The sequence below is a fragment of the Amphiura filiformis genome, chromosome 13 (assembly GCF_039555335.1).
Source record: "Amphiura filiformis chromosome 13, Afil_fr2py, whole genome shotgun sequence".
In the NCBI taxonomy this organism is placed as follows: Eukaryota; Metazoa; Echinodermata; class Ophiuroidea; order Amphilepidida; family Amphiuridae; genus Amphiura; species Amphiura filiformis.
This window is the reverse complement of record NC_092640.1, coordinates 49932425-49983438: the sequence shown is the minus strand read 5'-3', so window position 1 is coordinate 49983438 and position 51014 is coordinate 49932425. Positions and strand designations below refer to the sequence as shown.

The 51014-nt window shown below is 36.6% G+C and overlaps 1 long non-coding RNA gene across 1 annotated transcript; it reads right to left on the bottom strand.

The window, feature by feature from the left end:
- Nucleotides 1-12334: 12334 nt before the first annotated feature.
- On the bottom strand, nt 12335-50572 carry LOC140167320 (uncharacterized). The gene is made up of 3 exons (XR_011861032.1): nt 50460-50572; nt 13721-13818; nt 12335-12665 (listed from the first exon to the last, which is right to left on the bottom strand). It is a non-coding gene; the product is annotated as an uncharacterized lncRNA (long non-coding RNA).
- Nucleotides 50573-51014: the final 442 nt, after the last annotated feature.

Genomic DNA, 51014 nt, shown 5'->3' with positions numbered 1-51014 from the left:
AGTACACAAAAATTTGTTTAAGCTTACTTACACAGTACACATACATACATGACATACATGTACGTGCATGCATGTTGAACCACACTCAGTTTCAGAGAAGAACGGCAGTCCCTTACTCAGATTGACGCAAGCGCCCTGTTAATGAACGACATTTTGACGCTTAATCGGCCAATCAGATTACCGCGTATGTTGTTATGATTGTCAGACGATTGAATCACCGATCAGAAACACACGTCCGTGTTTACACTGTGCACGCTCTCAAAATGTAAACAAGTGCCGTTCTTCTTTGACCGAAACTGCATGTAGCTGAGCGCATGCATGCCATTGCCATATCTGTAATCGCCATAGGGTAGCAACAACATATACAAGATTAAGCCTTTTAAAATGAAATTTTATGCATACCGAATTTTATCGGCTAAATCGATGCCGTTTGAAATGACGCGTCAATTATTTGTAATTTGCGACGCATCGTGAGAGATGGCGTAACACATCCAACGAACCATTGATTAGCAAAAAGCCTGCATTTAATTTAAAAAATATATAATTTAACTTTTCCCAGATGTTAATTCATTTAATTTTTGTGCATTTTAGCATTCTATTCAGTAGGCAAATTTCCCAATGCTACAATGTACTACAGTACACACATAACCTATGATTCTGCATGGCCATATAGATGCTTGTTATGTAACACCTTTTGTAATTTACACCCTTAATCCAAGGTTATGAATATGAAATGAGGGCTAGCTGTTTACATTGTCTGTTTGCATTGAAATGGACCTGTGATTTTGCACAATGGATCTTGTTATTGGCTTATTGCATGCTAAAAATATCCCATGTTGTCTAAATGGAAGAATGTTTTATAAATGGGGGTGCCTAAAATTACACCCACAATACCCTAATCTAACCATCGCAATAACCCTAAATCCTATATATGTACTTCTAACGATAGCATCCCTAATTCTAAACCCTAACCTAATTTTGAAGTCGACGCCCGACGTCGCGAAATGACAAAAGCGTCGTCTAGAATAACGTCGAAAGCGAGGCGACAGAGACGCGTCCAGCAAAAATCACGAAACGCAGCGTATAACTCCCATCGTTTCGCTTCCGCGCCGCCCGTCTGTAGCGTCGGTAGACGCATTTACATCGTCGTCGTCGATAAACTCTAACTCTATGTCCGAACCCCAACACAAATATTATACAGCACCCATGCATAGCATGTGTGCATGCACTGATGCTGGTATAATATTATACAGCAATACAGCATATACTGTGATGTAGTGCACTGATCCATGGTATAATATTATACAGCACCCATGCATATAGCGTGTGTGCACTGATTCCTATTTTATTTTATTTTTTTTTTTTTTTAACTTTTAACTTAAAAAATTGATCTTTTCTGGCCCCCTTCGAAAAAAAAATCATGTTCATGCAGTGCACTGATGCTGGTATAATATTATACAGCATTCATGGTATAATATACAGCACCCATGCATAGCATGTGTGCACTGATGCTGGTATAATATTATACAGCATTCATGGTATAATATTATACAGCAATACAGCATGCAGTGCACTGATGCTGGTATAATATTATACAGCATTCATGGTATAATATTATACAGCATTCATGGTATAATATTATACAGCAATACAGCATATACTTAGATGCAGTGCACTGATGCTGGTATAATATTATACAGCATTCATGGTATAATATTATACAGCACCCATGCATAGCATGTGTGCACTGATGCTGGTATAATATTATACAGCATTCATGGTATAATATTATACAGCACCCATGCATAGCATGTGTGCACTGATGCTGGTATAATATTATACAGCATTCATGGTATAATATTATACAGCAATACAGCATGCAGTGCACTGATGCTGGTATAATATTATACAGCATTCATTGTATAATATTATACAGCATTCATGGTATAATATTATACAGCAATACAGCATATACTTGATGCAGTGCACTGATGCTGGTATAATATTATACAGCATTCATGGTATAATATACAGCACCCATGCATAGCATGTGTGCACTGATGCTGGTATAATATTATACAGCATTCATGGTATAATATTATACAGCAATACAGCATGCAGTGCACTGATGCTGGTATAATATTATACAGCATTCATGGTATAATATTATACAGCATTCATGGTATAATATTATACAGCAATACAGCATATACTTAGATGCAGTGCACTGATGCTGGTATAATATTATACAGCATTCATGGTATAATATTATACAGCACCCATGCATAGCATGTGTGCACTGATGCTGGTATAATATTATACAGCATTCATGGTATAATATTATACAGCACCCATGCATAGCATGTGTGCACTGATGCTGGTATAATATTATACAGCATTCATGGTATAATATTATACAGCACCCATGCATAGCATGTGTGCACTGATGCTGGTATAATATTATACAGCATTCATGGTATAATATTATACAGCAATACAGCATATACTTATGCAGTGCACTGATGCTGGTATAATATTATACAGCATTCATGGTATAATATACAGCACCCATGCATAGCATGTGTGCACTGATGCTGGTATAATATTATACAGCATTCATGGTATAATATTATACAGCAATACAGCATGCAGTGCACTGATGCTGGTATAATATTATACAGCATTCATGGTATAATATTATACAGCATTATACAGCAATACAGCATATACTTTATAGTTATGCAGTGCACTGATGCTGGTATAATATTATACAGCATTCATGGTATAATATTATACAGCAATACAGCATATACTTAGATGCAGTGCACTGATGCTGGTATAATATTATACAGCATTCATGGTATAATATTATACAGCACCCATGCATAGCATGTGTGCACTGATGCTGGTATAATATTATACAGCATTCATGGTATAATATTATACAGCACCCATGCATAGCATGTGTGCACTGATGCTGGTATAATATTATACAGCATTCATGGTATAATATTATACAGCACCCATGCATAGCATGTGTGCACTGATGCTGGTATAATATTATACAGCATTCATGGTATAATATTATACAGCAATACAGCATGCAGTGCACTGATGCTGGTATAATATTATACAGCATTCATGGTATAATATTATACAGCATTCATGGTATAATATTATACAGCAATACAGCATATACTTTGATGCAGTGCACTGATGCTGGTATAATATTATACAGCATTCATGGTATAATATACAGCACCCATGCATAGCATGTGTGCACTGATGCTGGTATAATATTATACAGCATTCATGGTATAATATTATACAGCATTCATGGTATAATATTATACAGCAATACAGCATATACTTAGATGCAGTGCACTGATGCTGGTATAATATTATACAGCATTCATGGTATAATATTATACAGCACCCATGCATAGCATGTGTGCACTGATGCTGGTATAATATTATACAGCATTCATGGTATAATATTATACAGCACCCATGCATAGCATGTGTGCACTGATGCTGGTATAATATTATACAGCATTCATGGTATAATATTATACAGCACCCATGCATAGCATGTGTGCACTGATGCTGGTATAATATTATACAGCATTCATGGTATAATATTATACAGCAATACAGCATATACTTATGCAGTGCACTGATGCTGGTATAATATTATACAGCATTCATGGTATAATATACAGCACCCATGCATAGCATGTGTGCACTGATGCTGGTATAATATTATACAGCATTCATGGTATAATATTATACAGCAATACAGCATGCAGTGCACTGATGCTGGTATAATATTATACAGCATTCATGGTATAATATTATACAGCATTATACAGCAATACAGCATATACTTAGTTATGCAGTGCACTGATGCTGGTATAATATTATACAGCATTCATGGTATAATATTATACAGCAATACAGCATATACTTAGATGCAGTGCACTGATGCTGGTATAATATTATACAGCATTCTTGGTATAATATATACAGCACCCATGCATAGCATGTGTGCACTGATGCTGGTATAATATTATACAGCATTCATGGTATAATATTATACAGCACCCATGCATAGCATGTGTGCACTGATGCTGGTATAATATTATACAGCATTCATGGTATAATATTATACAGCACCCATGCATAGCATGTGTGCACTGATGCTGGTATAATATTATACAGCATTCATGGTATAATATTATACAGCAATACAGCATGCAGTGCACTGATGCTGGTATAATATTATACAGCATTCATGGTATAATATTATACAGCATTCATGGTATAATATTATACAGCAATACAGCATATACTTACAAGAGGATTTTTTTTTGAAACGGACTATGAAAAGTCCATATTGTTTCATAAAAATAAAAAAAAATAAAACATTTGCAATTTATTTTGATGCTTTAATTGAATGAGAAATTGTTGCTTAAAAGGACAGACTTGTAATCAGGCTAAAAAGTTAGCCCATTGAGAAATGCATACTTGTTGTGAGTATGTGGTGAGTAGACTTGAACAAATCTTGATTTTACACACCACCAAATCGGGTTCGAATCAAACTCCAAACTCAGTGTTTTATTCTGAGAACCACACCAGGTTGATTTAATGGAAAAAAAAAATGGGGGTGGGGTGGGAGGGGTTGTAAGGTTGATGGTTAAAAGAAGTTGATGATTAGCATGGTATACAGATAATATAATAACATTATCACTTATGAATAGCTTTATTTTGATACCAAATTTCATTTGTAGTTCCCATCAGCATTGACAAAATCATCAATATGAACATGTCGTTCAATGAGGATTTTTGCATGTATAGTGGTGTGCAACAAGAAAAACAAATCAAATAAGAATGGCGACATCCTATCTATTGCGAAGTGGCGGTTTTATCAATAATAAGAGTTGAAACTTGAAAGTGAACAGTGTCATGTGCTTGAAAGGCTAGGTCTATATATCCTGATTCAATTACATGTTTTCGTCGAAGTCAAGTTATAATGGATTTATAGTGAATTCAATTTTGATGAAGTAAGTACACAAAAATTTGTTTAAGCTTACTTACACAGTACACATACATACATGACATACATGTACGTGCATGCATGTTGAACCACACTCAGTTTCAGAGAAGAACGGCAGTCCCTTACTCAGATTGACGCAAGCGCCCTGTTAATGAACGACATTTTGACGCTTAATCGGCCAATCAGATTACCGCGTATGTTGTTATGATTGTCAGACGATTGAATCACCGATCAGAAACACACGTCCGTGTTTACACTGTGCACGCTCTCAAAATGTAAACAAGTGCCGTTCTTCTTTGACCGAAACTGCATGTAGCTGAGCGCATGCATGCCATTGCCATATCTGTAATCGCCATAGGGTAGCAACAACATATACAAGATTAAGCCTTTTAAAATGAAATTTTATGCATACCGAATTTTATCGCTAAAAACGCATGCCGTTTGAAATGACGCGTCAATTATTTGTAATTTATGACGCATCGTGAGATGGCGAACACATCCAACGAACCATTGATTAGCAAAAAGCCTGCATTTAATTTAAAAATATATAATTTAACTTTTCCCAGATGTTAATTCATTTAATTTTTGTGCATTTTAGCATTCTATTCAGTAGGCAAATTTCCCAATGCTACAATGTACTACAGTACACACATAACCTATGATTCTGCATGGCCATATAGATGCTTGTTATGTAACACCTTTTGTAATTTACACCCTTAATCCAAGGTTATGAATATGAAATGAGGGCTAGCTGTTTACATTGTCTGTTTGCATTGAAATGGACCTGTGATTTTGCACAATGGATCTTGTTATTGGCTTATTGCATGCTAAAAATATCCCATGTTGTCTAAATGGAAGAATGTTTTATAAATGGGGGGGGGGGTGCCCTAAAATTACACCCACAATACCCTAATCTAACCATCGCAATAACCCTAAATCCTATATATGTACTTCTAACGATAGCCGTCCCTAATTCTAAACCCTAACCTAATTTTGAAGTCGGCGCCCGACGTCAGCGAAATGACAAAAGCGTCACGTCTAGAATAACGTCGAAGCGAGACGACAGAGACGCGTCCAGCAAAAATCACGAAACGCGTATAACTCCCATCGTTCCGCTTCCGCGCCGCCGGGCGCGCGGCGGTAGACGACGACATCGTCGTCGTCGATAAACTCTAACTCTATGTCCGAACCCCAACACAAATATTATACAGCACCCATGCATAGCATGTGTGCATGCACTGATGCTGGTATAATATTATACAGCAATCATGGTATAATATTATACAGCACCCATGCATAGCATGTGTGCACTGATGCTGGTATAATATTATACAGCATTCATGGTATAATATTATACAGCACCCATGCATAGCATGTGTGCACTGATGCTGGTATAATATTATACAGCATTCATGGTATAATATTATACAGCACCCATGCATAGCATGTGTGCACTGATGCTGGTATAATATTATACAGCATTCATGGTATAATATTATACAGCAATACAGCATGCAGTGCACTGATGCTGGTATAATATTATACAGCATTCATGGTATAATATTATACAGCATTCATGGTATAATATTATACAGCAATACAGCATATACTTACAAGAGGATTTTTTTTCGAAACGGACTATGAAAAGTCCATATTGTTTCATAAAAAATAAAAAAATAAAAACATTTGCAATTTATTTTGATGCTTTAATTGAATGAGAAATTGTTGCTTAAAAAGGACAGACTTGTAATCAGGCTAAAAAGTTAGCCCATTGAGAAATGCATACTTGTTGTGAGTATGTGGTGAGTAGACTTGAACAAATCTTGATTTTACACACCACCAAATCGGGATTGAATCAAACTCCAAACTCAGTGTTTTATTCTGAGAACCACACCAGGTTGATTTAATGGAAAAAAAAATGGGGGTGGGGTGGGGAGGGGGTTGTAAGGTTGATGGTTAAAAGAAGTTGATGATTAGCATGGTATACAGATAATATAATAACATTATCACTTATGAATAGCTTTATTTTGATACCAAATTTCATTTGTAGTTCCCATCAGCATTGACAAAATCATCAATATGAACATATGTCGTTCAATGAGGATTTTTGCATGTATAGTGGTGTGCAACAAGAAAAACAAATCAAATAAGAATGGCGACATCCTATCTATTGCGAAGTGGCGGTTTTATCAATAATAAGAGTTGAAACTTGAAAGTGAACAGTGTCATGTGCTTGAAAGGCTAGGTCTATTATCCTGATTCAATTACATGTTTTCGTCGAAGTCAAGTTATAATGGATTTATAGTGAATTCAATTTTGATGAAGTAAGTACACAAAAATTTGTTTAAGCTTACTTACACAGTACACATACATACATGACATACATGTACGTGCATGCATGTTGAACCACACTCAGTTTCAGAGAAGAACGGCAGTCCCTTACTCAGATTGGCGCAAGCGCCCTGTTAATGAACGACATTTTGGCGCTTAATCGGCCAATCAGATTACCGCGTATGTTGTTATGATTGTCAGACGATTGAATCACCGATCAGAAACACACGTCCGTGTTTACACTGTGCACGCTCTCAAAATGTAAACAAGTGCCGTTCTTCTTTGACCGAAACTGCATGTAGCTGAGCGCATGCATGCCATTGCCATATCTGTAATCGCCATAGGGTAGCAACAACATATACAAGATTAAGCCTTTTTTTTATGAAATTTTATGCATACCGAATTTTATCGGCTAAATACGCATGCCGTTTGAAATGACGCGTCAATTATTTGTAATTTGCGACGCATCGTGAGATGGCGAACACATCCAACGAACCATTGATTAGCAAAAAGCCTGCATTTAATTTAAAAAATATATAATTTAACTTTTCCCAGATGTTAATTCATTTAATTTGTGCATTTTAGCATTCTATTCAGTAGGCAAATTTCCCAATGCTACAATGTACTACAGTACACACATAACCTATGATTCTGCATGGCCATATAGATGCTTGTTATGTAACACCTTTTGTAATTTACACCCTTAATCCAAGGTTATGAATATGAAATGAGGGCTAGCTGTTTACATTGTCTGTTTGCATTGAAATGGACCTGTGATTTTGCACAATGGATCTTGTTATTGGCTTATTGCATGCTAAAAATATCCCATGTTGTCTAAATGGAAGAATGTTTTATAAATGGGGGGGGGGGTGCCCTAAAATTACACCCACAATACCCTAATCTAACCATCGCAATAACCCTAAATCCTATATATGTACTTCTAACGATAGCCGTCCCTAATTCTAAACCCTAACCTAATTTTGAAGTCGGCGCCGACGTCACGAAATGACAAAAAGCGTCGTCTAGAATAACGTCGGCGAGGCGACAGAGACGTCCCAGCAAAAATCACGAAACGCGTATAACTCCCATCGTTCCGCTTCCGCGCCGCCGTCTGCGCGTCGGTAAACGCATTTACATCGTCGTCGTCGATAAACTCTAACTCTATGTCCGAACCCCAACACAAATATTATACAGCACCCATGCATAGCATGTGTGCATGCACTGATGCTGGTATAATATTATACAGCAATACAGTATATACTGTGATGTAGTGCACTGATCCATGGTATAATATTATACAGCACCCATGCATATAGCGTGTGTGCACTGATTCCTATTTTTTTTTTTTTTTTTTTTTTTTTTTAACTTTTAACTTAAAAAATGAACTTTTTCTGGTCCACTTCGAGAAAAAATCATGTTACAGTATTTACGGATGAAATCGCCATTATAGCACGGGGCAATTCGCATATCTACGTACAGCGCGTGTTATGCATGTCACTGCAGCCGCGAGTTACGGCGCAGTGTAAAGACCACCACAGTGCATACAAACACGTCTGATTGATGAAACCGGTTAGGTTTTTGTGTCAGAATAGCCATGTACTATTTCACAAATTTTAGTGATATAAACACGTTTGTGACATTTTTGAGTTTTTTTGTTTTTTTAAATCTTAAATATAGTGCTTTATACACTAGCCTACATTGACTGTAGCATCATCATGTAGGTAAGCTTAATATATACAGTGGAAATGGTGGGTAGCTATTTGCTTTTCGATGTGAATATTAAACTGTTGGGCTGTATCGTAAAAAGCTACGGAACATTGAAAGTCGAAATTTTATTGAGATTTTAGGCCTCATAAAACTTTACGGGGCCTAAAATCTCGATAAAATTCATGATTTTAATGTTACGTAAAACTAAACGCTACTGAAACATTGAAATCAAGAATTTCATCGAGATTTTCGGCCTTGTAAAACTTTATTTCAATGTTCCATAAACATAACATTGAAATGGAAAATTTTATTGAGATTTTAGGACTTGTAATTTAACGTAAAAGCTACGGCACATTGAAATCAAGGATTTTATCGAGCTTTTATGCCTCGTAAAGCTTTGCGTAAAAGCTACGAAACATTGGAATCAATTAAAATTCTCAATTTCAATTTTATCACGATTTTAGGTCTAATAAAACTTTAAAGAGGCCTAAAATCTCGATAAAATTCTTGATTTTACTGTTCCGTATAAGCTACGGCACATTGAAATCAAGGATTTTATCGAGATTTTATGCCTCGTAAAGCTTTAACGTAAAAGCTACGGAACATTGGAATCAATTAAAATTCTCAATTTCAATTTTATCACGATTTTAGGTCTAATAAAACTTTAAAGAGGCCTAAAATCTCGATAAAATTCTTGATTTTACTGTTCCGTAAAAGCTACGGCACATTGAAATCAAGGATTTTATCGAGATTTTATGCCTCGTAAAGCTTTATGTTAAAGCTACGGAACATTGGAATCAATTAAAATTCTCAATTTCAATTTTATCACGATTTTAGGTCTAATAAAACTTTAAACGGCCTAAAATCTCGATAAAATTCTTGATTTTACTGTTCCGTAAAAGCTACGACACATTGAAATCAAGGATTTTATCGAGATTTTATGCCTCGTAAAGCTTTGCGTAAAAGCTACGGAACATTGGAATCAATTAAAATTCTCAATTTCAATTTGATCACGATTTTAGGTCTAATAAAACTTTATACGGCCTAAAATCTCGATAAAATTCTTGATTTTACTGTTCCGTAAAAGCTACGGCACATTGAAATCAAGGATTTTATCGAGATGTTATGCCTCGTAAAGCTTTGCGTAAAAGCTACGGAACATTGGAATCAATTAAAATTCTCAATTTCAATTTTATCACAATTTTTGGTCTAATAAAACTTTATGAGGCCTAAAATCTCAATAAAATTCTTGATTTTACTGTTCCGTAAAAGCTACGGCACATTGAAATCAAGGATTTTATCGAGATTTTATGCCTCGTAAAGCTTTGCGTAAAAGCTACGAAACATTGGAATCAATTAAAATTCTCAATTTAAATTTTATCACGATTTTAGATCTAATAAAACTTTAAACGGCCTAAAATCTCGATAAAATTCTTGATTTTACTGTTCCGTAAAAGCTACGGCACATTGAAATCAAGGATTTTATCGAGATTTTATGCCTCGTAAAGCTTTAGCGTAAAAGCTACGGAACATTGGAATCAATTAAAATTCTCAATTTCAATTTTATCACGATTTTAGATCTAATAAAACTTTAAGCGGCCTAAAATCTCGATAAAATTCTTGATTTTACTGTTCCGTAAAAGCTACGGCACATTGAAATCAAGGATTTTATCCAGATTTTATGCCTCGTAAAGCTTTGCGTAAAAGCTACGGAACATTGGAATCAATTAAAATTCTCAATTTCAATTTTATCACGATTTTAGGTCTAATAAAACTTTAAGAGGCCTAAAATCTTGATAAAATTCTTGATTTTACTGTTCCGTAAAAGCTACTGCACATTGAAATCAAGGATTTTATCAAGATTTTATGCATCATAAAGCTTAACGTACAAGCTACGGAACATTGGAATCAATTAAAATTCTCAATTTCAATTTTATCACGATTTTAGGTCTAATAAAACTTTAAGCGGCCTAAAATCTCGATAAAATTCTTGATTTTACTGTTCCGTAAAAGCTACGGCACATTGAAATCAAGGATTTTATCGAGATTTTATGCCTCGTAAAGCTTTGCGTAAAAGCTACGGAACATTGGAATCAATTAAAATTCTCAATTTCAATTTGATCACGATTTTAGGTCTAATAAAACTTTAAGCGGCCTAAAATCTCGATAAAATTCTTGATTTTACTGTTCCGTAAAAGCTACGGCACATTGAAATCAAGGATTTTATCGAGATTTTATGCCTCGTAAAGCTTTACGTAAAAGCTACGGAACATTGGAATCAATTAAAATTCTCAATTTCAATTTTATCACGATTTTAGGTCTAATAAAACTTTAAGAGGCCTAAAATCTTGATAAAATTCTTGATTTACTGTTCCGTAAAAGCTACGGCACATTGAAATCAAGGATTTTATCGAGATTTTATGCCTCGTAAAGCTTTGCGTAAAAGCTACGGAACATTGGAATCAATTAAAATTCTCAATTTCAATTTTATCACGATTTTAGGTCTAATAAAACTTTAAACGGCCTAAAATCTCGATAAAATTTTAATTTTACTGTTCCGTAAAAGCTACGCACATTGAAATCAAGGATTTTATCGAGATTTTATGCCTCGTAAAGCTTTGCGTAAAAGTTAAGGAACATTGGAATCAATTAAAATTCTCAATTTCAATTTTATCACGATTTTAGGTCTAATAAAACTTTAAGAGGCCTAAAATCTTGATAAAATTTTGATTTTACTGTTCCGTAAAAGCTACGGCACATTGAAATCAAGGATTTTATCGAGATTTTATGCCTCGTAAAGCTTTAACGTAAAAGCTACGAACATTGGAATCAATTAAAATTCTCAATTTCAATTTGATCACGATTTTAGGTCTAATAAAACTTTAAACGAGGCAGTATACATCGTATACAAAGACCGTGTGGGTGAACGACACAAAGTATGATGTAACTGGAACTGAAGACAGATTGTCTAACTTGTTACTGAATTTTAATAGTTTATAATATTTTTCCTTTGAAACAGGAATATTTTACACAATTTTCAACAATCCACCATATCTGTCCACTGTGAACAATTTTCTCCTACCATATTCATTCCATTAACAACCCAGGGAGCGTAAGAAAGTCATTTTGGGTGGGCGCTTATTTTTTATAATGTTTACATAATTACATATAAATCACTGGGCAGGAAAAACCTCCTATGTACTTGGGCCCTTGAACATGTTTAAAACAAAACCGCAAAGAGGTTACATAGGAGGTTTTGCTTTAAACATGTTCAGGGGCCAATGACACATAGGAGGTTTTTCCTGCCCAACGATGATGTAAAAAATGGCCCAGAATATGGAATTTGTGTGTACATGGCTCTGTGTTTGATACACAAGTACATGTAGTTGGTTGAATGGATCCTGCATATAATGGTACATGTACATCCATGATTGTAATTGACTGTGCTCGTATTGTTCAAAAGACCAAACAAGTCCCATTTTGGTAAAAAAGCAGATCGGTGCCCGATGGCGTCAGGAATACAGCGATGTCGAGCCACACTCATGCTGAATCAATATCAAATTCTGGACACCTGCATCATGTGTAAATGAAAAGGATAAAAATGGAAATTAGTTAATTTCTTGTAAACCGATACTGTAAGAACCCAAACATATCTAACCAATGCAATGGAAGTTTCATTAATGCTTCTATTAATATTCCCCCATCTACTTTGTATAATGCACCTTCTCTATTGTAACATTGCACTGTCCCCTGGGCAACACAGGGACATGGACAGTGTTACAAATCCAACACAAGACCCTGCCAGCTTCTACACAGGGCAGGGCATTTTATCGAATGGTAAGTCCCCGACTAAATCCCGGCCCACGGTGAAGTTTCCCAAGTGACTTAGTCGCTGTCCACAGGATGAACTCTTTGAATGGTGAATCCCTGCAAAGTCCTGGCCCCATGTTGAAGTCCCTGACAAGATCCAGGCTCATGTTCCTGGCCCATCTTGCCATTGTTGAGGCACCGCTAAGACATGCATTTTCGGTCCGGTTTTCGGTACCCAACCAAGATTTCACTACCCAGGTAAGAGAGTCAGCATCATTTGTTTTTTTGTTTTTTAATTATTTATGTTATTTATTTTCTTGGTTTTGGAGTGTCCCTGGACCTAGATGCTAAATAGTTAATATGACGATCATTCATGGTTGACAAAAACAATGTTGTGGTAGATTTATTTTTTTTTTTTTGGGGGGTCAGTCAGTCATGAATGATCCTAACATTTAGCTCTAGGTCCAGGGACACAATTATGCAATTTCAGGTACCTGATTACCTGCCCGAAAAATGTGTAGGGTACCCAGATACAAAATAACTCGAAAATGCATGCCTTAGTCACCATTTTTTTTTCATGTTTACAATAAAGTGTTGCAAACTATTTAAAACAATAATTCTAGACGACAACATCAACAAACCCTGCTCTACTGCGGAAGGACTTTTGTAGGGATGGTCTGTCAGGATTTTTTATATTTCTTACCCACAAAAAATCTCATGGGACCGTTGGCCCAGTAGAACAGGTTTTTTTTTCTAGAATTTATATTGTTTTTTAGATTGCAACACATTGTTAATTATAAAGTTGCATTTACATACCGATACTTAGTCATAAACGTAGTAATTACACTCCATCAATTTGCAGTAGGCCTATTCTGGTATAATGGCAACTATAACTTTCCATTATTGGATGACACCTGAAAATAACAATGTGGCAAATGGAACATAGTTACGGTAAATTAACTGCAAAAATTGTACTCTTTGTTGGTATTTAATTAGACAGTAATAACTGCGCACCATCTATTTTGAGGTCATTGTGTGAAATCGGAGGGTTTTGTTTTGGGCGAGGTTTCTTTTGTATACGTGCACGCGTGCGCAGAAGTCATTGTAGCGCGTCAGGAGTCGCTAGAGTTATTAATGACCTCGCAATTAGTGCGCGTCAGGCAATCAATTTCTTTTGATTGGATCACAGGTTTCGCATATATATATTAATGAGGTTATGAATACACATACAATGTACCTCATCAACATCAATGGGGCTACTAATTGTACGACCGGGTCTCGGATACCCTGGCAACTACAGGGAACTGTACGCCAACTCCATAAATTCCCCATAGGCCCCTTCGACTTCCATGCCGAGATGGGCATCTTTGTATCAGAGAGCTCTCCCCCCCCCCTCATTAAACAACAATTTTCCCGTCTCTGTCAATCGACTTCCATACAGGGCGTGGCTTGCTCAAAAAGTCTACTCTAGCCACAAATTTGCTCACTGATAACATTCGAGGCTAGAGACCATTGCATTCAAATATAGCTGAAATCGCTGAAGCATGACACTGTGAAGGGACAACAAATTATTTTGACAATGCGTGAGATTTTACTAATTTTCCAGCTTTTTGCGTGAGATTTACTACCTAGGCGTGAGATTATACTACCTTGGCGTGAGACCGTGAGAAAGTGACCCAATGCATGAGCATTGGGTCACAGTGACGATTGACGTGACTCATGAGTGCAGCGTCTTAACATCTTTCAATCAATTCTTACATCATCATGCATCCGAACATGATAATAGATAATGAAGAAAATATGTATTAAAATTTATTACCCCTGATATACAGGCCGGCGTACAGGACTCGGGAGGACTTTACGTTTACAGGCCCCACGACAGGGTATTAATTCCGATTTCGGAGTCCGATATTGGAGTTAGCGATATTATTTGGAACAATCCGCAGTTAGTTGAAATTAGTCGGAACAATTTGGAGTTATCAAAATTAATCGGAACAATCCGGAGTTATCGAAATTAGTCGGAACAATCCGGAGATACTGGAATTAGTTGGAACAATCCGGAGTTACCAGAATTAGTCGGAACAATCCGGAGTTATCAGAATTTGTCGGAACAATCCGTAGTTATCGGAATTAGTCGGAATAATCCGGAATTAGCTGGAATAATCCGGAGTTATTGGAATAATCCGGACTTAATGGAGTTAGTCGGAACAATGCGGAGTTATAGGAATTAGTTGGAACAATCCGGAGTTATCAGAATTAGTCGGGACAAGATAGAGTTATCGGAATAGTTTGGAACAATTTGGATTGAATTGTAGAAATTAGCCAAAACAACATGTAGGCTTAGTTGAAATTAGCCAGAACAAATCCAGATTTTTCGATTTAGAACAATAACAATTAGAAGGGGACCTTTCTCTATCCCATTTTTTATATGGCATGAAAATTTCCAACATAAAATCTTTCCTTTAAAAGGCAATTCGATCTCATTATTATGTTATCTATACTAGGCCTATAATAGTAATAATTTTACATGTAGTGGCCATGATTCCAGGTCTGTGCTGTGGTATAGTGGCTGACCTAATGATGAAACTCCCAATGGGGGTAGGCGTGTGCCTCTCACTGAACAGTAGTATAGAGACTTCAGCTTCATGATCTACATTTAACCACACAGAGCATTGACCCTTCTATTACTGATCTTTGCTAGAGCATATTGTCAGCCTGCTATGCTAATTGCCCAAGTCATTTTTTGTAATTTTGAGAACAAAGTACAAAATATGGTTCAAGCATGCATTTAAACATATTTATTCACCAATATTTGTACAAGAACAAATGATAATGATACAAATGAAAGGGAATAATCCCAAATAATTAGGAATATTACGTAACTGATGCATGCTTGAACCACTTTTTGTTCTATATAGGCTGAAATCACACATTATTACTTTAAGTTTATATAATTATAGCCACAGGTAGGCCTACTACAAACACATTTTCAGGTCTTCTTGAATTTGGTAAAACTGTTATAGGCTTAGGAACCGGGGGGCTTGGGGGCCTCAGCCCCCTCAATAATTTTGGTGTGAGGCTGGAATACCTTTCAGCCCCCCCATAATCATAGGTGAAGTTAAAAAAATTGTGATAAAATAGAAGGTAATGGGTGTTTGTGACCTATATTTTGCACAATTTTCTGACTCCCAGGGTGACTCTAACACCCTCCAATGTGGCCCACCAAAATGTTTTCAATTTTCAGCCCCCCCATGTTAAAAAATCTTCCTAAGCCAATGAAAACTGAATATAGAATTGCAGCTATAATTACATGTAAAAATTATTTTTGAATATTATCAATTTCTTATTTTTTTATTATAAGTTAATTTTCACTCGTAACGAAATTTTGCAATCTCTGAATGCACTCTCAGCTGTGCACTCGTCATGAGAGATGAGAAGTTTTTGCCACCCGAGTGCGCTTGTTCATGTAATGGGCTGTTCCAGATAATAATCACCCCCCTATAGAGGGCACCGAATTCCATACTCTTTTGTATGTACTTTGGTCTGGAATTCCAGACTTTTTTCCCCAAAACTCTTTACAGTCACATACTTCCAACCTATAGAAGGCGTGAATTCCAGACTTTTCCCCCAAATGCGTTAGGAATTCCAGACCTTTTTCCCCCCAATGCATTATGAATTCCACAATTTTTTACTCTTAATTTCTGAAAATCCATTCAAAGTCATATTCTCCAAACCATAGAGGGCGTCGGAATCCCGGGTCGGAATTCCAGACTTTTTCCCTAAATCATTTGGGAATTCCAGACTATTTTCCCCAATGCGTTGGAATTCCAGACGTTTTACTGTTTTGACCAAAACACCTCCAGAAAAACTTAAAAAGCCATATATACGATTTCGTTCAAATTTTAATTATGTTATTCTTTTATACCCGAAATGCAGAATATAATATTATAGCAATAACTGCCGGAAGGGTTTCTGTCCATCCATCATTAGACTACCCCGTAGTCCACTTGCCCATTGTGCATACTCTGGATATTGTATTTTAAGCTTACAACTCTGATTTAATTAATGTGTGCACAATTGATATATTTTCACATCTGATCAGTCACACTACTCCCTCTGTTTGTTAGCTTCCCAAGTGGACTACTGACTTTGCCTAGCGGTTAAGATTTTTAACACGGGACTCTATGGAGAGTTAGGCCAATTTCTGGCCTAACTAAAATTGTCCATGATGTAATGCATCTTTAAATGGATCTGCCTTGTGCCTTGTGATTGGTCGCCCATACCTCGCTATGGTTTAAATCGTCTGGGCCCGCGCCATTACCATTAACTACACTGTAAACAACTGTCTGTGGTATTTGCGGCGCTTTTGTGTTGACGCGAAAGTTAATCTCTCATCAAACATCTCTAGCGCATCCCGGCGCGTCCATGCTTAGTACTTGTGGTTAATGGACTGATAAACAAGTATGCTTGACAGTGTGTTTTTATAGAGCAAAGTCCAGGGGGTAAAGTTCTGCTTACAATTCAAAGTTCATAGTCGAATTATCGGGTTCGCTATCAATAAACTGGTAGATTCCAAAATCAGAATTGTTCAGTATTAAAGTGAGCCGTTATAATTATGCAAGATAATGTTGCATTCAATTACTTTTATTGTCACTTATCGTCTGATATTTTTAACTCTTTATGACCATTTTACTATTGAATATTTAAATTTTAATAAACATCAGTATAATTTTGAGTTCAACGAAATGGGTTCATCATGACTAATAATAACATATTTTTAATAAAATTCAACTATGGCATAGTCTAATCCATCATAAGCTTATAACAAGGTAAAGTGAAAGAAACCCCACTGGCTATTTTGGCCTTGGGTAAAAATAACAATGCAATGGAAATTTCAGACAGTGGCATGGGGGGGGGGGGCACATTAACTTGTAAATGTATGTACTGACGAAAACATTTTTGCCGACGGACGTTGTGGATTGTTGCCCCAAATTTTTTTTCGACGGTTTGAAAAACTGAAGAGCCAAAAAAATACAGCTAGCAACTGAAAAACAACAAATTTTATGTATAATTCAATTTGTGTCACAATTTCTATGTACATTTTTTTACATTTTTTATCTTTCTTGTTTCACCACCATGCATGCATCAGGAGTAGGTCTGAAGTGCCAAAACTAAATCCCTGGATTAACATGATACCTCCCCACATTTGACCTTTTCTAAATAGAAGTGGTTACAAATTCAAACTCACTGTCAATACTCTGTTAGGGAGTGTTCATAAATACTTTGGTGGGGTGGTTGGAAAAGTTTGAACCTCGGACGTCAACATTTTTGTGATCCCCCTAAAAAGGGTGGATTTTTTTGATCCCCCTTTTTATGGTCTAAAATTTTTTTAGATCCCCCTTCATGTCCTAAAAAAGAAACCAAAAATATACATCAATAACAGTGGCATAGATTTCTTTTTGACATTGGGGTTGATGAAAGTTTCTTGAAGTGCAGTGAATCCAGCACCTTTTGCTGACAAAATAAGTTTATGGTACAAATGCGCACAAAGAAAAAAAAAAAATTTGCCATATTGAAGCTAAACTGGGGAAATATAGTACAAAACTGAAATTAATTTGGGCGAAGCGCAAAAAAAATTGGTACTTTTTAGTATAAAATGACCAAACATTGGGAGGATGATTGTATGGACCATCCCCCTATCCAAATATTGGGGGGGGGGGGTATCCCCCCATCTCCCCGGCATTTACCCCTAATGCCCCTATGGTCATTAACTCATTGGAGTCATAGTGTTACACCCAAATTGTAAAGGGCGCACATTTTGTTGATTTGTTGCTTGAGATTACAAAATTGAATGCTTAACATTAAATTTGGAATGTACATGCCTTCTCGTAACATTTTACCCCAGAATTTTACCCTCAAATTGTTTGATCCCCCCTTATTAAGGACTGAATTTTTTTTGATCCCCCCTTTTTAGGCCCAAAATTTTTTTGATCCCCCCCAGTGTTCCAACCCCCCCACCAAAGTATTTATGAACACTCCCTTATTTTCAAGTGTTTACCTACATACCCTGCCTACATACATGCTTGCCATGTACACTGTATAGGGTATAAAGGCTATGTACACAGTGCACACAATTACATATTTAAAATGGGAATTTTCATGTTGTTTAACATTTATTTTGGGCTAAAATGCTATACTGTAAAATTGAAAATGGCCCGGTAAACACAAAATTTCACCTTTTAGTTTTCCCGGTAGTTCTTAGCCATGAGAAAATAGCTGTACATGTATAAACATGTGCAATCCACAGTAATAACTACATGTGGATATTGCATGTGTGCAACTATTACTGTATTAGTGCTTTTTGGAGTTTGAAATACCCGCTATGTGCTTAGCCCTGCCGTTGAACCTGGCACGGGGTCAGAGGCTAATGGTATTTTCAGAGTTTTGACACTGGTAGCCATATTACCATGGTAACACACTAAATGAAATGTATAAAGTTCTCTACTTGTGTTAACTATGTATAAATGAAAGTAATTGTTGGGAGAAAAGAAAATATAGGCCTATACACGTAGAAAAAAAAATTTAGTCAGTTACAACGTGCATATAAATATTTTGCTGTATTTTTCGGGGGTATTTGCGAGTAAGTGTTTTACTATTGAGGATAAATCAATGGCATGGGCACTCTGTCTGAGTCTGAAGAAATTAATTCCTATTTTAATATTATCTTGCCTGGACCTGATATCAAAATTATTCAGTAGGCCTACTATAGTGTATGTGCGAATTTCATATACATGTCTTTTGTCCAATTAGGCCGTATAAAATTAATGTTTTGGTTCTCGTCCAGAGGATTTTCATGAATTGATGAGGGAGGAGGTGTTTTTTTTTTTTTTTTTTTTTTTCAATGTAAAATTAGCATTGTCAGTAGTTTTCGGTCTTCTCCAACAGTGCTCGAGGAAACGATGAGGCCCTTTTTTTTTTTTTCAAATGTGAGATTCTGAGGATAAACCCCTAGAGTACCACAAAAAGACTTGGAAGTGATGCGTGTTCTCTAATAAACTTATTCACAAGTATGAATATTTCATCACTCATTCCAAAGTTTAAAAAAATTGAAAAATCTAAAAAAAAAAAAAAAAAAATCTGACAAATCCCAGAAATTGAGGAGGGAGGGACGAGAACCAAAATATTAATTTTACACGGCCTTATCTTGTTATTAAGCAGGCCCGTAGCCACAATTTTGTTTGGGGGGGGGTGCTGAATTTTGAAAAAGTAGGCTTTTTTCCAAAAGGTGGTGCAATTTTGTGAAAAGTGGACTTTCTTCCCCAAATTTTGACCTTTTTTTTGACCAAAAAAGCTTTAAAAATCCAATTGTTTTGGCTCGCTATATACGCTCGCAAATGCTTTACATTTTGTGACTTTTTGTATACTTTTGCAAGTTCGGGAGGGGGTGTTGCACTCGTGGCTACGGCTCTGTTATTAAGGAACTGTAATCTTGTACATTTTTCTGTAACATTTTGTAAATAGGCCTATATAGCTTGTAACTCCACTTAGGCCAAAAAAAAATTATTGTTGTGTTGCCCTCAAGTGGGAAAATGGTAAAGTTGGGTCGGACTTCTTTTTTTTCAAACCTTCAGTTTTTTAAAAATCCCCTGAAATATTAAATAATGCTTCTTCAATTAGGAAACATTTGTCAATTTTGACTTCTAAAAACCTGTTAGACATCAATTAAAGAATAGTCTTTCAATAAAATATTAATTTTAAGTGAAAAACATTGATTTTTTGATAATCTCTCACAGAATGATTTTTTTTGGTCTAAATTCACTAACTTCTTATCCAGCTGACCTGACAATAGGCTCAATTTTAAAACAGTATATATTTCATTACTTCAGTAGATGAAAGGATTGACAGGAAAAAGGAAAAGAAGCCCTATTTCCAGACGGGAAGGGGCACTCGAATTTGGAAATGACAGGGATGTGCAGACACCAGTTTGAAACTAGGTGTCTTTCAGTGAGAGAATTGACAAAAATAAAAGGGAGTCATTTGAAAAAGGGAGTCATTTGATGAAATCCCCCCGGTCATTGAGACTGCATGGGGAATATTTTACCCAAAAAGAGGGCATGATAAAGTAGCCCCATTCCCTTTTTGGAAGACCTAATATGCAGCAAAAAGACTTGTTTGGACAACCCCCACCCTGGGTTTTGCCCCTAAACCTAATCTATGAGGGTGTGAAAACCAAACACCTGTATGATGATGCAGATTTCACAGTGAAAATTGCTTGTGCATGAGAAACATGTATTTTTTATAGGGCACACAAGGACACCCACACGACTAGTCCCAATGGGACATTTACTCCAGGTCACTACAGCTGATACTGGCTGCGAATAAAAGTTCATAGTAGTATTTATTCCACAACTAATTTTTCAAGTAAACTACACACAAACTGAATTGTATGACTGGAAACTTTAAAATCCCATTTGCTTCATAATTGTTAAATTTATAAACAGCTATAAAGAATTTAATGTAAATTACTTATTTACACTGTACACATTGACTATTTAGACAACATGTTCTAACTATATTGATGATATTTTAATACAAATCTTCAAAAATACAAAAATCAAATCAAGTTGAAGTTTACTGGCATTTCAATTAATATTGATGACATTTTGGATTCACTATTTAAACAGGGAAGTGCCATTTAAAGTCATAATGTACAATCTAATAGTAATATGAATTTGGTTAATTTTTTAAAACCTGATTTTTTGGCATATTTGTAATGTTTACATGTCACAACTTGCACCTAAATGGAATCAGCCAAATTTGTTGTGTTTGTAGGTAAACAGAGCAAAGTTAGACATAAAGTCATAATTCAAGAAATTATGACTTTATGTCCGCCCATAGAAGTGCGTGTTAAACGGCCAAAATAACAAGCAGTGTTTCTTTCACGTTACCTCGTTATTTCAGCTCAAAATGGCCGGACAGAAACCATTCCCGATCATTATTACTAGTATTATTTCAGCATTTTGAGTATATAATGACAAATTTTAAATTTGAAGGAAATCGTACATTAAGCCTTTAAAGCTATAGGATTAAGGAACACTTATAAATTGTTCGATAAATTGGAGATTACCAAATGGTGTCATATTTTAAAAAAATTATCAAGTCAAAATGACTCCCCATAAAACTGCACTGCATTTTTAATTTAACCACTTGAACCTGCAAAATTGCTATATCTGTGGTAGATGGCAAATAATACTTTCCATGTAGGCATTGGCAATGAAGAGATCCGACTTGGAGTGACAGGGGTTTCTCTTTGGTGAGGCTTTTTGCGCCACGGTTGAGGACCGGGCCGAGAAGGCAACCAAAGCGAGCACTCTGAAGAAGTCAGAGGCTGCCCTGACCAAGGGGAAGGGCAGCAAGACGAAGAAGAAACGCAATAAGTCCAATTCTTCTGGTAAGCGTTCCTCTTCGTCGGCTCCGGCTTCAGCAGGTCGTGCACCACCGTCTACCCCGGAGCCCGAGGCTACCTCTGCAGCACCCAAAAAGTCTGGGAAGCGCAAGAGTAGTGCAGGATCATCAGACAAACCCCTCAAGAAGAGCAAGCATTCTTCCAAGGGGAGCAAGTCAGATCATTCCTGAGGCACGGTGGTCGACAGTCCATGCCGGGCGGCAAGCCATCTCTCCGGCGCCTGGGTATTGTCGGTAGTGGCGGGGTTACAGACTGGAGTTCACCAGTCCCCCTCGTGCGCCTGCTGCGTTTCAGAGGTCCACAGTAGTGCCGTCAGACGGCCCCCAGCGTCGGGCACTACTATCGGAGGTCACTCAGCTTCTCACAAAGCGGGCGATTGTCCCGTCTACCCCCCTTTCCCCAAGGTGTTTTGGAGCACATTCTTCTTGGCTCCAAAGAAGACCGGCGACTGGAGGCCCATATTGAACCTCAAGCCGTTGAACGCGTTCATCAGGCCCAAGAGGTTCAGAATGGAGACTCTCGCTTCGGTGCTAGCCTGTCCCATCAAGGGTATGTGGGCGGCATCGCTAGATCTTGGCATGGATGAAGGTTCTGGGCCCTATGAGGCATATCCAACTGCACCTTCTCGCCTTTTACAGGCCCAGTCATCACCCGATATCGTTCGCGGTTCCGATGTCGGAGATCGCGCGAGATGAACTCTGGTGGTGGACCCATCAGCCCAATTTGATCGACGCGTCAAAGCTGGGCTGGAGGGCCACATCCACGGGGACACAGTCCCACATCAACCTTCTCGAGCTATGGGCAGTGGAGAGAACTCTCCAGCACTACGAGGAGGTGATCGTGGGATCTCATATCGTTGTCCAGATGGACAACACAGCCGTGGTGCATGGTGGCCTACCTCAACAGACAAGGGGGCACCAGGTCACCTCGGTTGTGCCTGCATGCACTGCGCCTGATAGGGTGGTGCAAGTCCAGGCATATTACGTTGAGAGCGATGCACATAGCGGGCGTCACCAACATCCTCGCGGACGATCTGTCACGAGGGAAGGTGTCGGGACCAACAGAATCGTCCAGACGATCTTCGAGGTGATGTACCACCCCTCGATAGATCTGTTCGCATTTCAGCGCAATCATCAACTGCCGGTGTACTGCTCGAGGGTCGCAGACCCACAAGCGTTCGCCGTGGACGCTCTGTCCATAGACTGGGGAGGGATGACTGCATACGATTTCCCCCGATCTCACTACTCACGAGGGTGGTGGCCAAGATCGGGAGGGAGGACTGCAACATCATTCTGATCGCACCGTTCTGGCCGAAACACCTGTGGTTTTGTCCGATGGTGGATCTGCCGCGATTCCACGAGTTACCAGATCTACTCCGGATGCCCAGATGAGAGGTACCCAGTCCACCACTAGAGCACCTGCAGTTAGCTGCATGGCCTTTATCAGGGAATGCGCAGCAGAGAGGCTTTTCATCAGAAGCTGCTTCTCTCATCGCCGGGGGTAGATGAAAGTCTACCCTCCGTACGTATAGCCAGCGGCTGGCTCCCTACTACACATGGTGCGGTGAGAGAGATATCTCTCCCACTAGAGCGTCTGTGCCTCTAGTGGCAGAGTTTCTGACAGAAAAGTTCCAGTCAGGACTTCAGCAGGCCACGGTGGCCAACTACAAGTCGGCGATTCTCTCCATTCATCGAGGATTCGAAGAGTTTGCCCTCTATAGGGGTCTGATGGAATGCGCCTGGAATTCCATACTTTTTGCGGAGATTGGGTCTGGAATTCCAGATATTTTTTTCAAAAAAGTTTGCCCTCTATAGGGGTTTGATGGAATGTGCCTGGAATTCCATACTTTTTTCAGAGATTGGGTCTGGAAGTCCAGATATTTTTTCCAAAAAAAGTTTGCCCTCTATAGTAGTTCTATGGAATACACCTGGAATTCCATATGTTTTTATGGAGATTGGGTCCGAATTCCAGATGCTTTTTCCAAAACAAATTTGGAATTCAGATTTGTTTTCAAAAAACATTTGCCCTCTATAGGGGGGTCCTTTATTATCTGGAATAGCCCAATGTACATGTACTGAATGTGTTTTTAATGTTTCATGTTTACATGTATAATTCACCATCAATGAGATGAGCTGAGCATGCAATCTCACCCATCACTGAGTTTAATGATTTAAAGAGTTCATAAAGTTTGCATTTTAGGCAGAGAATTACTATAAGATCCTAAAAATAAGGATCTTTGTTATTATCAATTGAACTTCTAATCATTAGGGCTAAAAAATGTTTATTTCCTGGTAGCCTAAAACCAACTTTCACTAAAAATGCAGCAACCTTTTCCACAATATTAAAATGTATTGTATGGAGAAGTTAATTTCCCTCCAAATCCCAAAATTTCCCTGGAATGAATTACCTGAATTCCACATGTTCTGCATTAAGTGACAGATGAATCTGAATATGAACAGCCCCAATTAATTAGGAAAATGAGTTTTTTCAGAGTCAGAGTCCGAGCTGAGTCTGTGAGTTCGACAAAAAAAAAAGTGAGTCCGAGTGCAGACTCGAATGATATATCACTGGGTTCAGGAGCAGAGTTAATTAGCAGTGCACTACATATTATATATTAAAATAGTACAGGATCTTCACTTCAGACTTCAGTGTAGCTGGGCCTCAAATAATAAAAGCCTATGGTTCATGTGGTCTCATACTCAGATTTGCAACTGGCTAGGCCCCACTCTATCACAAACAGCTTCTTAGCATGCTTATTGCTTCCCCATTATCCATTTAAAATTATTATTCTTTCAATTCCCCTTTATAACTCATTGTTTACACAATATTCAATGATTGGATAGCTTGTGGACTTTTAAAACACTAAGACTGTTAAAGCATTATTAAATACTGCTAATATAATAACTAGTGCACCTTTAATGGCAGTATACACACGCATTCCATCATCATGTTACCATGTTAACCTCTGGCCCCTAGCTCGCCCTATTTGATCTTTTGTAGTTAAAAGTGGGAAGTTTGAACTGGTTGTGTACTTGCTATAGTATTTAGCATGTTAGCCATACTACACAGTATACACATTATTTACACATGCACTGTAAATAGTTTATAATAAATTATCTGATGAAGTAAATACAAAAATCTATTTAGATTTTTAGAATTTGATGTCTATTTCTTGACTTACGTCCAATTTTATTTGCTCGGTAATTTTTTCTGGGACACCCTGTATTGAGCAGTTTTTGAATTAGTATTACCACTGGCGCCATCTCTTCAAAAGTAACAAAAGCGGTTCTTACATTAAGCAGACTGGCAGACTGAGCAGACTGGCAGACTGAGCAGACTGGCAGACTGGATTGAAATTTGGCAAAAAGTCATAGAACTTAAAGTGAAACAAAAGGATGTCAAAGTCATTTGGGGTTCATTATTGCAGATTCATGAAAATTGACGGGAACAAAAAATGGCAAGTGTAATAAAAAAGTTTGTATGGCCATGGAAATAGGTATGACATACATTGTACCATTAGTTGTTTGTAGTTTCATTCTATAACCCATGCCTTGCTATAACACCCACAAAAATTAAACTGTTTGGACTGAAATTCCCTGTTTTATATAATAAATGTCCTGATTAAGATGCCTATAATTGGTCAGCATACCAAATGTTATAACCATCAATAACCAACAGAAACCCTTCATGAATGAATCCTCTAGAGCTCTGTAGCCTACTACTTGAATGAATCCATTGTGGTATTATGAGATTGTTACCATTCTGCATACATTTTATTTCTAGAGTTTCTAAGTGACGAGTTATAATTATGCAGAGTCCATATTGGAGTTCGAGTATGTGGTGTTGGTGTGGTGTTTAGGGACCGATCGTTATTTACGGCAGGGGGGAATGGGTGTTTTGGCAAAAATATCGACAAAAATTTCGCGTTCCCCCTCGCGTCCGCTCAAAATTTTCGCGTTCCCCCTTGTTTTCCCAATTTTCTCCATTTAAAATTTAACAATCCCCCTCCTGGTTCAACTAAAATTTCAGGTTCCCCCCCTCAAGACCACAAAAAATTTTGTGTTCCCCCCTAAATTGAGCGCAAATTATCTCTAGTCAATTTAATTCTTGAACAAAATACCCCTCTTGTATTGAGCAATATAATAGGTTGACCCACAGGCCAATAGATCATCCTCTAGTGATCCTATTATGATACTTAGTAGCCTTTATAATGTCGTTTGGGTAAGCTGTGTTTGAAAGATTTAGTGTGGTCATGGTGGTGGCCTAGATTTATAATAGGATGAAGAGTGGTTGTCAAATCTGGAAATTGTGCCAATGCATATTAGCATTGGGATATTATGGTAGGCCTGCAAAATTTATGTAAACTCACCATACTCAAACTCACTGATTTTGGGTAGCATAGTAAAATGGTAATTCTTTTCTCCCTTTTGGGAAAAGGTTTTATAATGAGGTGGGTGGGCCCATCTAGTGAACCATAAAACTAAGTGGTCTCCACTATAAATCTCAAATTCAAACTAGGTGATTAGACTGGCTTTTGAGCATCATTTAATTTATGAAAAAACAGAATGAATTCAAAATTTTTGTGTTTGCTTTGGCATCAAGTTTGGGGGTTGTTCCTATATGCCCGATATTAAACTCTGCCAGTCTGCCAGTAAGCCAGTCTGCTCAGTCTGCCAGTCTGCTCAGTCTGCCAGTCTGCTCAGTCTGCCAGTCTGCTCAGTCTGCCCGTCTGCTTAATGTAAGAACCGTAACAAAAGAGCTTTTAAGAAATGTATACATGGTATGAAAAACAGATTCAACATAACAATTTGGAAAATTATTTACACATGCTATAGGAAGGGCTGTCAACTCTCCCGCTTTGCCGTGAGTCTCACGCAAGCAATTCCAAAAAGTTGACAGCCCTGGCTATAGGAATAGCTTGTAATAATGTGTAAATTTGGATCAAAAATCCCCAAAATGGGCTAAAGATAATTTATTAAAAGTACGGACATTTTGACTAAAGAAGGAATTCAGGCATGAGAAGGAAAGGCAGCATCTCTGATACTGGGAAATACTTGTAAACATTGAAATTAGTAGTACTGGTTTTGCAATAATTTATGTATACACTTTAGAAATAGTTTGTTCATGTTTCAACACATTTTCATATTCTTATCAAATAATTTCAATACATTTTAGGAAATGCCATTCATCCAAAACAGGTATAATTAAATTTATCATGTGAGTGATGTTTGTCTGTGACAAAGAAGTTACAGAGTAAAAGGCAAAACATTATTTCACTGTAATACCGGATAAAAACATTACCTTTCCCATCTATATAACTTTACTGCTTTTTCTCTATAGGAGTAATGGTGCGTGATAATTAGAGTAAGATTTTTCAATGTCCAAAGTGAATACGATATATAATTTTTCTTGAAAGTTGCAACATGAATATGTTAAATATCTATTAAGATGCATTTCAGGGGGGAGTAAAGTCCACTTTTTACATCAAAGCCAACTTTCACACAAAACCAGGTCTACATTTCCAAAAATCCAAATACCTGGATGCCATTAATTATATTGCTGCCCACCCAGTAAATTATTTTCCCTAATTTGAGTGCAAAATAAATTAAATTGCCGACCCAGTAAATTATCCTTATACATTTGTACCTCCCTGCAATCCCCATGCATAAAATGCCTACAATTTCAATTTCGCTCTTTAGACCAAATTAAAGAGATCAAGACAAAATGTTATATACAGTGGAATCAGAAACATCTTGGATCACAGAAAAACTTTACTTGATTTCTTTTACAGTCTGTCTCAAAAAAAATTGTGCAAGTGAAAAGCGCCCTCTTTGGCAATTAGAAAATACAGTTGTGACATTATGCTTATATCAATGTCAAGGGCGCAGTCTTAGCTCTCACATGCCGCTTGTTCTGTTCAATTTGCTTGTTGCAATCTCGAGATATATTTATTTAACAACGAAAGGGTAAAACACAATTGTGCCACTTTTACTAGGGAAGAGAGCTGTACATGTAAAATTTATGCGTCTAATGCACTCTTCCTTAGGGGCTCGTGTATTATTCGCATCAACATTTTGTCTAATTTCTCTCCCAACAAGTAATATAAACTTAAAAGGTCCGTATGCACAAAAGAGTTAGAACGGGTCTAAAGTTAGACTTGGTCTAAGTGTTATTTAGTACCATGAGAAAGGACATTTTGCTGAAGTTATTTTGTATTATTTTTGAACGTTGTATTAAAATCGTTAGAATTTGCTAGCTAATCTAGGAAGGAAAATAAGAAAGGACAATTCCTGGTGGAACTTAATTCCAGTTAGTGGTCTAACTTTAGACCTTCTCTAACTCTTTTGTGCATACGGACCCTAGTGTGCAATCTGTTTGTCTTTTAACATGTCTTGAGTGACTAAGAGAACAGTATTTACCATGATAAAATCATTGACGTGCACATGTATTTAATTTTACAGCAGAATGTGAAATATTTATTTATCTTTTCGTGGAAAAGAGAATCATTATTCCTGTATCATGATAAAATAGTAAAAACAGTAAAACAATGCAATGTGTGATTGATGCATTCTATTGATTTCAAAAAGGAACTCTTGATAAACTTGATGCTATCGCTGATTTACATGCAAAGCTCTCTTCCCTAGTAAAAGTGACACAATTGTGATTTTACCCTTTCGTCGTTAACTAAGCATGTCTCGAGATTAAAACAAGCAAATTGAACAGAACAAACGGTATTTGAGAGCTAAGGCTACACCCTTGACGTTGATGTAAGCATCATGTCATAACGGTATTTTCCAATTGCCAAAGAGGGCGCTTTTCACTTGCACAACTTTTTTTGAGACAGGCTGTATTTACTAGTTCAGGCTCAAACGCTATTCTCAATTAACTTAAAATCCAGAAAACAAGTTAATTGGGCCACCTTTGACCGTTTCTTTTTTTAATGTCTTTCTTCCATGGTACAATCCATCTGCGAACAAATTAACTTCTATATAGGCCTAAATGTCACCATTGTCATAGCTGTATACAATATGGAATGTCATAACTTCATGCATCTTGATCCACATAGTATATGGCATTTGAATTACCCGGCTCTATGGTGAACCTGGCAATAGCATTTTTAGAGCTAGGGTGCAAATTGTGATTTCTTCCTCAGGAGCAAGGTTTTTAGGCTCAAGATTTCCTCAATCATACAAGACATAAAATAGGTTTGTTATGCATTTGAACGATGAGAATGCCAACATAGAATGTTTTTAAAGAGACTCTACATGTAAAGTCTTCTAACTTTAAAAAAAGGGCTCTATTTGGGAAAATGTAAGCGCTGCAAAAATTCGGTATTTTATACTAGTTTGGCCCATGATTGGTGTGAATTTTGCTGGGACACGGGCTCCTTTCCATTTCTTTTCCTCTCCCTCCCCGATTTTCTCTTTCAATTTTTGTCAGAGAGAGCACTTTTCTCATTCACTTTTTGTCACTCTGCCCCCCCCTTCTGATAACTTTTCCTTATGAAGAAACTTCACCTCTTTTTTTGCATTTGGTCTTTCTTCTTCCAAGTGTTCATTTTTTAAATAATCATTTGGAAGGTACAAAGATTGAATTACTACGGCACTAGCATCTGTTTGCAGCATGCCCTTAGTTTTAACTTCCTCATTTTTATATCAATAGGGAATCAAATTTGCATATCATGTTCAAGTAGTTTGATTTGGCCTTCTCTATTTCTTTCCCTTTAATTTCCCCCAAATCGTACTGGTTAGTAGGAGCCACTTGCTGACCCTTGTATCTCCATTTCTGTTACCATGGTTGGTTACTACCTTTTTATGTTTACCTCTTAATGTTGATGGGTCCATCTCACTATCCTTTACAACTTGTTCAGTGCTTTACATGTATGTTCACTTTTTAAATTCCCTCGTAATTTTCCAGGTCGTCACTTCCTCACTAGCACTTGATTTTTTAGCATTGATACACTGAATTCCTTTATGACTTCTTTTTTTCCATACAATCCTCATTGCCTTAACTTAATAAATTTCCTCAGATATGTGCCCTATTACCACCTGTACCTGCCTTCACGCAACTTCTTTTTTTCCTGTTAAATTACATTGAATACCTCCTCTGATGATAAATTGTAAATTTCCTCAAATATGCATTGTTACCCATATCCACAATCTAACACCAACACCTTCTTCTTTTAAAAAATATTGTGAAAAAAGAACTTCTGTAAGTATATTGCCAGTCATTGACACACTTGCACTGTGTTTTTCTAATATATTGGGAGTTTTACTATTGATGATAAATCAAATGGCACAGACAATCTGAAGAAAATGATATTAGACTAGATTTGAATTAGTACATGTACTGTTTTTGTATTCATGAATTTCATATAGGTCTTACGTAGTTATGTGTACGTCAAGAGTAAATAATTATGTTGTTGCTCTTCTGGGCCAAGTTTTCAACTTGTTGTTGACCCCCCTTTTTCAACTGCCTCTCATCAAATGATCCCCGGGAAATGATCCCTTCAATCAATTCAGTTCGCGCCTACACCTCAATTTCTGGGATCAGTCCATATTTTTTTCCTCAATTTACATATTTAATTTTAAGGTTATATAGGCCTAATGTTGATAAACAAGTTAAATTTTCACCATGAATCACTTGCAAGTATTTTTGTAGAACTCTAAAAGAGTCTAACCCTTCATAATCTTAAATATAATAAAATTCCCTTTAAAAGGAAGGCCAGCCTCAATGCAGAAGAGGTCTTGTAAATAGTTTGGGTCACCGTGAAAGGCATTTTTTAGGATCACGCTTACCATGTTACATGACAGTTCACCAAACCATCAATGGTGATAACATGCACACTGAAACAAAAAAAAAAACTCCTATAACTCCTGTCAACTCTTTAATTCATTACTCCAAATTGTTCTGTATTTTTGTCTAACTGCTTTTTACCCATGCTTTTTATTAAAATCAAGAAATACACTGCAGTTGTTAGTTAAGTCGCTATGTAAACCTAACTTACATGCACATTTTATTTTAAAATGATTTTATATTATTTCGTAATGTATAGTTTGCTATAAAGTAGATAGTGGCAAGCACATGATAAAGGACTGATCATTCACTACAATCTTCACTTTTAAACTGTATTTTTGAATGTGTTGATTGTTAGTCCAAAACTCCTGCAATTAAGCTATGGACATGGCATCTTACCTACCCCATTCTGTAATACTAATAGTCTGCATTGTGTGTTTTCTCAGTCTTCAATCATTTTGTTGAATGTAATTTTATGAATCAAATAAAAAAGATAGAAAGTGGCCTCACTTTAGTTATGTGTCATTTACAGTATTTATAATTTATTTATTTTCTATAAGTGCATGTCAAAATATGGGATATATTGTTCAAATTTATAGCTAGCCCCTAAAAACTTTATTTTCCATCGGATTTTCCCGTTGAAAAGACAAAACTGATGTTAAAGATAGCAATAATATCATCAATAACATTTTGAGTCAATTTTATCCATAAAACGATACAAGAAAGGATAGATAATTACTTTGACTTCAATGTGGTCCATATAATGAAGATTTTGATTCTACAACATTATTAGATCTGTTATCAACATATCAATTATGCACTCACAGGCAACCAAACATGCTATGCTCAGTAGTCCACTGATATGACCTCATTAATCCAGTGATCATTCCCCGCTAATTACTAATTGTTGACCACAGTGATTGTTGACCATGTCATATTTTTGATATGCTGATTGCTGAACAAGTTTATGTTTATATGTGTAGGCCTAACCTATGATAACTTTTTAAGTCATAATTAATTCAAACATAACTTTGGCAATACTCAATCGTTTTAGTTCGTTGAAACGGCAAAACATACTTTCTTTTCCTTGCAAATCGAATTAGCAGACATCAAAAACATTTCCACCACAAGAAGTAAAAAAAAAATTCATACCAATAGAAGAAGGCTATAATCTTAGCTAATCTTTAGTGTACACAAATCCCATCTCAGAATTAGATACCAGCCCTATGGGCTGGCGAAAAGCGCCTCATCATTTTCCTGTTAAATACTGAAAACTGCTAGCACTGTCAATATCACATGGAAACTGCAGTATTTTTTCATTTAGCCAAAAATAAATAAATGTTGGGACGTGAAACAAATTTTCATGTGGCCTCACCAAACACCCCCCCCCCTAATTTCTGATAATCTAAAAAGGTATTTTTCTTCAAATATTTCCTCCTAAAACTTTCCATGGCTTTTTGAAAAAAAATCCAAACTTCATCAACTTTTATATTTTGACCTCATTGTCACCACTCCGACCGAAAGACCCTCATTTTGATAAAATGTTTCCCATGACTCTCACATCCCATTCTGGGCCATCTCACGCTAATGACTCCATCTTTTGGTGTCAAGTATCTTAATGAGGCCCCTAGTTTCAAACTGGTGTCTGTGCACATCCCCATATCTTCCAAACTGTTCTGATTAAAATAAACAACAACAAAAATAAATAAAAAAACCAAAAATAAAAAAATAAAAAAACCCACGAAACCAGTCAAATCCTTCCATTTGTTCACCATGTATCATGTGTTATGTGTCATATGGAAACTGCAGTATATTTTTTTCATTTACCAAAAATTAAATAAATGTTGGGACGTGAAACAAATTTTCAATTTATGTAGCCTCACCAAACAACCCCTCCCCAATTTCTGATACTCTAAAAAAGTATTTTTCTTCAAATATTTCCTCCTAAAACTTTCCATGGCTTTTTGAAAAAAAAAAAAAAATCCAAACTTCATAAACTTTTATATTTTGACCTCACTGTCCACACTCCGACAGAAAGACCCTCATTTTGATAAAATGTTTCCCATGACTCTCACACCCCCTCCTATTTGGGCCATCACACGCTAATGACTCCATCTTTTGGTGTCAAGTATCTCATTGAGGCCCCTAGTTTCAAACTGGTGTCTGTGCACATCCTCATATCTTCCAAACTGTTTTGATTAAAATAAACAACAAAAACAAAAAAAAAAAAACAAGCAAACAAACAAACAAACAAACAAAAAAACACGAAACCTGTCAAATCCTTCCATTTGTTCACCATGTATCATAATGTGTTATTTTAAAAGGCTTATTCATAAAAAGTTGTTCCTTAAATTTCCTCTATGATTACATTCTTGCTAAACTTCTCCTACCCCTCATACAGCCCTCCAACCACCACCCTATGCACCCCTGTGAGAACAGGTTATTGGCGAGTTAAAAAATAGGCGAGTTAGAAAAGGGCGAGTTAAAATGGCGAGTTACCCCCTGCAGTGTTTTCCGGAAAGTCCATGCGGCGAGTTAAAATGGCGAGTTACCCCTGCAGTGATTTCCGGAAAGTCCACGTGGCGAGTTGTGAATTTCCGGAAAGTCCACGCGGCGAGTTATGAATTTCCGGAAAGTCCATGTGGCGAGTTGCGAATTTCCGGAAAGACCATGTGGCGAGTTGTGAATTTCTGGAAAGTCCAAGATTTTGAACCAAAAATGCAGTTTTGGTCAAAATTCAAAAAATGATTATTTAAAAAAATTGATACCATTAATGTATTCTTTGACTCATGTCCGTTCCATATTATACTTTATCATATAAATAGATATCAGCCTTGATTTTAAATACTGCAATCAATAGTTATTACAAATACCATTAATATTGTGCAAATTTGACTAGGCATTATGTGTTTTGACTTTGGCACATACAATTTGATTTTTTCTGTGTGTGCAGTATGTCCTAACTAGTTTTTGATGGTAAAACAAAAGGATTTCAGTATCAGTAGAATGCACAGTGACCGCCACTGATGTTGATGAAAATGTATTTGTATGATTTTTTATTTCAAGAGTAGTGAGATATGATTAGGTTTCTTTTATATTAGTGGCTGCTTGTTTATCACATTTTGTTTCTATTTTTCATGGTACATAAAATAGTTGAGTAATCAATCAATTGACTGATTATGTGTTGTGCCGCGCCCCTTTGTGTTGTGTTTTTTCTAAAAAAGTGTTTAAAAAGTTTTATGACTTTTATTTGTATAACTTTTTTCGGATTTTATTTATACTAGAAGAAGAGGGCAGCCTATGCACAGGTGAGAGTAGCACTGCCTCTAAATATTAATTCCCAAGATCATTGCAAGCCCGAGAGAAATATATGATAAATGGAAACTGATTTTGCTGATTTTGGACGAGCAGCTTTAAAAAGAAACAGTACTTAATACACTGTGACATTTTTAATTCACTGTTGGGACTTAATCATAGTGTTACTGTAACTCGCCACTCATGGACTTCATAGTGTTGCTGTAACTCGCCACCGGGACTTCATAGTGTTACTGTAACTCGCCACCGGGACTTCATAGTGTTACTGTAACTCGCCACTGGGACTTCATAGTGTTACTGTAACTCGCCACTGGGACTTCATAGTGTTGCTGTAACTCGCCACGGGACTTCATAGTGTTACTGTAACTCGCCACTGGGACTTCATAGTGTTACCCATGGGAATATCTAAAAATAGCCCGACTCTGTGGGGGGTAACTCGCCTTTTTAACTCGCCTATATTGTAACTCGCCTAAAACATGCTCTCCACCCCTGTGACCCTGTCAATGCATACATGTATGGGCTTATCATTATCCCCAAAGTACGAGGCTCTGTCATCTTCCACAGCATGGGTACCCTTATCATTTTTACTGTAGTGGGGTAGTGGGGGTGATTTATGTTTGTATATGTCTGTGCAAGTGCCTGTTCATATGTTGGTGAGGATAATAAATCCACAGCCTATTCCCCACATCAAAATGTAGATTTTTGATTGCATCAGTAGAAAACTCATTATTATCATTGACCATATGAATGCTATGTGAAAGTGAAGACCTGAGCGCAAGAATACTGCATCATCAGAATCATCATTCACTGTTCCTTCTTCAAAAGAGAGTTATTAGAACTTGTACCTACTCCCTATGGCTTGCTCACACTGATCCTCTATTTTCCTCCCTTCAAACTCTAAAACTCTATGATATCTATAAGCTTCAACTTGGTTCTTTTATGTTTCAGTTTTATAATGGTCTACTCCCTCCTGATCTTCTTCATGACAATTTTTTCAACATTGATGTATTTGCTCACCCCTATAACACCAGACATGCTAATGAGCCATTCATCATTCCTACTAAATCTGTTCTTGCTGGTAACACCTCTAAAACCAGAGGACCACTTCTCTGGAACTCTCTCCCTCTTAACATCAAACACTCTGTATCACATGTTGCCTTTAAAAGCAGGCTGAAAAATGTTTCATCGGTGAATATGATTTGGCATAGACACTACATGTTTACCCTCGAAGCTTTACGGTAGTTGTGCTTGATTTTTTAATTCTACTTAGCTGCTATCCAATCTTTGTATTGTGTTCCCTCTGTGTTCCCTTTGTGTGCTTTAATTATCCTCTATCTACTGCTTGCATTCCTACAATAGTAGCCACCGAACTTCACATTAATACTGCATCATCAGAATCATCATCAGAAACCGTAGGCGTTTGTCTCCATTATGCTCTTGACGTAATTAGTAGCTATGACCTTCACTATTCTTCTCTTTCTCTTTCTTTTTCTTCCCTTTCATATCCCTTTCTCTTCTTTTCTTTCTGTCGGATATGTGTATGTGTATGTTTGTGTGTCAATGAGGTCTCTGCACCTCACGCCCCGCGTTTAGCAGAGTCCGCGTCAATCATCTCTTTTCCCTCTCAATTTCCTTTGCTCAACAACCTAGTTTAGAATTGTATTACTATACTTTGTATTTATTGTATCAATGACCATTTAAAATGTATTCTGATCATAAGCATGCATTATTATGTTGTTGTATTTATTTATATTATACTGATATAATTGTTACTAATTGATTGTATCGATATATAATTATAACATTAATTCTTGCCTCATATTTCATATTAATTTTGACTATTCATTATATCAATGATCATTCATATATTTTGTATAATCTAATGCTTGCTTAATCTTGCTTAATAATTAATCATGCAGTACTCTATTGTATTATCATTATTATTATTATTTGTGTTATTATTATTATTATCATCATTATTATTATTATTATTATCATTACTGTCATTTAAAGGTAGTCTGCTTAAGCATGCATTATTATATTACTGTATTGACTTACATTATATTGATTTAATCGTAAGTTTGATTATACTATTGATTCCTGATTGTATTTAATATTCTAGCTCTATATATTTTGTATTACTTTGTTGGCTTTTATGTATTACATGCATTTTGATGATTGATGAAAATAAAATATGAATATGAATATGAATATGAATATGAATATGAATATAAAATACTGTAAGTCCAAAAATGATATATCAATCAATATTATAGATATTTATTTGGTTGATATACAAAATGATTCTTCTTGCCTATAAGTTTAAACGATCATATCTCAAGATGCTAATATGGACTTACCGTCTTCTTGCACTCAGGTCTTCAAGTGTAGACATGAATTAAAGTTAAGAAGTGTTGTTTGAATTTTCAAGCCAATCCTCTGCAAGTTATTTTAGGGACTGTGCATGATTATGTGTACTATAGGGGGTGATTCTTAAATGGTCTGTTAAAAATTGCTTGCTCCTCCCTTTCATTATGCCAAAAAAATCCTCACTGCCCTTTTTGACATGCTGAAAAATCTTTGCCACACCCCTTTGACATGCCAAAAATCTTTGCCCTTTCTTTACACATGTTAGAGTTTGGGGAACCCCAATTTAAAACCTGAAATTATCTTTAATCATGTGATGTGAGTGCATCAAAAAGAACATTTTGCATATTTGAGCATTTCATAACATGTTTTTACACCTTTTTAAGGGTTAATATCGAAATAGTGCCAAATATCTGTGCCAAAAATCGCTTGCCTCCCCCTTTAGCCTGCCAAATAATCACCCCCCCCCCTTTTGGCCTGCCAAACAATCTTTGCCCCCCCCCCCCTCCTTATTCACCATCCTAGGGGTATACATTATTATTGAATCACCCCTAAATGCAAGTGCACTGTGCACATATTTTGGGCATAAAAGGTGAAAACCGCACATCTGTGAAGAAATCATACCATCCTGTCAATTAAAGGTGGGTAACCTGATTAACAATCTCATCCCCACTTTACCTCATCAAAATGCTGATTTTGGTATCAGATATGAAAGCTCATATTTTCTCATAAACATATTGGAATTTGGCATTCCAAATCGGTATATTTCCGAAGATATCATCAAAAAACTGCAGAATTAGGCAGTTTTTTGATGATATCTTTGGAAATACACACCGAATTGGAACTTCTAACTTCAATATGTTTATGAGAAAAATAGGCCTTGCACTTGAAATCAATTACATGATCATGATGATTAGCATTAATAAAAACACTGTAGACTACCAATATCACGCTGAATGTCGGTAATTCCATTAGGAATTAGTCACATTTACAAAAAACATTTACCTACATATTTTTTTTGCATGAGTGCTTGAAAGGGTTGACATTTTATGTTACACGTAAGTTTGAAAGAATTTGATTTTCCAAATAAACTGAGCTCAAAAAGAAACTTATATTTTTTACAACTTGAATCACAAGGTCATATCTTAAAATACTGTCAATCAAAATGAACCAAAATTACACACAGGATTACTAATACTCTACTCAAAACACATGTCAGTAACCAAGCAGTTGTCCAACTGACACAACAGCAAAATGCACTGTCATGGGACAGCTTCCTGGACTTCCTCCACTTTCAGAGCCCAACATTTGGCACCCAGCACAAAAAATCTGTGAGAATGCACACAAGATCCTTGCACAGATGATAAAACGGTGCTGCTTTCTGCTTTTCATACACTTATTTCATGAAACAGGGCTGGGCTGTGATTGCTGTGAATGTGGTCCAGGAAGCTGTTCCATGTCAGTGCATTTTGCTGTTGTGTCAGTTGGATAACTGCTTGGTTACTGACATGTGTTACGAGTAGAGTATTGAAGTAAACCTGTGTGTAATTTTGGTTCAATTTGATGGACAGGATTTCAAAATATGACCTTGTGAAAAAAAAAAGTTTCTTTTTGAGCTCAGTTTATATCAGGTCACCTTCCTTTAATAAGCCAAATCGCTATTGTAACTTCCGGTTTTTTTAGGACACTTTACCCTTTGACCTATCTGGAAAATTCGGGTTTTGTGCGTACAAAATATAATTTAAAACTTGTTACTAGAATAAAAACAAACTTAAAAAACATTATTATTAAATGAATTAATTATTTAAATATTTTTAATGATAACATTATGACAATAATAAATAAATTATTAATAATTACAGTAATTTTCCCGATAGGTCAAAGGACAAAGTGTCCTAAAACTGCAAAAACTGTCCCACAATGCATTGCAAACTTCCAATGCCGATTGGGCTTATTGTCAGGTCAACCAGGAGATATTGGTTAAATCAATACTTTGATGTAAACACATCATAGCAAACATGACAAAAGTAGCCCTAAACTTTATTGTGGAAGACCTATATTTCTAGCAAAATGACGCGCTTGAATAACAGCCCCCCATTTTTCTCGCCAAAGTTGATGAGTGCATGAAAACCTGTATGGTATTTTGAGGTCAGTGAATGTGACACACGACCAACACAACACCAGCACACGACTGGGCTATATAAATACTATCAATATTTCCCAATGGGACATTTACTCTAGGTCAAGACACTGGCTGGATTTTTATATTCCACAACTGACTATAACTGAACTCATTGACTGACTCATTGACTGGAAAGTAATTGTAGATTTGAAAATAGCTATGAAGTTAAGGGAAGGGGTATGAACGTTTGGACAGTATTTATTTTGGGACATTAGAGTACATCAGACATATCGAATTGCATTCTGAATACGAAGAATGTCATTCTGATATCAAATAATTTTGATTTTTTGAAATTCGCAATTTAATACAGATTTTATGGCAAATCATTAAAAATTGATATTTTTGATATTTAACAATACTTGAAGTAAACTTTATAAATCTGATGATTTATACTTTAAAAAGTGTATGTAGGTGGGATGAAAAGTCGACTATCAATTGAAAATTTTGACCTTTCAGTATTGAAGATATGGATTTTTTTCCCAAAACACCAAAAAAAAATTAGGTCTTTTTGGGAAAAATCCATATCTTCAATATGAAAGCTCAAAATTTTCAATTGACCGTCGGCTTTTCCTCCCTGCTACATACACTTTAAGAATATATCATTAGATTTATATAATTTACTTCGAGGACTGTTATATGTGATGCGATCAAGCAAAATCAGTCGGAACTCTGAAATATTGATTTTGAGATATAGGCATACAAAGGAAGTATTTCCTTTTGTTTTCCTTTGTTTTGGAAACTCTTTAATTGCTCATATCTTTGGAACTGGCTGTTCAATTTCAATGGGGTTTTCTGCAAAATCCAGCTTTGTAAATGTTTTTTACTATCCTATAAGAAACTGAAAATTTATTATTGCCGAGTTCCGACTGATTTTGCTTGATCGCATCACATATGTCAAAAATTTGAAAAATATCAAATTTTTATAATTTGTCATAAAATTTGTATTATATTGTGATTGTCAAAAATGAAAATTATTTGGTATCAGAAAGACATGCTTCGTATTCAGAATGCAATTCGATAGGTCTGAGGTGCTCTCATGTCCCACAAAAAATACTGTTGAAACGCAATAAACGCTCATTTTAGATCCCTTAAGAAATGTAAATCACTGTAAACATTGACTATATAGACAACATGCTCCTATACTGTTTAAATTGATAAATATGATGTTTACAAAAGCTATATACAAAAATACTTAACACCGAGTTGAAATTTAAAAAGGACATTTCAATTAAAATTTATGCAATTTTGGATTCACTATGTATTTGACACCGAGGAATACCAATAAGACAGCGTTCAAATTTTGACTTTCATTTGGCGGACAAATGTGTGAAAAAAATTATTTACGGGTAAAAACAATAAAAATTCTTGATTGTTTATGTTTCCAGGATAAAATATCATCTAGTTTCAGATTTATTGTTTTTAAATATTTTTGAGGAAAAAAATCAATTTTTGTCCGATGTTGGCGAAAATTGTCGCTTTGGGGTGACAAAATTTTGATTTGCTAATTTCTTGTGAGTGTATGAACATGAACACTACCAAATAGTGCCTAATTTTCTATGCTAATTGGGCAACAGCGGTACAATTTTGGTATTAAAAGCACTTGCCCATTTTGCATACCGGTACTCTGGCTATTACATTTAAGCATAAAACGCTGATTTGTATTAATTTGTTTGTGTGCAATTGATAGATTTTAACATATCTGATATTTTCAGTCACCATACTCCCTCTGTTTGCTAGCTTCCCAAGTGGGATTTTTTTACTCGGGCTTTCGCGATCAATTTAAACTGGTAGATTCCAAGATCAGAATTGTTCAATATTAAGTGAGCAATTATAATTATGCATTCAAAATATAACTTTTATTGTCACTAACCATCTAATTATATAAACTCTTTATGACCATTTTACTATTGAACAATTTAATTTTAATAAACATCAGTATAATTTTGAGTTCAAGGAATGCGTTCATCATGATTAATAATAACATATTTTTTTATCAAAATTCGACTATGGCATAGTCTCGGGTGACAATTGATTTGGAAAAAAGTATAATATTCACCTCATTTTCGATTTGAAAAGGCCATATCTCCACAATGGTATAAGCTATGTTTTAAAGGTCATTTTGCTCAGTATTTCAATAGCTAAATGGTGATATAACAAATAAGTAAGCTAGATTTACAGAAAAATAACTTGCAGTATGCTACCCCCACCCTAAGAATTGTGAGGGCATGAAAATTTAATGGATTTTGTTTAAAAAATAAGTCCTTCAAAACTGGGAGGTATAAGGCTAAACAAAGAACTCTTACCAAGAACATGATTTTTTCTCAAAGTGGACCAGAAAAAGTTCATTTTTTTAAGTTAAAAGTTAAAAAAAAATAAAAAAAATAGGAATCAGTGCACACATGCTATGCATGGGTGCTGTATATAAATATTATACCATGGATGCTCTATAATATTATACCATGGATGCTGTATAATATTATACCGGCATGGATTGGATACAAATGCAATAAATTTTGATGATTTTTTAAAAATATTTTTGTATTTTGTGTTGGGGTTCGGACATAGAGTTAGAGTTTATCGACGACGTCGTCATCTACCGCAGCAGCATTGCGGCGGTGCGGAAGCGAACGATGGGAGTTATACTGCGTTTACGTGATTTTTGCTGGACGCTGCGTCTCGGTCATCTCGCTTTCGACGCTATTCTAGACGTGACGCGGTTGTCATTTTTATGACGTCGGGCGCCGACTTCAAAATTAGGTTAGGGTTTAGAATTAGGGACGGCTATACGTTAGAGGTACATATAGGATTTAGGGTTATTGCTATGGTCAGTTAGGGGTATGATTGTGGGTGTAATTTTAGGGCACCCCCCCATTTATAAAACATTCTTCCATTTAGACAACATGGGATATTTTTAGCATGCAATAATAAGATCCATTGTGCAAAATCACAGGTCCATTGCAATGCAAACAGACAATGTAAACAGCTAGCCCTCATTTCATATTCATAACCTTGGATTAAGGGTGTAAATTACAAAAGGTGTTACATAACAAGCATCTATGGCCATGCAGAATCATAGGTTATGTGTGTACTGTAGTACATTGTAGTATTGGGAAATTTGCCTACTGAATAGAATGCTATTAATGCACAAAAATTAAATGAACATCTGGGAAAAGTTATATTTTTTAAAAAATTAAATGCAGGCTTTTTGCTAATCAATGGTTCATTGGATGTGTTCGCCATCTCACGATGCGTCACAAATTACAAATAATTGATGCGTCATTTCAAACGGCATAACTGTGCGTATTTAGCCGATAAAATTCGGTATGCATAAAATTTCATTTTAAAAAGGCTTATTAATCTTGTATATGTTGTTGCTACCCTATGGCGATTACAGATATGGCCATGGCATGCATGCCCTCAGCTACATGCAGTTTCGGTCAAAGAAGAACGGCACTTGTTTACATTTTGAGAGCGTGCACAGCGTATAAACATGGACGTGTGTTTCTGATCGGTGATTCAATCGTCTGACAATCATAACAACATACGCGTAATCTGATTGGCCGATTCGCGTCAAAATGTTAACGTCAAAATGTCGCTCATTAACAGGGCGCTTAAGTCAATCCGAGTAAGGGACTGCAGTTCTTCTCTGAAACTGAGTGTGGTTCAACATGCATGCATGTATATGTGTACTGTGTAAGTAAGCTTAAACATATTTTTGTGTACTCACTTCATCAAAATTGAATTCACTATAAATCCATTATAACTTGACTTCGATTTAAAACATGGAATTGAATCAGGCCTTATAGCCTTTCAAGCACATGACACTGTTCACTTTCAAGTTTCAACTCTTATTATTTGATAAAACCGCCACTTCGCAATAGATAGGATGTCGCCATGATTTGTTTTTCTTGTTGCACACCACTATAAATGCAAAAATCCTCATTGAACGGCATTTTTTTATGTTAGATTCAGTTTCTACACAAAATTTCACCCTAGAAAATGTTCCTTTAGGATATCTTTCACTTTAAGTTTCCACCACTCTACAGTCTGATCTGCCAAACGTAAGTCAAAGCTTGAACGCTGTCATAAGTTGTCAGAGAGATTGGAGATTAAAAGAATATGATGTCACAGAAGTCATAATGTGACACGATCTGGTCCATAGGGCCTACCCATCTCAGGATGGGACTTTCATCCTGTACCTATATATCAATCGATCAATCAATGGAGAGTGCTATCTTGGGTTGATAGCAAGTTCACTTCACTTGTAGGCCTATTATATAGGAGTCTACATATGTTACCAAAACTTGCAGGTTCACTACCTTCCTTTTTTATCATTACAACCACTTGACCTTAGAGTAGTCTATACTAGGCCTAGTGGTAATGGTAAATACATTGAAAACAATATTGAACACAATTCAATAAACAGACACATTATGGAGGAAAATGCTGGAAGGTGTATGGCAGCTCTTCCGTAGATATTATAAGTTACCAAAACTTGAAACCTAAATAAAAATGCAAGACAACAACCAATTTGAGACAATCATTGAATTGAATGATGATGCTCAATGAGGACAAATTAACTATATTCATTAACCATAACATGAGACAATGGTGCTCAATCAGGACAAATCAATACATCTACAAGTGAATACAAATTTGAAAGTGAGAGTAGATCTACTCTCACTTCCCAGAATGGATGAGATGCATGTTAACTCCTCTCCTCAGTTACTGATCATAATCAAAACAAATAGGATGGGTTTGGGTGGTGAGTAACATATGGATCCACATGGATAACTCTTCACATGGATCCACTATCCATATAGTAAGTGCCCTAAATTTTAGCCTGGCCCAGGGCCCAGAAAAACTTAAATCTAGCCAATGCTACACAAAATGTACATTAGTCTGTGTAGATTGTGACAGTCTCCACACTGCAGTGCACACTTTATGCCATGCAACCATTATATACATGCATACATGTCGCATTCGTGCACACTATGATACAGAAAAAAACCAGCAAACTGGAAAAACATTTCAAGAATTTGTGGTGAATTTCAAGTTATCATGTTTAATATCATTATTATAGCTTTTATTCATCATTTTAATATTCCCCATCCCAATTATACACTGACTCTCCTGCATGCACAAGTGCACACATGAAGAACTACATGAGCTTTATGTCAATGTTTGTGTGAGCATAGCTCTCCGCCACATGCTTGTGCATCAGAGTCAAATGAATAGAGTTCCTTTACCACCATGTTTACAGAAATTTATGATTTTCAGAAGCTAATAGGTAAAGTATTAATAAAACTTGGATATAGTTGTCCAGATGTGCATAATTAATGATATTATTAATCATTGTGTGTAAGAAGTTGAGATGTAACCGGAAGTCTGGATATTTATACCGCCTGGTCCTGTATTATACCTTAGAATTAAGTAGAAGGGATGTGTGGATGTGCATGAAATGAACATGATGAAAGGCTCTTTATTTGGAAAATTGACAAAACAATTAAATTGGATGAAATTACTAAATGTATGTTGAAATTATTATTTGTGCAGTCTGTGTGTCAATACACATGCAGACATAGTTTTTTTCACATGATGATTTTCACATCCCAATATATGGCTCGATTCACTAAGATCATGCACATCAAATCTCATTTTGTACTTGATTAATTCCACCACAGATCCTGGAAAAGGATCTGATTCCAAAATTAAACCAGTTCTACATTTTTTTTGTAAAAAAAAGTACTTAGCAAATAAAAATGTCTCAGGAACTCATGGTTCATAAAACAACTTAAAACTTACGTTGCATATGATTATGACATAATACATTTCTCTTTATAAATGTTTGTTGGTGCGGATGTAGTTTTATTTATTTATTACATCAAGAGTGTATTAATAGCAATTGACAACAAATTAATGTTTACACCAATAGTAATAGCTTTGTTTATACCCATACCCATAATGGGACCCATACAAGTATTAAGTCCCAATTTCCGTACCTGATGTACCCATGGCCCGTATCCTTACCCATACTGGGACCCGTGAGGCCTATCCGTTCCCGCACTCGAGTCCCAATTTTCGTACCCGTAACCCATACCCGTACCCGTGGCTCCGTATCCGTACTTGCACCATATTTTGGGTTCGGACCCGTACCCGTACCCATGGCTAGGGAGCCGTACCCATGGCCTGGGACCCATACCCGTTACATACTTTCCCATGACCAATGATACAGAGTCAGTCATCTTGTGTCATCTTTTTTTCTAAGTAAACACTATCCACATGAGGTATATGCATGTCTATTATAATGCTGCAATTTAATCGTTGTAAAGAAAATCTGATGTTGAAACAAAACGAGTTTAAATGTTTCCTCATTCCTTTCTCAACAACACAATCATGTTTCTTCTTCTTCCTTATAAGTGCCTCCCTCATATGTATGAGTATTATCGCACTGCGTACAGACAAGTTGTACTTATTTTTTACTCTGGAACCTAGAGTACGTGAGTGTAATTTTGAAGTACAGTCAACAGTACCGGGATGATGCCCTGCACTTTTCGAATAGCCTGTGACGTTCTTTAACATTGTTTGTACTCTATGATATTGAAACTGAAGAGAATATTCATCATTCCTCTAAATTGATCAATTAAAAATCCCATTGAAATGTTTTTGAAACGGGCAAAGCACCCAGGCAAAGCAGTGCACATTGCGAATATTTAGAATCATGACCATGCCCATGTAGCCCAGCTTACTTGCGTAATGTATATGCCTTATTTGACAGGTAATAATTCGCTGTTCCCATCAACAATGTAATCCATTATCCTCTGTCTTCAGCTGTTCACTTTAACCATAGACCCTGCTTTAACTCCACAAGCGTTCTTGATCCCTTCCCTCCTTCCGCTGTTCCATCTATTCCAGTCCAATTCTTCTTTCTGATTGTATATACATACTATCAACCTCTCTTTCAGCTTCTTTCCACAGTATTGAAAGAGAGATGACAAATGGGTAAGTGTTAAAACACTTAGTCTTCTGTCTTCCCAAAGTACTTTTTTCTCCACACCCATATTTCACAAGCTTCCAGTTTCATCACATGTATCCTCTTTCTGCAGTGTCCATGTCTCAGATCCATGTCAGGCTACACTCCAAACTACTGACTTTTTACAACTCGCATCTGTGTATGTCCTTCTTGTAAGCTTTGGAAAGCAGAGTTTTCTTTTGTTTGTCATGCCAATCTTTGCACTAGTATTCGGGCTCTAGTACGACTCTTCCCATGCTTAAAATTCGGCCCTCATCATGTCTCCACTACTTTGAACTTCTTTACATGAATTTTCATGTCATATTCTTTCAATCTTCCATTCAAGCCTTCCATCAATCTTTGTAGACCTGTACCATAGGACTACCATACTTGGCCATCTGCAAATAGCACATCATCCAATAACTCCCCTCCAAAAGTACACACTCTTGTGTTATCCCCATCCTATTTACTCTACATATCATCTATCATCAATTAATAATACAATGCAGAAGAGATCAGTTACAGTCCTGGGTTACAGTAGACACCCTTGACACACTCCTCCAGGCCCGTAGCCAGCCCTCCGAGTTAGGGGTTCGTTTTGCAGATTTCTGTTAAGTATAACTGATGAGTAATGGCGGCGTAGGAGTATCGCGCCCATGAATCATGGCGCAGGGGAGGTGTCTGAGGGGGATGTTCCCCCCTCAGAAATGGGAGAATTTTGAAAAATGAAGTCCCAATTGAAGGCATTTGGTGCACAATTTTTACATCATTATCAGAAATATATGGTTTCAATTTATTATTGCAAAGAGGCAAATTAGCACGGTTAAAACAAGAAAAAGTTGCAAATCAAGCATAGGGGTGTCTGAGCTGAAAAATGTAGTCCCAATTGAAGGCATGGTGCACCATTTTTACATTATTATCAACATATTGGTTCAATATATTACAGCAAAGACTCAAATTAGTGCGGTTAAAACAAGAAAAGTTGCAAATCAGACGCAGGAGGTGTCTGAGGGCAGTGAGGGGGATGTGCCCCCTCAGAATTGGAAGAATTTTGAAAAATGAAGTCCCAATTGAAGGCATTTGGTGCATTATTTTTACATTATTATCAGGAATATATGGATATATTATAGCAAAGAGGCAAATTAGCTCGATTAAAACAAGAAAAAATTGCTAATCAGGTGCATTATTTCATCACAAATATTATCAATTATCTTATTTTCCTATGTTATATCACTCCCTTCATCTCTGAACTAAGCTTTCTCGGTTATCGTTTTTTTGCCTGGTTATGGTTTTGTAGGTCACATAGTGGGCCCCAGATATAGTTGATTCAGATGATATTGCTGGAAACAAATGTCCCCATGTAAATTGCATGGCCAGGGCAAGTCATCCATCAAAATCAAATTTATGGTTATTATGTAGGCAAGGATAAAGTCCTCATGTAAATAGGCCTTTAGTGTATGTGTGCAATAAATGTGTGCGTATGTTAATGTTGGGTGTGAGGGGGCGGGGTGTAGCGCACATGTGTACTGTTTGTATATATTGTGGTGTGTGAGGTTGGGGTATGTGAGTTTGTTGATGGGGTGTCGTAAGTTGATGGGTTGTGCAGGGTAGGGGTGTGTAATATGTAAGTCGATATCCCATTGAATTAGACCTATCAATGCATTATTTCAGTGTAACCGTAACCTTGGGGGAATAATACAGAACATGAAATGCTTTATCTAATTGGTAAGACATGGTTGGGTGTGTCATTTTGGGTGCCCGAGTGTTTTGTGTACACCGGTGTGTGCACAACTATATATACTAGCGGTCACCCGTCTTTCGCGATCAGGGTCTTTCGCGGTTGGTAAATTTTGTTATATTTTGTGTACATGTAAATGTTTTATTTGATGTGATTAATGGTATGAGAGGAGATTATCATTTAGAACTTAGAAGTATAATATTTAGTATCTTTTCCATATAAATCAATGGCTTGAAATTGCAATTAGATCATGATCGAAGCAAGTCTTCTTGCCACCATATCATATCCACCGTGAGAAGTCTTGCCCCTGTGGGATGCTAGCCGCTCTGCTATTTAAGATTTTTATGCATTTGTTTCTACAGTACTTTTTAGCCCATTTTGGACAAATTTGTTGTACCTTTTAGCTCATTTTTTATCATTTTCATCCAAGTTTGTCCCCCACCTTGAAATGTATCTTGCTGCCCCCGCCTCCTGCAAAAGTCCTGGCTACATCACTGAGCAGATGAACACAATTTTATTCACATCCGTCTTGGCCCCTGTGGCCTCCTGGCTGATCTGATATTTTAGATTTCTATACATTTGTTGTACTTTTTATTTGTTAGCCCATTTTGGATAAATTTGTCGTACTCTTTATAGTCCATTTGTGACAACCCCCCATGAAATTTGCCTTGGCCCCCCCCCAGCGCTCTCTCGCCCCCTCTCTCTGAAAAAGTCCTGGCTACACCATTGTGCAGCTGAAACAATTTTATTCACATTTCCTTACACTCTATTTCATATAAAGTTACAACCCTGATTAATTTGTCCTTCAAAAGTTTCACTTACAAACTAATTCAATAAACAAACACTCTACTGTTGACTATAGGTTCTCCATAAAAACACAAAATACATGCTAATGTTGATAAATTAGTTGAATAAACAATAGATGTTAATTGAGTTTCTACTGTGTCATGTAATAGTTGAGACTACAGGCATACTTCTACTGTGTCATGTAATAGTTGAGACTACAGGCATAATATCCTCACACCGATGACAGGATAGAAGGCCTAATTCAGGCTATGTCAACATTATTTAGCATGCAGGTGCTCTGGTAGTGGCTTTGAAACTAATTAACATAATTTGACACCTTTAACGTAAACAAAAACAAAATTGGATGTTTTATTGGGGTGCGGACAACTTTACTCTACGCAACGCAAAAATCCGTTTTCCGAAATAATGCAAAACGTAGAAGTTTTTAGCCTTACCAAGTCGCCAAACTCAGTAATGTATTATAGATGACATGTAAGCTTGAATTTTTAATCACATTAAACATACAGAGATAATTGATAAAAAAAAATGTGCCATTTTTTTCAGAAATAAAAGATATCGGTACTTTAAATGATGTCTGTGTATGTGGAGTGGGGGTTGTCAACTTGTCTGTTGGGGTGACGGGTGGGATGGATGTGTGTGTGTGTGTGGGGGGGGGGGGCTGAGGTGCAACGGTGTTGGGGTGACAAGTGGGGGGGAGGTGAGTGTTTTGGGCCCATGTATCTGGGTATGTTTAGGGGTGCATGGTGTCCCGGTTTGTTTAAATTGCCTGAACTCATTGAGATTAAAAATTTTGAATTATATGGACTTATTTGGAATATTTGGGAATTAACATGGACTTTTAGGGACTTACGGGATATATTAGGAGTTATTTGGAATTAGTTTGAATAATACGGACTTGCAGGGATTTACCGGGTTTATTTGGAGTTACTCAGAATTAGAGGGATACTTGGGAATTAAGTGGACTTATATGGACTTATACTGGACTTATTAGGAGTTATATGGAATTAGTTCATGAATAATATGGAATTATAGGGACTTACCGGACTTATTTGGAGTTACTCGGAATTACAGGAATATTTGGGAATAATATGGACTTATAGGGACTTACCGGACTTATTCGGAATTAGTTGGGAATAATATGACTTACAGGGAACATTTAGGAATTACTGGAATAATGGGAATTACACCCTGTCATGGGGCCTGTTTACAGGGGTCGAGGTTGATCGACAAAGACAGTCATGACAGTAAACATGTGTAATTTCTGTAAATCATAAAATGGCTATTCATAAATTCTGCTCCATCCTCATAATCTTATTCCTGTATTTCCCACATGTACATCTGATGTACGCATTCAGGGCTGCACTCTCACGCATTGGCCGTGAGTCTCACGCTTCTGCACGCACTGGGTCACTTTCTCACGCCAAGGTAGTATAATCTCACGCTTAGGTAGTAAATCTCATGCTAAAAGCTGGAAAATGAGCAAAATCTCACGCATCGTCATGAATAATTTGTTGCTCCTAACCCCCCCATTGGAGTCGGCAAATCCTGGTACGCCGCTTGTCTCACGCCAAGCAATTCCAAAAAGTTGACAGCCCTGCGCATTGTAATTTGTATCATGTAAAGCTTACCGTGATTGTTTTGCAATATTGATCAGCTGGCTATGCTGCAATCCTGATACTGCACTGACATACATGCATAGTATAGAAAAAAAAATTATAAGCTTTCCGGACAAGTCAACAAGTTATAAACATGTCCCACTTTTCCAAGCGTTATAACCGGCCTGGTGCACTCCACGATCGTTCAAAAAGTAATATGGTTAAACTATGAGACAATAAAAGCCTATATATATTACGAATTGTGTGATTTACTTACGGAATCAATTGGGATTTGATGAAGAAAATCGTATAAACAACATCACACGTGCGTCTGAAGTCTGACTCTGAATACACCCGAGCGTCCACTTTTTCCGCCCAATGTAGAACATAATGCACCCACATACGTTTACTGTTACGTACGCGAAAGTCGTCGATGAATATTAACGCCCAATGTATCGCAATATTACACCCAATTACGCTGAATGGGTCGTGAAATCAACAACAGCTGATTAAGAGTAAACAATAAACCACCTAACATGGTGTATTTTGCTCGAATGAAATACATTTCACTTTTTTTGGCCCCGGGACGATTCATTAAAAAATGTGAAGTAAACACTTTAAATATTATAATTAAGCTATATCATTACAACCTCTTGGTTAAATCTTCTTCTAGGAAGAATGTAAAAAATGGCAATTTCGGGCTACATTACGTGCAGTTACGTGGGCTTTCAATGTATTAGGGATGGGCGGTAACCGTTTATTTGCGTACCGCATGGACCGCGATATCATGGGCATGGGCAATCTTTTTTCTTGCCGAAAGATGCCGTGTGTT